The following is a 72,089-nucleotide window of genomic DNA, read 5'->3' on the forward strand; positions in this document are numbered from 1 at the left end:
TATAAGAACTAAAAGTAAAGTAATGTTTTTTGCGATTGAAGAAAAAAACAGTTTGTATGAATGAGTAAATTAAAAAAAATATGAAACATACCCACAATTGCTAAAATCTGGGAACGCCAACATGAAACACAATAATATCATCATTAAACACAGAAATAAAATAAATTAGGCAACTAAAAGCTACCTTTGTTTAGTTTTTCATAATATTATAATATTAAGAAAGTTTTCCCAAAGAAAAGTACTAACTTATTCCACGCAGTGCGAGGCTACATTTTAACTATTTCTAACCAATCAGCGCCCCGTACGGCACGCGATAAACCGCACCCACCTCTACGCTAGAGCATGTCGATCCACCGTCTGTCTCACTCACTCCTATGCCACACGGAGTGTTAGAGGGTGACAGCAGATGATTTTCCCCCATCGTCACGTGCATAATATTTTGGTTTAATTATGATGGCTATCTTAAAATATTTTTAATGTATCTACGTGTTAATATAAAATTCTACATAGGCTAATTTCTAAATGTTTGTAATTTGTAAATACCGAATGTGCCCATTAACGTTTTCAAAAGTTGTAGCTATAAATAATAAATATTTCAGTCGCAAACAAAAATTGATATTTTAAAGTATATAGGTACCTGACTACCTACCTACTAGTTAGAGCTGCCTCATTTAAGTACATACTTTTCTTTTGTAAAGTAAAAGGCACCATCTGCCTTTTTACCCTAAGTTTTCCTTTTATAAGTAAGTATTTTAATTTTTTTAAATTAAAATATGAGTGTGTCTGTATTTTGTATAATTCAAATCAATAGGTAAACCTATTAAAATTAGTTAGGTATGATATTGTTAAAGTTTTTTATAAAAAGCTAATCGGCTAATCTAATATTTTCGGAAAACCTTTGATATTGGAGAAATAATGATTGTCCAATAAGAAATATAGAATTTTGATCCAGCAGACATTTTCAGCGCTGCGACTTTCACAGAGAACTCCATAATATGAGGGACAATACACATTACACACCCTAAAGTATTATAACTTAGTTTTGTTACAGCCTGTGTTTAAGCTAAGGTTGGTTAAAGTAATAGCAGAAAAAATTATGACATTTTTATTTTTAGGATAAAATGAACTACTTATATCCAGCGGCATCCCAGCCCAGCCAGTCGAGTACAAGTAATGCACAGCGGCGCTACATTAACTCCACATTTTCGTGATGTGATTCGTCGACTTGCTGAAACTCCAGCCAGCCTAAGATGCGCAAACGAGAAAATCTCGAGATATCTCACGCTCGTGTGTAGTTATATTGTCGATAACGGCATGATGTCAAAATATTTTTTTAACATTATACGAGTATCGATAGATTTTGATGACAGATCTACACGAGAAAAAATGTATGTCATGTTAGGGCCAATACCTAGATATGAAGAGACAAAACATAAAACATCGAGAAAACATGTAAATAAAATTTTCTCGTTTGCGCATTCAGACTCGGATTTGGGTTAGGTACACCATATAATTTTCTGGTTAACTTATTTATAACAAGCGGTCTTATGAAAAAAATATCAGTCATATACCTATGTATTTTATTAGTGGCTAAAAATCTTCGACATCTTCGCTGATAATAATATAACCTTTTTTTTATGAAATAATGGGGCAAACGAGCAAACGGGTCACCTGATGGAAAGCAACTTCCATCGCCCATGGACACATCAGAAGAGCTGCAGGTGTATTGCCGGCCTTTTAAGAGGGAATAGAGGAGGATAAGGAAGGAAATAGGGAAGGGTAGGGAAGAGAATAGGGTAGTGAATAGGATTGGGCCTCCGGTAAACTCACTTACTTGGCGAAACACAGCACAAGCGCTGTTTCACGCTAGTTTTCTGTGAGCCCGTGATATTTCTCTCTCTTTCGAGCCGGCCGATTACTGGTCTGATTTTAAAAAATATTTAAGTTTTAGATTCTTTATCGAGGAAGAGATGATATTAGCTCATTTATCGAGGAAGGCTATAGGGTATATTTTTTCACGCCAAGACTAATAATTGCGAAGAAACAGAGGAAAATGTGGAAAAAACGGGGAAAATTATTTGAAAGGGCTTATCTCAATCAATTTTTATGTTATTCACAGCCACAGATAAAAAGTAGACCACGTGAAGGATTAAAGGCTTTTTTGTGGGCTAATTTGTCTGCGAAATTCCTAATTTACGCGGGTGAAGCCGCGCGAAACGTCTAATAATTTATAACAATCACGTGATAACATTTAAGCAAGATTGAATTCCGTAAACATACGTAAAAGTTTACGTTTAAACGTCCGTTTGGATGTTATCCAGCGTTGTTTGTATTGCAATTTGCATTACGTAGGGAGATCTTGTAAATGGCCGTTTCGTCAATGTACACCACCATACGAGTACCCAAAGCAATATTATAAAATAGCTAAGTTTCATATTTATTTTATTTTATTTTTTATTTATTTATTTAAATCAGGCCACGTAGGCCCATACAATATATACCTTAATGACTAACATACATAAAAATTAAATAAACTTAACAACTACACATTATCACGAATTACGCGCGCTTCATTCCGGAGTCTCCCCCGGAACCTTCGGTAAACCACATCAGTCAGCCAGAATTTCTCCGCTTCAAAGGTCGGGAGACGATGCGTTGGTACTCTCACCACAAAGGAACTGAAGTTGACCTTGTGGCCAGACTGCAGACGCTCGACCCTCAAGTGGAGGGATGTCTTCTTACTGATGTAGTCCACGACGTCTTCGACCTCCATGGACTAGATTTAGGTTGTGATGTAGATATATGGCCTAGTCTACAGGGTCTTTAGACCCTGTAGAACTAGGCCATGTAGAATTTTTGGTGATGCTGATTTGGCATAATATTTTTGTCAAAAGTGTTTTTGTTAGTAGAGCACTACTAGTTACAATCCCATGTATAATTGACGCTCAAGCTTTTCAATAAAACAAATTAAATCTGATTTGAACGCAAAAAATAAAAAGTATCCACTAAACCTCCTCCTTTTGAAAGTCGTTTAGTAAAATTAAACTCAAATTTTTGATTAGATATAAGAGGATTAGGTTCTAACTAACCTCCGGACTAGTTTGACTATGTCGTGAAGATGCTGTAATTTGGGGTTACTGCAGGTAGGGTTTAAAAGATATCCTGTCCCAGGTAATTACAGTATATTCTAGCAATTATTTTACGCCGGAAAAGATAACATTCTGCTTTATAAACTTTAAAAACTCGATCTATTGAATTTAAAGTAAAGAGGGGTAGAGAGAGAGACGAAGAAAAAACTAAGTCAACTATTAGGAAATGCTGATACCATATCATACAGAGAACTGAAAGTGCTGGCGGAGGACAGGGAGAAATGGCAGTAGCTCCATCGACAAGGGCCTTGCCCTTGAGAAGAAGAAGAAACATATTATTAAAGTTATAAAATATTAGGTAAAAAAATAGCACACAAAAGACAGCTCCTACTTGCAAGAGATAAGCTTGTAGTGTAATCATTAAGAAGTTCTAAAATATTTATTCCTCCTCCTCCTCGCCTCGCCTCGCCTTTACACCATTTGTGGCGATCCTTGGCAGAATGTAGAGCATCATGGAGGCCGGTATCTAGCGTAGTGCGCACTTGGTCAGACCATCTATTAGGGCTTCGGCCTCTTGGGCAGCGAACGTCAACTTTGTCTGTAACCACAAGCTGTTCAAGGTTATGGCCATCCTTTCTTGCGATGTGACGAAAGTAATCCAAAACTCATCGTAGGCATATCGACGACAGTTTTTTTTTAATCTTTAAATCTCTAAAGATTTTGGTACCAAAGGCGTCCATGGTAAAATATTTATTAGAGTTAACCTTATAGGGGTGTGGGGTTTTCCCCATAATTCTATTTACCTATTCAGTTATACCTAACAAATTATATTTCGTGAATGACAAAATATATGCTGAATAATATTAATTAGCTTTGGCTGACGATGAAGACAACCACTAGTCATAAATAATTTTCATTAACATATAACATTACCATAATTAAAAAACAAACACGTCGATAACATATTGATTATATAAAAACTCCGAATACGAATGTATATAAAATCCCAATAGACACTGTCCCGTGGGCATAAAATTTATTACAACTTAATAAACCACACGCACATGTTAACATATTATTCAACTGACTTGCCTGACGTAATTTACGACTTGGGGTGTTTTCTCTTTATCTCACCTGATGCGAAGGAAAGGGATCACTAATGTTGATTTAAAATGCTCTTATCGATATTTAATTACTTATGCAGGTTGAGACGAATTTAAATATTTTAATGGTTTCCTAATCAGAGGATGTTTTGGAAATTTTAAGGCGAGTTGGAAGTACGTAGCTTAGAAGGTTGTAGAGTTAGAGCTCTACGAGATTTTCTTTCTTGTTTTCATTTATTATGCAAAAACAGAGTAGATGACGATATGACTGCAGGAACATGTCATCTTTGAGTAGTGGTTACAAGGTTTATGTTAGGAAGTTTTGGAGCATAATATTATATAACACACGACTCTATCATGCCTCAATTATACGCTGAACGTTCGCAACTCTACAGTTAATTTGTTTATTTTGTAAACAATAAGCCTTTTCGACGATAGATGACAATACTTTACATATTATGAAGATGTCAATACTTTTTTTAAAACCACTAGTTACAGTTGTGTAGAATTCTATGCCTATGATTCCCTAGCATACAATTAATATTTTAACAATCAGACAAGGATTTTTTTCTTATTTATCTGTGCCTAACAAACAACAGTCTCATCCGATGTAAAGAAGTTCACTCATGAACTTCGACCACCAAAATATAAAGCGAATGTTGCACTTAAAGTGGGATTGTACCATCTAGGATATTAATTCATAGGCAGTTGACGGACCAAAGGCATAATATTTTGGTCGGATTCTGTAAATGCAATATTACGGTGGGTTGCACGAACTAACTGTACTTTAACTTTAACTATAACTACAATGAAAAATGTCAAATCTTTGGTTAAAGTCAATAATGGACGGCAAATATTTTTGTAGTGTAGTTTAAATACACGTGGCGAAAAAAGGAACTAACCCTATCATCATAAAAAACAGTTTTCCTTTACTAGCAGCGCCCTCGCCCACGTTCATTTAAAGACATTGTCGAACCAGCAACATACATCTGTCAAATCCTGTGGTCAACGTTAAGGTTAAAGTTAAGTTGGTGTTAACTATAACCATAACTTTGACCTAAACTGTAACTATAACTTAGTCTCTCGGCTGGGTTTAACCATGTTTAACATGCCGCAACCAAATTACGTAGGTCCGAGAGTGACTTTGAGTCCAACATCTAAAAGAACGATTGTGCTAGGTTAGTCGACGAGAAAGTTTCTTTTTCTTATTTTGAGACGCCAGTCGTGGACTTCTTGGGCTCATATCTTCTCTTAATACAAACATACGTCATCTTCTATTGAAGTTTTAAATCAAGGAGTAGAGAATAGTAGAAGGGTAGAAAAATTGTAGAGTTATCACTGTCCTGTTAAAGAAAACATTATTACATATTTTTTAAAACATTTTGTGTTAGGGAAAGCTATCTTCATGAGACCTGTAGCTGATATACATAATTATTATATATAATATATAAGTACAAATTATATTATACTTATACAAATTATTAAGAATTGTTGAAAATGATAATGTCTTAATAATTTGAAAATCGTAGGTCAAAATGTTTGAAAATGATTAGAAGCTCTACATTTTTAGTTGCATTGCAAGCAAAGCTTGCGTCTGATCTGATTACAATCAGATCAGACGTAAGCTTTGCTTGCATTTATTTTGGCTATATACATATAGCCAAAATAAAACTGTTTAATTAGTCTTGCATGATAATAGATAAACTAATTATTATATTAATTATTAAGTTAACATAGAATTTAAAAATATGTTTTAAATATCGTATAATATGTTTTTTTAATTATTATTAAGTTAAAAGTTCCAAATAAACCAATCATGATTTATCAAAACATTGGATATAAAACATTTAAAGCTAGCTTATGAATGTGTTTTCAAAATTTTTATTAGTTCCTTAAAAGCTTTAACATTTTGTTTTGTATCGACAGCTTCAAAATGTTTTAAATTTGTTTAAAAGTGGTATATGATAGTTAAACAGTCGTTAGTATAATGATGCGAATTTTAATAAGTCCGATTCCACCAATCACTTAATAGCAAATTAGGTATATAAAAGAGCAGAGGAACTGACAAATTGTTATATTTTATTTGAGTTCATTTACATAAATATGTCTTCAGTTTTAAAGTAAACACATACTTCAAGTTTTTATAAAGATACTCATATAATATTTACTAGCTATTTGACCGAGCTTTGCTCGGTATTCGATAAAACACGGATAAAAAGACATTTTCTAAAAATGATTCCTAGCTAGATCGATTTATCGCCCCCGAAACCCTCTATATACTAAATTTCATGATCCGTCCAGTGGTTTGGGCTGTGCGTTGATAGATCACTATGTCAATCAGTCAGTCACCTTTGAGTTTTATATATATAGAAGAGAAGAATTGCTCGTTTAAAGATATAAGATTTTAGTGGGGGCAAAGAAGGTGGCGGATAACACGTTATAATTTAGTGATTAGTCAGTAAGGTGACAAGAGTTATTAAGTAATAATTACTATGCTCTAAGCCTCATTTGTCCGATATTTACACTACCGTCTCGTATGTGTTGGAGTCGGCAAATGTATAAATCATGAATGGGACTCATACAGTGACATACATATAAAATAGAACTTGCGAAAGACTTACAAGACGGATCAGGTTATAATATTCAGTTATGAATGACTCATTTTAACTAATGATATAACATAGTAAGTGAGTACGCCATTACGCAATTTTATTCCAGTATTTTACTTCTTTGAAACGTTTATCTACGTTTTATTTTATTTCACGGTATGATAGAAGAAAAAACGATTTCTATAAATTTTATTATTCCATAATGATGTTTTTATCTACTTCTTCTTCTAAGTATTTAGTACCAGTGCCGTAAATAGGGTGGTGCCACCGATGCCCAGGCACAGGGCGTAGACTCTGGGGGGCGCAAGAATGGCCAGACCAGACAGATCCGTATTTTTCAAATTGCTCCTGATAAGTTCCCGCTGCGCCCCAGAGATGTTTCCCAATGTAGTAAAACAATATCCACAGCCGAACATATAACCTCTTCCTTTTTGGAAGTCGGTTAAAAAACAAAGGTGCAGTTATATAGAAGCTCGCACAGGGCGCAAAAAAGGCTATTTACGGCACTGTTTAGTACCTCAACACAACATTATTTTTGCTAAAAATCTGTTCAAACTTTTTATTACGTACATATTATTATTTACTGGTAATGATGGCTATGATTTCCCTGTAAGTACTTAATGTTTTTTTTTCATTCATGATTTTAAAACTGAGACGTTAAGGTCCACGTATTTACGTAAGAAATGACGATAAAAATAAAAACCTGAAAAGATGGTAGTAGTTTGCTTAAGTTATCTTAACCTTTAATGTACTTAGGTACATACAAATAAACATGTGGAGACATAATAAATAAAATTAATTGTTTAAGAACCTCCCGCAATACTAAACTTGAAAAATGCATTTGAGACGTTTCCAATAAGCAAAAACAAATATAAATAAACAACGCGTTAATCCACGCACGGAGATAACATTAAAATCGCGTCAATCACAATAACCGATGATTGAGGACTCCCGATTTAAAAAACAATAATCATCAATCGGTCCATTGAAATCGAATCTGTGTTACTACAAACCTCTAATTAAGCTAATCGTCGGGCTCGAGCGATAGCGGGAGCGGCAGCGGGCGCGGGAGCGGGCCCACGTGGCGCTCAGGTGCGCCCCGCCCCCCGCCGCGCCCCGCCCGCCGCTCACTCGGCTCGCTCGCTCGTCGCGCCAGTCGCGCCGCACTCGACGCCCGAACGCCGGGAAAACACGAACGCTTTTCCGCCGCGGTCGCCCCTCCCGAACTTTTGGTGCGATTCGAAAGTTTAGTGTGTGTACAAACTTGTGGGATGATTGTGTTGATTGTGATTTTTTAGTTGATCGCCACTCTGAAATTTCGTTGGAGTGAGTATTTTTTTTTATATTTATGGCCATTGAAAATTATGTTCCATTGATATAGAACGATCAAAGTAAAATCAAAGCGTGTCGGAGTTAATCTTTTGGGACGTCGCAGATTTGAGTGGCCACTTTATGACGGGCTTAAAGTTTATTCCGCTAGGACTTATGAGCTTTCGTCAATTGAAATAGTTTTCATAGCTTTTATATTTATTTTATTGTGCTCAATAGTTTGTGTGTTTCATTCATGTTTACAATATAAAAGACGAAATAGACTAATAAGAAATTCAACGAAATAATAAAAAATGAAACTAGGTTTTAGGCAATAGTTAATACATACCATGCTTTAAAATATGTATCTTTTAATCATACGATTGTATTTTAATTTTAATTTTTGGGTGTAATAAAATTTATGAGGTCATCATAATATACATCTAATGGTTACAATTAATAATAATTTATACGTTTCATACACCTTTATGTTTATAATAATAATAAATAGCAGATAAAATATACTGTATAAAAACAGAATTATAGAGTTAGATGTAATCGTAAATCGTTATAGCTGGTACTCACTAAAACATAATGATTATTTTTCTCAAAGAATTATCAATATGTTACAAAATTTAGTTGTACTAAATTTTGTAACAAATTGATAATTGATAATTATCAATATGTTACAAAACATATTGATAATTTACTTATTATGTTTAATGAGTAAACCATTTACATTCTATGGATAAATAATAAAAGAGCCTATAGGCGTCTGAGTTTTCCATACACTGACTCCGCCCACTGTGAAATTCGTACATTGCTACTTGTACTAATATTAATATTGTCACTACTTTCAATCTTTAATTATTTTAGTGTAGTTTATTTTTCATGTTACTATTATCTGATAAGGTACAAGATAGAGCTTAAAGCCACCTTACCTGTCTCATTAAAAATGTAATTTACAAGTAGGTACCTAATTCATTAAATTCGAGTATTGTAGATATACGCGTCATATTATTTAGATATTATACCTACTTTCAGACTATTTAGTGTCATGGTCTATATTATTATTTGGTCTACATCTATAGAGTAGCATGTCTTCAGTCGCGTTTAAGCATAGTTTAAAAGCTAAAAAATACTAAAAGCAATTAATGTGCAACTTATTTAATTTCTCAACAAACAATCTTCATGCAAGCAAGTGCAATATACTCTTGTTTTTAAAATTCGAAATGAAATGTTCAAAGGATGCTGGGATTTAAAAAAAACGAAAGCAATGAAATCGTTCGGCCCATTTAACCCGCACCGGACGGGAGTGACAAAATTTCTACACTGAAATAAACTAACACATGTCGTCTGCATGTCACGGGCAGAGTAACGAGATTTAGATAGCTTACCATTGTGTACATGGATCATAACATGCTCCTCATTTGTTGTCTCTTATCTATAGAAATTGCACCATTTAGTACAGACAATTATTGTGTTATCGTAATATTATCTGCATCTTACATCCCTTGATGCTTCAGGTATTTGCAGGAGACATTACAATTTCAGAATTAAACGTAGCATATCATTGTAATACATGTATAACAAGAGTCCACCACAGTAAAAAGGTAAAAAACATTACACACAGGTTCCTTTCGCTTGACATGTGTCAAATTCTATGCAAAGTTATGTCTGATTCAATATATATGAACTATAAACTATGTTTAGAATTAATTTAAGAGCTTATTTATTATAAGTATCTCCTTTTAATACACAGCGTATAAGTTAAAAAAGGTTGATGTATTTATCTGAATAGAAAAGTCACTTGACAGAACAGTAATTTTGTGTAAGTTTCAATGATATTCTATGTTACTAACGTAACTAGATTGGAAGTTTACGGTAGCAACGCGTTGCCACTTCGAAGATGCCTGCAGGCATATCTCACATACATAATGACATAACGAATATATGACTTGACATTGTCTTTTGAACAAAAAAGTGGTTACGCATTTCTGAGAATCTTTTGTAAGACATTGCTACTCTAGTATTTTAGAAACTCATTGGTAAGTTTACTGCAGCATAAATATTTTCTTAGCATATTGACTCAGGCTTTGAATTGATACATTGTCCTTGGATATACATTAAATATATAATATATGTAATTAAAATTGAATATCACATTGGATATAAGCTATTAGGATTAGATAGATATTGCGGCATGAAAAGTGCTCGCGAAAATTATGGACAAAGGTGACAAACATAAAACACTCAAAATATTATGAACCTTTATCATTAAACAACTTCAAAACATTGTAAAAGATATTAAAACCCTAGTCTTCATTTCCTGACTTCGAATGACTTCAAACTAAAATTAATGTAAGTAACTTATAATATAATTTATAAATTTGGTTTATTCAAAACTGATATTTAGAAACCCGAAAGCCGGTATCGAAACAAATATTTAAAACCCATATATTTTCTGGTTATCACTTATTATCTCATCATTATGAGCTTTACATAATTTTACCAGTTAATTAAAATGCTACTTAATTGTTTATTATGACTACTTTAATAAAATGAGAAGGTATTTAAACAATTACAAATAAAACAATATCTTGTTCGCATCGTAATTATTTTATTCTACTTATTATTTATGCTCATAACTTTTTAATTTATAATTTAGAACCGGAATATTTAAACCATTCGTAAAGCCTTCTGAGGTTAAAAGCAAGTATTTAACAATAATTTATTAAATGTACTTAGTATTATCTTTGACTATGATAATAATAACAATTATTATGTAATTAATTGGACTCTAACTTTACAATTACTAACAATAATTTTCACGATAATCTTCTTCTTTAGGAATATAAGGTCTTCCTTGAGGACAGCCATACTGAAGTGTTGAATATTGTTAAAGAAATCACATAGTTTATTTATATATTATTTATTATTTCGTAAGAATTGTTACTTCTATCAATTTATATTTAGTAAGTGCCTAATATATATACGTGGGAGAGCCTATACGTGGGAGAGCCATGCTTCGGCACGAATGGGCCGGCTCGACCTGAGAAATACCACGTTCTCACAGAAAACCGGCGTGAAACAGCGCTTGCGCTGTGTTTCGCCGAGTGAGTGAGTTTACCGGATGCCCAATCCCCTACCCTATTTCTTTCCCTACTCTCCCCTAATCCCTTCCCATCCCTACCCTCCCCTATTACCCTATTCCGTCTTAAAAGGCCGGCAACGCATCTGCAGCTCTTCTGATGCTGCGAGTGTCCATGGGCGACGGAAGTTGATTTCCCTCAGGTGACCCGTTTGCTCGTTTGCCCCCCCCCCCCCCCTTATTTTATAAAAAAAACGTTTTATTTACAAAATATGAAAGGCACAGTAATTATCGTTAAGGAACCGTATTAATAAAGTGATCTTCAGAATAAGCTTAAGTATTTTATTATGCATTACTAGACTAGAGGTTAGTTTTGATTCTTACAGAAAGTTAAGTTTTCTACTCGTATTACAATATATACTAGGGTGTTGTTAGAGTAATGAGGAGGGCACTAGACACTAGAATGAAGCAGTCCATAAGTGTATGTGCGACTTAACTAGTCCAGTCTGTAGGTCTGTTGGTACCACTTGTAGGTTTTTTAAGCCACCCTTGGTCCAAAAACTTTGATTGAGACTAGAGACCAGCTGACTCCCACAATTGTCAAATTATGACACTACCAGCCTCGAAATAAATCTTTTGATAGCGTGTTAATTTAAATTGAAGGGAAATGTCAGAAGCGAATGCCTAGCAGTCGAGAATAGTAAGGACATTAGCTATAAATGTGTTGCTCTAGCGATCAATCTTATTTATAGAGTCGTCTACGACTGACTTAGCCGCGGCTCCATCATTATTTTGTTTATTTTCAAACATAAAAATGTCATAAAAATAACCATCAGTTAATAGCCGAATAAAAATTAAATGATATCAACGTGTTTGTGTTTTAGAGCTATCAAAGTTATTACTGCATAAAAATTTTGTTTTATTAGTTCCTAGACAAGTGGTACATTTTTGTGTTATGAAAACTTGATATACTACATAGTTGAGTTTTTTTTAATGAAATAAGAGGGGAAACGAGCAAACGGTTCACCTGATGGAAAGCAACATCCGTCGAACATGGACACTCGCAGCATCAGAAGAGCTGCAGGTGCGTTGCCGGCCTTTTAAGAGGGAATAGGGTAATAGGGGAGGGTAAGGATGGGAAGGGGAGGGAATAGGGGAGGGTAGGGGATTGGGCCTCCGGTAAACTCACTCCCTCGGTGAAACGCTGTTTCACGCCGGTTTTCTGTGAGACGTGGTATTTCTCCAGTCGAGCCGGCCCATTCGTGCCGTAGCATGGCACTCTCACGTCTCCCAGTTATTTGAGTAACATTACCTGTTATTATACTCGCTAATTTCGTATTGATTATAAAAACAAATTAAAAAGATATTGCCACATTAAGAAGTCGTCAATCATCTATGAAAACAATGTATAATAATATTATTATTATTATACTATTATTTGTGAGATGTTTACTCACTTACAGTTATTAAGTTTTTTAAGGTTTACTGTTAAATGTTACTTAATAATAATATGCCTTAATTTATTCTTTAAAATTGTTTAAATTGGATGAATGCCCTTAAGTTTTTAGGTGCAAAAGACTCTATGCCTGTGCAGAAGTTTTTTTGGAGCCCATTTTATTCTAATGCCTTAATATTTCTGGTAATTAAAAAGGAAATACGGATGTAGAGCATAGATAATAAGAAATGAATATTTATACTTTCAAATTCTAATCAAGATTTTCGTATGACATAACTGCGTTACTAAATATTGCGCATTTGGCAACGCTCACCTAATAAATAACACTAAAAATTAAATCGCTTTGGCCAAAATTTTTAAATCGAAATTATTCATTGCAATAAAATTTAATTCGTCAAAATTTATCATTATTACATCATTTTATCCAAATTTATCATTAATCATTAAATAAAGCAAGTGGTAATTTGGCCGGGAAGATGTATGCAGCGGGCGAGTTCATAAATCGGCAGAGTCACATTCGGCCTACCGCTTACACCCATAAACCTCTGTGGACACTTTTATGGCTCTACCACGTGGCTGGATTTTTTCTCCACTTGACATATGTACGCTTTTGAATGTCAATTTGTATCATTAGACCTCCGTGTTGATACGATGAGATTTATAGAATTGCCGTTTTATAATGCTACTGCGTTTTCGTTGTGAATCATGCGATTTTGGGAAAATTCGCCTTCCAATATTAAATGATGTCGAGATATTGAATTTCTTTAAATACTTGGGCTACGTTATTGATCTAAAAAAGATTTTAAAAACGTCACGTGCCTCATCGAATCACATAATCATAATACATAATTTACTTGCATAGTATGTGGTTACGAAATATATTCTACTGTAAAGCTTACAGTCAATAATTTAGTCATTTTTTCCGACTTCCAAAAAACGAGGAGGTTATATTATGTTCGGCTGTGGATATATATATATATATATATATATATATATATATATATATATATATATATATATATATATATATATATATATATGTATATATTTTTATTTGTATGTTCGACGATTACTCCGCCGTTTGTGAACCGATTTTTTCAGTATTCTTAACATGATAATGATTTCGTTTCATTATACCACCAGATATAAAACAACGATATTGTAGTGTGCCAGAATAATATAAGTGTATTAGCAATTTAAATAAAACACATTTGTCATCCCGTAACGAGGCGTCGTACTTGACCAACTAATGTATTTTATTTCATCGCAGGTCCATCAATCAAGCCCCACTCCGCGAGGACAATTGAATCGGACCGGTACATCTGTAGCACTTAATATGTCCGACTAGACCGAACGTCCGAGGATGACAACCTTCGAGTAGAGTTCAAGGAAAAAGTGGAAAGAAATTAGTTACAAATGAACGACCTAAACTATAACGCCGGGATGAGCTCCTACCAGTTCGTGAACTCCCTGGCCTCGTGCTACGGGAACCAGGTGCCGGGTCGCACGGGGACGCCGGTGGAGCAGACCGGCCACCCGGGGCTGCCGACTCCGGGGGCGGACTACTATAACCCGAACCCAGCGGCCGCCTCCTACCCCAACGCCTGCTACTCCCCGCCGCAGGTGGGACACCACTATCCGCAGCACCCGTACGCCACGCCGGCGTCGGGAGCCCACATGCAACCACAGTCCATGATCGACTACACCCAGCTGCACCCTCAGCGACTGGGCTCGGCGGCGAGCCACATGCACCAGCACTCGAACGCCAGCCCGGGTGCACTGTCGCCCAACATCATGTCGACTGCCAACCAGGCGTCGGGCACTAGCTGTAAGTTCGCGGACTCCACCTCCACGACTGGAGTCGCTTCACCCCAGGACCTGTCCACGTCGTCGGGGCCCGGCCGGACGTCCCCGGGCTTCGGCGTGGGTCAGAACTCCGGGACCAGCACCAAGCTGGGCCTGACCACGCCGATAGCCTCGCCCGTGGAGCACAAAGCGAACGTCAATCAGAACATATCGAGCCCCGCCTCCAGTACGTCCAGCAATGAGAGCAATGAAGCGAACAACTCCAGTACCGGAAACACGAAAAATGCAAAATCTGGCAGCGCACAGGCGAACCCTCCGCAGATATATCCATGGATGAAGCGTGTACATCTAGGCCAAAGTAAGTTTCTTTTACATATTACTTGTAATAATAATTAAGATATTCATACATTTATTAAGGTCACTTGCGCAGATCTGAAGTAACCCTGGGCTTATGATGTTTTTCCTCTCATTCCTCTTATTCAACTTTCAACCCATGTCTCAGCGGGTGGCTCTTATATTATAGAGTTAATTATACTACAACGTCATACTTCAAGTAAAAGACGCTGAGTGATACAGCTATTTAATAACCACACGCTTATATAATAGCTAATTCGTGATTTAGCCTTGTATAGTATTTAACCTAATTCTCTCATAAATCGTGGTAGAAGTAGCAAATCGTAAATGGATCCGCTCCTAGCAAATGATCCGGCCACTCCCCCATTAAAAACCAATTTAGTATAGCTCTATTTGTCAATTAGGTGCCAAAATAGAGACAAAATAAATTATATATACTCTGTTTATAAACCATTAGTATTAATGTATGATCAATGGATGACTGATGAATAGCCTCCTTAATAAGGCATAATAGCTTTGTGCAGGTTTCTTCGACGTCTTCCGAACGGCTAGGATCGTATATGGAATCTTTTGAATACATTACAAAACGGGCAACATACTCTTTGAAGTGTAAACTCAGTGTTTGCATTATACATAATATCGCCGTAAAATTGTAAATACAGATAGATAGATTGTAATATTTCTAAGTTAGTGATTGCAGACAGTTAGTTAGTGCTGTGGTGATTAACACTGATTTTGTATTGGAAATAATTTCCAGTTTTATACCTCTGATTAGATCTTAAATATTGACGTGGATGTAAAGATCCGCGATTAGATAAATTATAAGTGTAGTTTGATGACAAATTAAATTTGCAGTTATTCTCCAAACATAATATTATATCCTAACAAGATCTACGACACTAATTTTATACCGGCATCTAATTCAGAACTATACGTTTTTTAAACATGATATAATTTAAAATCACCAAAACACTGTTTACAATCAATTCTATAGGAATATAACAATCTACCGGTATTTTCAATTTGACGATGACATATAAAGGCACATTCACACTGAGTCCTTGAACAATAACTTGCTATCACGCGATTAAAAATAATTATATTAATGAACTTACGTAATTAACTAAAGTGGTTGTTTTTTCGTTTGTTTTGAACTAAATTAAGATGTTTTACGTCTACGTCGCGTGGATATTATTATGGGTTTTGATCATTAACACATCGTTTTGTGGAAAAGCTACCCCTCTGGATTTTATTAAAAACGTAGTATAAGGCAGTATATGCCATTAAATATTTGGATTCGTTAATTACAATTCGAATTATATTTATATTTTTTTAAGTACTTAATTAAACGAAGTGAAAAAGTAATTATGAACTTCTTTTATTAGTATAAAAAAATATTGTAAACTATAAATATACAATATCTAAGCTAGATATTGTATATTTATAATTTACAAAGCTTGCTTGAAGTTCTCTTTGCCAGTAACAATACTGAAAGTTAACCGTAACATTTTTTTCATAATAACTGTTGTTCCTACTTCCTGTATGTATTTAATTTTGTCCGTATACATACACATAATGGAAAGAACGGCAACAATGGACACAGTATAATACCATAGTTTGAATTTCCAAATGTTATGACTATTTTTCTTAATAAAAACGTAACGTAATTCTAGTACAAGTGTAGGAGTACCGGATAGGCCAAAACAAAACTAAGAACAGTAAAACATAAAAATTACGATGCACACATGTCCTAACACATTTTAACACACGCCAAGTCGGTAGATGTCCTCAGATAAAGACAAGCGCAGATGTTGCGTTTCTCAGTATTTCTTGGAATCTTATTGTTTCTATTTTATTAGCTAGCCTTGTCAAGGTCCTGTCTTCAGTTTGTCTGTCACTTCGGAACACGCCTTCATCAGTATGTTGCGTATAATTTTAGTATGCGAAGAATATGTGAATATTATTCGATCTTTATTATTTCACATTTTATTATTATGATCAATAATACTGAGGTAAAATAGCTGCAAAATAATTCACAGTAATGTAGAATAAACATGAGAATATTCTCAAGAATATTAGGCAAGAAGTAGAGATAACTCTAGTTCACTAAAAGCTTCGTTTTTTCAAGAAAAAGGTTACTATTAATGCTAAGTAGGTACTCACATGCGGTTTTGCTTGATAGTTTTACTCCAAATCGAGTAATAATTACTGTGTGGACCGCAAAACTCATAGCTCGAAGGCTCGCATCGAGCCGGCTCGATGGAATTAAATATATCGATGTAGAATAAAACTATCAAACAATGCTGAATGTGTGGACGAAATCCCGAGCCGCAGGTTTTGCTCGACGTTATTGCTCAATCGAGCAAAACCGTATGTGAGTACTTAGCATTAACCTGACTTATTAAAAACATTAATTATCATACGCACAATAAGAATCCTTAAATTATACAGGAACATAAAAATAAACCATAGCTTTTATTAATTTTTATTTTATTCTTACGTAGTAGCATAAGAAACATAAACTCCATAATAATTTCACGCATGTAGCCGCTACGCAGGTTTTAATATTATGTATTTACAAAAAACACCATAAATTTTCAAAATAAAAAGTTATTGGACATTACAGTTTCATGTTAAAGTGCAATATTTCATTCAGTATGCGTGCAGACTGCCTTTTGGTATTGCAGATACTTCGTTAGTTAAAATGTGTTCTAGGGGCACATCATAAACTAAATATCTAGGACAGTAAAGATTTTATCATAAATGAAGACACAAAAACAGTGTTTTCTTAGGAAATAAAGAGACATAATAATATTTTAAGAGACATAATATTTTGTTTATCTATACGTGGGAGAGCCATGCTTCGGCACGAATGGGCCGGCTCGACCGGAGAAATACCACGTTCTCACAGGAAACCGGCGTGAAACAGCGCTTGCGCTGTGTTTCGCCGAGTGAGTGAGTTTACCGGAGGCCCAATCCCCTACCCTATTCCCTTCCCTACCCTCCCCTATTCCCTTCCCTTCAATATCCTCCCCTATTACCCTATTTCCTCTTAAAAGGCCGGCAACGCACCTGCAGCTCTTCTGATGCTGCGAGTGTCCATAGGCGACGGAAGTTGCTTTCCATCAGGTGACCCGTTTGCTCGTTTGCCCCCTTATTTCATTAAAAAAAAATACATCTATACATACATACATATAAATAAAATTGGAGTGTCTGTTTGTAATATTGAAAGAACCGTTTTTTACTACATGCATATAAATCTATAAACGATACATACACCAAAACGATTTTTTTTTAATTTTTGTCTGTATGTCTGTCTGTCTGTCTGTTTGTTCCGGCTAATCTCTGAAACGGCTGGAGCTATTTTGTCGGGACTTTTTTTGGTAGATATCTGATGTAGTAAGGTGTAACTTAGGCTACTTTTTAACCGACTTTCAAAAGGAGGAGGTTATACTTTACTTTTTCATATTCGTTAGCGGACTATCTATCTTTGTTATTATACTATGTTGACGCGGACGAAGTCGCGGGCAACAGCTAGTTGCATATAAAAATACATTTTCCATCATAAAAAACTATCCTACTTCCTTTCCCAAGATTAAGAGTATCTCCATAGCGAATTTTATCCTAATCAGTTCAGGTTCAGTTTGGGCAATCAAAATGTTATATTATATATATTATATTATGTTTATATAATACAGATAACATACCTAGACAGATAAACGAACCGACTTTTCCATCCATAATTTTAAGTAGGTATGCAAATAAGAATAAATCCATCTATAATTTTATGAAATGCACATAAAACCGTGCGTTTTAAGCGCAACTTAAATTTAACTTTAATAGGAGTCTTGAATACTTTACAAATTATTATTATTGTTGGTATTGCTTGACCCCAAAGGTATAGCCTGAAGAATTTAATACTGTTATATCTGGCAAATGATCTATGTCCGAGATACCGTGATATTGATATCATGATCCTGCTTCGTATCAAAACCGTGATCGTAATGTTTAGAAAATATAGGTTTACTATTTCATAGCAGGTAAACTATTTTGCTATTGAACCGAAGCAACCATCGTTTTTAGGGTTCCGTACCCAAAGGGTAAAAACGCGGGACCCTATTACTTAGACTTCGTTGTCTGTCCGTCTGTCTGTCTCCAGGCTGTATCTAAAGAACCGCTATGGCTAGACTTCTGAATTTTTTAAACTTCTGAATTAGATTGTGTATATCTGTTGCCGCTTTAACAATAAATACTAAAATTAAAATAAAATTAATAGGGCTCCCATACAAACAACGACATTTTCTTGCCTATTTTTGCTCTATAACGAGTCCAACTTGCACTTGGCCAATTATTCATCATTACGGTTATATTAACCGACATGAAACTTCCGTATAATATGCTATTTGCCACTCATTATTAGGATAAGAGGGCTCTAAAATCTCTGAGACTGCACTGAGAGAGACATAATGACTACTTATTTTTAATAGAAAATGTATAGATTTTATGTAAAACTTTATTGATTAAATTAGGGCAATCAATAATAACCCTTAAGCTTCTAGTAATTAAAGTTAAATTAAAAAACCAAATTGTAACCATAAACGATCATAAATAAAAAGATTCACACCGCTTTGTTGATTTAAAATCTGTAATATTGGCAAAGTTATAAAACATTTATAGCCCAAAGGCCATTTATTTTTCTGAGTATACGACCATGGCGGTAAATATACTACAATGTGTCATACGCATGTAATTAAAATAATTAATTAGCATACATAATGAGCCGTAAATCAAATAAATTCTATTTTTCAATTGATAAAATTTGCTATAAATTAAAAATAATCGACAATATCACATTAATTATCATCTAAAGCCTATATTTTTAATTTAATGTCGTTTTCTGGCATTAAAAATTCATATTCGGTTTGTCGTTTCCTGCCTTATAAATATTAGATGCTAACAGGCTATCATGTCCTGAATCAAAATTACAAAATATTCAAATAAGTAATATGTAAAGCTTTCTTATCATTTCAATAAGTTTTTTAATTATTTTATCGCTTACCACAAGATAGCTTTCGATGAGTCAAGTCAATCAATAAAATACTAAATAGCCTAAAATACAGAAAAAAACTAATAAAAATTTGTACTTACCTTTAAATTTCGAGCAAACATTTCCGCATGTGAGAAATCAGCAAGACTATTAGTTTCGATGTCAAGAGTTGCGCATTTGTATGCAATTACAAATTGTTTTATTATAATTAGGAACAAATTCTAATTACTAAGAGATAGTTTCTAAACAAATAACAAATCGAATTCCACCGAAGATTAGTGTCGGTCGGTCGGGGAATAAATCAAGCTGCTTAGCTCTGACTGCAGTAAATTACTACACAAATAATATGCTAAACTATCACGTAATGCAATATCATACACTGCTATAACATTTAAACTAATATTTAACGTTTGTACAGCCAGCAAAACTATTTCAACAGTCATTTTATAAAAAATGGCGACAATTATTACAAGTTAAATATACTAGCTTAAATAGCATATTTTAAAAATAACAATATATCCACTCATTAGTGAAATTTGGTAAACTTATAATAATTATAATACATAAAACCTAAACACACGGTTCACATTATAACGTTTTCACATCGCATAAAATTATGACCTCGACAAGGATTCTCAGAAACTAGAAAGGTTTACTTAGGCCGACTAACGTATTATGTGAGGTAAAAGATTAAGATAAGATCACAGAACCGCAAGCACCGCCTGACCGCAACTGACCACTCGGTACTCACAAAGGGTTAAAAATAAATAACTAAAACTTGTATGTAAGAAAAGGAATAAATAAATGTGAGGCCGGGGATTAGTCGGGCTGCGCGGTTGGCTGTCGGGGAGTCGGCTCGGCGGCAATGACTTTGCAGATTTCGCAACTTCCTTTTATTGGACGCGTTTTGCAAATGGCGCATCAAAAATATACCTAACGAAAAATTTTAGGACTTTTTATTTGTTTGTGTTTGAAAATAAAATGATAAAAATGTAGAATTTCAAAAAATAAAAGTAATTCTTAATTTTTAGACATTTTTTTGCTGACTGTACCTATCGATTCCCTAAATCTTTAATAAATAAAATAACAGATACGTAAGAAGTATCGTGAACTCTTTCGAACTCCCTCAAGAGTTTGGAACTTTAATAATTGATGGCAAGTTTAGCAGCCATAAAATATAAGGGGAAGCCGTTATTTTTCATACGGCTTACCTTTAAATAATTTGTAGTTCGATGCGAGGACGGTTAAATAAAAAATACTTTTTATTTTCACAAAGTTCAAGTGTACACGCAATATGACAAATTGCAAAATAAGTGCATTGATGCAAAAATTATTAATATTTCATGCTAATTTTGATATCGCGACGCATTTTTTAAATTAAAATACTGGGCAACAAGTATTAAAATTTTGTACCTCATTAGTTCTTGTTATGGATTTACCAAATTCTTCCTGAAATGAAATGGCAATTTATCACATAATATTATAAAAATAATCTTGCAAATATGCAACAGTAGGTAGCTGCAGTTCCAATTAATATAATATCTTGTGACAAAACAAGTTAAGCTTAAATACTTCGACATTAAAATACGTTTTTGAATAGAATATACAAATTTAATAACATGGCTTCTGTATATTAGCATACAATAGTGTAAATCTTCAATTAAATCATCATTAATAATAGTTTGACACCGTTTATCATGCATAATATGTGATTAATCATGTTGAGGTAAGATTACTATCGGCACAGTAATCGTTTGTTAATGCATCTAAAGTCTAAACCTCTACCTTGTATCTTATAACCTTCTATGACTCCTAGTCCTTCATCACGTCAAACCCATAATTAAAAAAAAATGGTTCAAAATTTTTAGACCTTTTTTAGGGTTCCGTACCTCAAAAGGAAAAAACGGAACCCTTATAGGATCACTTTGTTGTCCGTCTGTCCGTCTGTCAAGACCCTTTTTCTCAGGAACGCGTGGAGGTATGAAGCTGAAATTTATATCAATTACTCAGGTCTACTGTCCCTTGAAGCTGTGAAAAAATCAAACTTCTAAGCCAACGCAATCAAAAGATACAGCCGTTTATGCCGCAAATTTTCGACACTTGCAAGGGAATCAAAACCTACAGGGTGCTTCCCGTGAACTCAGAATCTTGAAATTTGGTACGAAGCAACGTCTTATAGCATAGATAAAGGAAAAATTACGAAAACCATAAATTTTTAGTTACATCACATAATATATATTTTTTTAATAATTTTAAACTTACTACCCATTTCCTCATAAACGCGTAGAGGTATTAAATTGAAATTCATACCAAATACTCAGGTCTATAATACCTTTAAGCTGTCGGAACCCTCGGTGCGCGAGTCCGACTCGCACTTGGCCGGTTTTTTTTCCAATGTGCCAGACGTATACAATCAGAGTATAGATATTTGATGTATAAAAAATTAATTAATATTTAAAAAAATAGTTTGTTATTATTTTTAGCAATATTCTGCGAAATAAACCTCAACATTTAAGTAAATGAGTGAGTGTACGCATAAGTATGCGTACAGCACCTCCCTCCTCTCCCACACTGCCTATGCGTACACTCGCATGCAAGAATCTGCAAACACCACCACCACACAAGCCATAATAATAAAGTCGGCAAATCCGTGCAAGGCCCCTCACCACCACGCGGGTTGAACACCTCGACGCGCGTCTCTCCCCAACACCGGAGCATCCTCAGGATGTGGACTCTACGAACAACGTCCGACAAGTCTTGACGAAGGTTGAGAGGTTTATTTCGCGGAATATTGCTAAAAATTATAACAAACTAAATTTTAAGCTATGGATTTGGACGTAAAGTAACGCCTGATTCTATTAACTATTAATTAATATGTAAGGGGGTAGGTTACCTAAGCAATAACTCTACGTATAATATTGTGATATTGTTTCTAAATGTAGAACTTAGATGTAGATTGTAGAACATAATTTTGTCTGAATGATAATATTATATTGGTCATAATATTAAGATTGTATATCGAGTTCTTCTTTAGCTAGAAAAATGGAAAGTCTACAAAACACTCATTTATTTATATGAAATTGACTGTACATAAGTATGATCGACTAACTCGACAGTATTAAAATCAGTAAAGTTTATAGTTACGACCGTAATCGAAAAATAATAATATTAATTTTAAAGATGATTTCAAAATGTACGAGGCATTTTAGTTCCTACCTTCTTACACCCACAGAAACGTCAAACGCTGTGTTTTGTCGTCCCACTTTTTAATCTCATTTAAAGTTAAATGGTAAGCTTCCTAAACATTAATCACTTAAATGTTTTAGCCGTATTTAAATATCTTATATCATGCCCAATGTTGACTTTCAAATTCGAAGAAATTTGATTAATTTCACATCGGATGCAGAAAAACCTGATCTACAAATTATAGCGTTGCAGACTCCAGTACAAAATTGATCGTCAGATACCACTTTTCTAACCAACGAGTGATGAAAAAAATAGACATCAGATTTTAGTTTACAAGATTCCTAATTCTCTCTTTTGTAACTAAACGCTTAGGTTTTGTAAATCATTTTAGTAATTACGTTTTGGTGGTTTAAGTAATATATGATGTAGGTGCAGGGAAAATCAAATATACTTTAAGGACTCTCAATGCAAAGCTTATTCAGAATTGCACATACAATGAGCGCCCTTAAGTGTTTTAATTTCATTTCAATAAGCCATGTCGCCTCAGACTCTGATTAAGTTCCATAAGGACTCGCTTGTACGCTCGAAGAGAAACCCTTCTTAACCTTACGTCTTTGGTAATACGATCGAAAACGAATACCGGTTTGATACCGCCTGTACAGTAAGCAACACATGTCAGAGACATATAGCCGATTGTAATAACATAAAAATACATAACGTGTTGTGCTGTGTACGGCAATAAGCTCAGAATTAGCATAAGCATCTTACGCCATTAGTCAAACATACGTGTAGCTTATTTTAATTACAAATGAAAGTTGTTTCTGTATTTCAAATGAGCAAAGCTGCAAATGTATGACAGAATATAGGGCCTCAGACAGGCTTTATAATTGTATTTAAATTAATAGGTAATATTATTCATAAAAATGCAGACGCAAAATGTTGTAGGAGAGTGAAGGTGACAAGTTCTTACAGAGCTATAATTATGTGATGGTATTTTGAAATGCAAATTGTGTAATGCGTACCATGATTTCAAGGAAAAATTAAAATTGATATTGAAAAGAAACTGCAAGGATTTATTTTCAGTAACATTAAAACTCTCATTTTTCTATCAATTTGTATTGATAGCAAAATTCAAATAAATGAATAAAATAACTTGTAACATGATGAAAATAACATTCAGTACATCTATCAAAGCTAAAACTTTGCTTTACTTTCTCGGAATAACTTCAATGAGATTTGCAATTTACTTTTTATGATATTGATAAAGCAACACCTAGAGAGACGAATGCCGCTCGGTCACCTCATATATTAGATCTGCCACATTGATAAAGTAAATTTGCCGGAACTTCGCTTGTAAGAATTCGAGTCAGTTGGCTTCATAACAGAGCACAGGAAAGGTCAGGCCAGTAAATTTTGTGATGAGCTTAGCGCGTATAAATATGTTACGCTTTAATTAATCAGTGTTGATATTATTTATTTAATAAAGTGTGGACGTATTTATATAACCCAGTTGTGTGGTGTGGCTACCTCTTCGACACTAAATACACAATCTTGAAGTGCACATCCTACGCAAAAAAATATGTTCTAGCTTATTAGAGATAAAGTTTAACCTGAAACATTATGTGAGTTTTATGATCCTGCAATTACAATTCGATACAATTTTTGCTTTTTTTGCAAAAATTTCAAAATATCTGCACTTATTTTTGAGTTTATGTTAAAAATCACACGACTTTTACTGCCTTACAAAAGTCAATAGATTGCATTCAAGTGAACGTCTTCATCAATGAAAAAGATGTCAATGCAATAATTGTGTCATATTGTGATATAATAGGAGCGGTTCAATTGTTTCGCAGCAATAAATAACATTTCACAAAAGATTCGCGGTTTTCTCAAAAGCTAAACGGGCTGCTAAACATTTTTTTTCGTGTCGGTCCTGCGGCGATCCAGGGCCTATAAATATTAATACAATCAAATGTTTTGACGGGGCCCTTTTTTAAGCTTTATCTTGTACCTCTGCTCATTTTTTACGAGGATCGAATTCGTTTTTATTTCGTGTTAATTTGGGCAGCGAGGTTAGTCTTTTAACAGATCGTAAAGTAGAAGAGTGTGGGGTTCCGGCGCCAGGTGTATTATTTGCAGAATATTGGCCAATCATTTTAGGGAGTTTCTTAACTTAACGTCTTTTAATTTTTTCAATTTATGTCCGTTGGGCACTTGAGGAACTGATTGCGAAAAATACAGTTTTAAGAGCATAACAAAAACGCTCTGGTGCAATTTTTCTAGATTTGAGGTCGCAAGGTAAAATCTTACTGTATTCTTATGGGTGAAGGTCGTAAGAAACAAAACCTCGCTATAAAAATATATTATGTGCTATTTCTATCACCGTTAAAATACTATCTATTGTTGACAATTTGATGCATTTACTATGTAGGATATTTGGACTTAGTCCAATATTTTGTATATCTATAACTTTTAAATATCGCACTATTTACCTCTTTTCTTACAAGTCACTTTCCTATTTTTTATACATTACATACTGCTTGATTTGCTAAAAACCCTAAATAATATTATATTCAGATACTCTCTTTGCAATATTTTTATCATATTTTATCAGAAGCATCTAAGATCTAGAGCACAATTGCACATCGAAAGTTAACTCGCTACCATTAAATCAATTATGGAACGCGATGAATACCTTATTAATTATTACTAAGCAAATAATATTTTACTCGGAATCAACTTTTACTCCAAGATCGTGCCATATCTACCGACATGTAATCAGCGAGCTAATGGGATTATAGATAATTATTTAGAAATATAAAATTTTCAAATTCCCAGCACAGATTATACCAAATTAGCATAACGGCGATTACTCACACTATATCATTAATTCTTAAATAAAAACATAAATCTCTGCACCGACTCTAAGGACTGTAGAACAAACACCCACCAGTCGATTTGTACGATCGAAATTAAACTCTATTTTCGTCGATTAGGGTCGCGAAAAGCTCGCATCGAGCGGAACAGGTTCGGCTTCGACATGATCTGATCAAAGTATCTAAAATGGTCACAGTTAGTGGGTTAACCACTTTAAATTGTCATGTGGCTGATTTATTTCTGTATCTTTTGCGGTCAAACACATTTTTGTGTTCTTACATTCTAAATCTACCTAAATATACGGTTTATTGTGTAACACCGATTTGTCTCAAATATTTAACTGTGTTGAGCTTCCGGAAGATTTATTTTTATTGTAAGCGGTTCGTGATATTGTGGTTTTATTACGAACAGCAATTTTAATGGTTTAATCCTCTATTTTGGCTGATTAATAGATTACTATCGCATAGGCCTCAATAAGTCTGTCAACCGAGAGTCAAGCAAGCCCCAAGTATCTTCTTGTATCCACCTTCGCACATTGTCCACTTACAACTTATGTAATAGCTGATTTTTTATTCATTATTTGCTCATTGCAGCTATATTGCCTTCAAAATTTTGCAAATTGTTTACTTAATCGCCACAAAATATTGCAAGTCTTCTCAATAATTATGTAAGCATTAAGTACACGTTCATCATTTTTTCTTGTGTTAGCAACTTTAATGAACTCTACTACCTTTTTGCTGACAGTTTATGTAATCTTATGTACAGCATCAAGATTACTAAAATCTTCACTTGTAATAAATTTATTGTTTACACGTTTGTAATTTCTTCCTGCGTTAATAACTTTCATGAGCTAACAAACTTTACTTGTAGTAATCTTGATACTGTATATTACCACTTACATACCAATATGTACTTACATGTACCTCGTGACAACACTCGAGCGATTATAGATTTCAACATACCAAACTTTTTAGCCACAGGCGTAATAAGTGTACGGTCGTAAACTATAATCATTCGCGAGGGCCAATAAATAATTGCGTAGTCCGGGCCTGGTTTTTGTCGGATGCGCCGGCGCAGGTAATATAGTCATAAATTTCCATAACCGCCACTCGATCTTATCAAACATGATTTTAATTTGATTTCGGTGCCACACGTGTTGAGGCCCACGAGTTACGACCGTAGCAATAAATACTCCTTAGTAGCACGTAATAAATTTGGTAAAATATTAAAAAAAAACATCGTCGTATAATTAGTACGATTTTTATTGTCTGCTAAATGATTTCAAGTTTATAGGTTCTATAATTTAATTTATTGTAGGAAGTTAGTTTTGTAAGAATTTTTTATGTCATTTTTTAACGATTGCTATTAGTTTATTTAACAATTTAGTCTTTACTTGCTTTACTGTACATAAACGAGTAAACGATCAAATACCTTGGTCATAATAATGCTCTTTATTATGACTAAGTACGTTGGAAGGCTAGCTTATACCAACGACATAGAAATTGCTTTTAGAATACCTACGGAACCCTAAAAACTAGTACTTAAAGTATTATTAACTGAAGGTGAACATTAGCCCAGTTCACACGATATCATGTAACGTAATTTATTGAGGCGCGTTATCGATAACAGTTCGAGTTAAATCGACATCGTAACAAATCGATTCTCGCCTTTTACTAAACATTAGTGACAGACAATATGTCATTACAGCGTATTCATTATCGATGGATTCACTGTAATTTTCTCGTAATTTTTCAGTTGTGTAATCTCTACCAGACATTGCTGTACAACCGTAACCCTTAATTTTGGATAAATATCACCAATACTTTCGTTTCGTTGTGATATAATTTTTGTGAAGTTATGGTAAGAGTACGTCTTTTAATTCCTAAATTCTAATATATTTATCAAGCTCGTAGATGCATACGTATCGTGATGCCACGCTCGGTACAATTTTAACCTGCCAAAATATGTCTACTTTTTTTTTCTATTTTGTTTAGTACTTTTACCGGATTTTCTACCAGCTAGTTAGTAGTTGCATTAGTATCTATTTAGCAATCAGTAGTTGTTTTATAAATGTTCAATACTAGGTAGTCAATAAAATATTCCTCCACGTCACCTGTCGATTTAAACTCGCTTCGCTCTAACCGAGATTAACACCATACGACTATTATCTGGTATCAGCCTATAATCCATTTATCACCGCTTTTGTTTACGATCCTCGCGTATCATCGACTATTAATTATAATGCGTTCCTCACTTCGAACTTTGACGTTCTCGCTGTGTGACAGACCAGAGATAAGAATGTTAATGTTACGATACTTGCACCTCGTCAAACAAAGCAATATACGTCATAAAGTAACGGTGTAAGACTGATTTTGACTCCTCCGCTAATGGATCTCGGGGTTTTCGAATGTCAGTTCTACCACATCGAGGTTAAGGTCGAAATTCCATTGGGGGACAATTGTACACCTTTTCGTGGAGCTTCGAGAATTTTGATGGATGCGGTTATAATTGTTTCTGTATCGATTATGCCAGTGACGTATACCGCGACTATAGCTCATTTTATTAATGACGTGGAAGCGGAAGAGGTTGGATGTAACGACAATGTAACGTCACAATTAATATCGGAGCTGTCAAAACATCTGTCAGCGCCCGCGTCGGCGGCTGACGTAATTAATTTATTTTAATTAACTATTTCAAGACGGCTTTCTTCTGATTGACCATTATTGTTTCGTTCGAAGCCAAGAGTCAAATTAGAATCGCATGTTGAAGTATGAGTATTAAATTTTAAATTTTATTTGACGTTAATATAATTCATATCTACAAACGCATTAATTACCAAAGAGAGTGACCACGTGATTGGGGAAAATCAAGCACTTATATTTAAGGGAAAAGTATAGTAGTACGCAATGCAGCTCTATAAATGGATGATTTGAAGATGGCGACAGCGGATGGATGTTGGCTGCCAAGATCGGGATGGCCAACCATCATACAGCACCAGCAGTGAACAGCAATGTACTGATGATGATAAGAGAAAATTTCTTACCTGAAAATACAAGAAATTCCAGATTAAATTTTAAAAAAATCTAGAAGCGTCTAGGTTTTATAAAATACCAGCTTCGTAGTTGGTATAATTTGCTATATAAAATAATATATTATGAGGTAGTTTAGGCTTTATCTTAATGCACAAATTATGTAAATTGAGTGAGCAACATATTTTAAGTGCCCAACATAAAATTGATTTCTTGTGTTTTGTTGTAATTTATACGCATGTTTGCTTTATATAAGAACTCAGAAGCCACCGCATTTTAAGTAATCAATATTGAATCTTTACCGGTGATTATTTATATTTTGTATTAACTATAAGAATAGTAGAATATTTTATCTACGCCTAAATTATTACAATTAAAAGTTATGAATCGAGCACATAATATTAGATTCAAGAGAAAACTTAGATGGATTCTTCGGTTATAGACTATAATATTGTCTTTTTAAGATTCAAAGTATATCTCCATAACTATCATCCTTATTAGTTCAACGGTTTGAACAACAGCTGATACCCTTTTGCCATATTTTGTAATAGAGTATTCAGTGTGTAAATAATGTTAAAGGTAAATAATCGAGATACACATAAGTGTGTACCTACTTACTTACTTACAGCTCGACTATCATGCTAAAATTGCTCGACGATCATCTTGATTCTATAGAACTGATGATAGACGTTTAGAAACGCAATGCTCCACCTACCTCTCTTTTTACTCAAACCGAGAACATTATCGGAAGAATCACTGACAATATTTAGAACATCGCGAAAAATCGATACAGCCCGTTGGAAATTGTCTAAAATTAACGGCACCGTATAAACCAGCGAAGCAACGAACCGGACCGGAATTTAAATAGTCTGAAGACAACTTTAGAGCGAGCCGGAATCTATTCGGTACGAGAAGTTGAGATGGTTTAACCACGGTTTAATCGATGGTTAATTGAAAATTTTCATACCAAAGGCTGCACCCAGCGATATTTCATGATTAGCTGGTATAAGTACCATTTTATTTCATAGAAATGATTGTGTTATAAGCTTGATAAGAACGCAGTAAGAACGTGAAATTTTCTGTCAAACTCTTCATTAAATTAAAGTTATTCATTGAATGCTTAAGGTTTTTTGCGTGTGTAATTATGTATGATAAATAGATTTTTCTTCGTCTTAAACGCTTTAAGGCATAGTTTACGTGGCAACTTGCAGGTTTTACTAACTAAAGATAAATTGAAGCCTACCCTATGCCCTTTTAGATCCGTACCCTCGAGAAGAGCAAAAACACACGACATATTATCGATGTCTTAATTCAATAACATCGAAGCGACATGAACAGTTTTTGTGATAAATTTGCTGTTATTTTCTTAATAGTAAAAAGGCTTAGAAAAACACCCACGTACACTATAGACATTCCTATAAAAGGTCGGCGATAGTCACAAAGTTAGGACAGGACGACAGCGTGTGACGGGGGTTCGACGTGGCCACTTCATTAATTCTTGAACGTCTGATCAATACGACATTACTCCGATCCTGCAGAATGTTATTGTAGATCAATTATTTTCCTAGAAAAGAAAGAAAGAAAACATAGTTTATTGTGAACAATTTGTTGCAAAGACTAAAAAGTTTCATAATTATTTGATTACCAAACAGTTATTACTGTCAGTGAGTTTCAGACGATATTTGAATCTGAGGATCGGATTGCTGATACGGGTATGGTGCTAGCTTTGCTAAGAGTAAAATATTATAATACAGAGAAAACATGTTGAAAAATCATAACTTGACCTTCACTAGCTTAAAAGTAAAAAAATCGGCCAAGTGCGAGTTGGACTCGTGCACGAAGGGTTCCGTACCATTATAGAACAAAAATAGGAAAAAAATGTGTTTTTTGTATGGGAGCTCCGCTATATTATTTATTTTATTTAAATTTTATTATCAATTTTTACTTAAAGTGTAAATAAAATTGAGTATTTTGTGAAAATTTCAAGTGCCTATCTATTGCCATCATTTATATCGAGCAAAAAAAGGCAAAAAAATGACGTTTGTTGTATGTTGTATCGAGTAGAAAAAGGCAAAAAAAATGTTTTTAGTATTTGTTATTATAGCGGCAACAGATATACATAATCTGTGAAAATTTCATCTCTCTAGCTATTACTGTTCTTGAGTTACAGCCTGGAGACAGACAGACGGACAGACAGACATCGAAGTCTTAGTAATAGGGTCCCGTTTTTACCCTTTGGGTACGGAACCCTAAAAATAGCATCTACTCTGCATAACAAAATACGTATTTATAACTGGTTAAGTTAAAAGGTAAGAGGAAGTTAAAAACTACACCATCAATTTAAACTAAAAACAAAAATAAGGAAATTGCTGCACGGGCGGAAAATATAAATGTTAATAACTTGATTAATTACGAAGTAACACTTAAAATCCGATGTATTGAAACGGGGTTACCCCGTAACATCGGAGTGCAGAACAAGCGGACAGATATTAATGGTTATATGGAAAAAAGACTTCCTTTTCCCCGCTTTTAAAATGTAATAAACAATGAGCAATTAAAACGCGAATATGTCGATTTATTAGACACCTTTCAACTTTTGAACACACGCACACACACACACACACACACACACACACACACACACACAAAATACTAACATAACCTTCACTATAAAATATAATTAATGTCGCAATAAAACTAATGTTCTAGTGTATTGTAATTTGCAAGATGGTCCGGAGTCCCTGGTGTCCTGAAATACAGGCAACGCCTAGTTTAGGCACCAGTCTTCCACAAAACCTGTGATTTATGTAGAATCTTTAATATTGGTGTAATTTTGTGGTGAGAAAAATAAATATTTATTATTATTATTATTATTTAAAATAGATTTGTCTCGGCTTTAACCGGTAGAATGAAGCAGGTACGGGCGATTGCCAAGTATCCTGTTCATGTAGTGTGAAAAAAGTTTAATTGGTATGAGTTGAAGGGAAGGATGAAGATGAATTAAGGAAGCGGCGGACTATAGAGCAGGTATCTATAACGATTGACTTTTGTAACTGTACATATGTGTTTTTGTGAAGGTCAAGGGATTTAAGTGCAGCGGCAAGCGTTTTTGGAATAACACCGGTTGAGGAGATGACAATCGGGATTATTTTTACTGTGTTTTGATGCCACATTTGTTTGATCTCATCTGCGAGCGGTATGTATTTTTGGATTTTTTCTGTGTGTTTCTGTTTCAGGTTGTTGGTGTTTGGAACGGCGACGTCTATAAGGTAAGTGGTTTTTTCAGATTTAATTGTGAGGGTCATGTCTGGTCTATTGCTTAGAATGGTGCGGTCTGTGACGATATCGCGATCCCAGTAGAGTTTTACGGAGTCATTTTCTAGAACGTTAGATGGTTTGTATTTGTAGTACGGTGTATGCGTATCTATAAGGTTAAACTTGATTGCTATTAATTGATGTATATGTTTGGCTACGTTATCGTGACGGTGAGTATATTCTTTATTTGCTAGTGAACTGCATCCTCCGGTAATATGGTCTATTGTCTCAGTGGTTTGGTGGCATAATCTACACTTATCAGTTTCTACGAATTCTTTGAGGATAAATTTGGAGTAGTTGCGAGTTTATTATTATTATTATTATTATTATTATTTGAGTATCGCACAAAGAGTTGATAAAACTATCATTTTTAGGGTTCCGTACCCTAAAAATCTATCTAGCGTCTATCTAGCTGTCCACCTGTCTCCAGGCTGTAACTCAAGAACCACTATAACTAGACTTCTGAAATTTTCACAGATTGTGTACGTGTGAAATTTTCACATATTATTATTATTATTATTATTTGAGTATCGCACAAAGAGTTGATAAAACTATCATTTTTAGGGTTCCGTACCCTAAAAATCTATCTAGCGTCTATCTAGCTGTCCACCTGTCTCCAGGCTGTAACTCAAGAACCACTATAACTAGACTTCTGAAATTTTCACAGATTGTGTACGTGTGAAATTTTCACAGATTGTGTGTATATCTGTTGCCGCTATTACAATAAATATTAAAAACAAAATAAATTAAATATTTAAGTGAGCCCCCCTTTAAATAAATATTAAATAAATAAATTTAATATTTAAGGGGGTTCCCATACAACAAACCTGATTTTTTTGCTATTTTTTGCTCGATATCAATAATGGCAACACTCAAGCACTTGAAATATTCACAAAACAGTCAGTTATTTGTACTTTAATTATTTTCATTATTTATTTAGCTCATAATTCAGTTTAAGGAGTCCGCTACTCATGATTAATATGTCTGTCTATGGAATATTCTAAGGTGACCTGCTTGACGATGCACCGACTGCTTGTAATGGGCAGATGTTAGACATACCGAGCTTAGGCTTCTAGACTTAGCAACCGATTTATTATACGATTCCGGTCATCCTGACGTGTATAATTTTCAGGTGTATTCTTCATTATTTTGAATTTCAAATGAACTGACGCTCAGCTCGTCTAGATTTTAGATGAGATTCAGTCTGAAAATTTAAATTTTTGGGTCAAAATCATTTTTAGGGTTCCGTACCCAAAGGGTAAAAATGGGACCCTATTACTGAGACTTCGATATCTGTCCGTCTGTCTATCCGTCCGACTGTCTACAAGCTATATCTCAGAAATCACTATAGCTATACTTCAATTTTCACAGATTGTGTATAGCTGTTGCCGCTATAACAACAAATACTAAAAACAAAATAAATCAAATATTTACAGAGGGCTCGGGGCTCCCATATAACAAACGTGTATTTTTTTACTATTTTTTGCTCGATATCAATAATGGCAAACACATAGGCACTTGAAATATTCACAAAATACTCAGTTGTATATTTTGTACTTTAAGTATTTTTATTATTTATTGAAAAATAAATTAAGGTTGGGTTGCACCAGAGACGTGGTTAAAGTTAAGGTTAAAGTTAAATGGTTATAATTAAGGCTAAATTTAACTTTAACCTTAACTTTGACCGGAGAAATTGACAGATGACAGCTGGTCCAACAAAGTTATAAATGAACGTTGGCGGGGGCGCTGCTGGTAAAGGAGAACTGTCAAAAATGGCGTTTTTGTATGATGACAGCGTTAGTTCCTTTTTTCGCCACGTGCATTTAAAACCTTGTCAAGCTCTATGGTTATGGTTAAATATGGCGTCTTGATGGCGTCCATTTTTAAATTTAACCAAAGATTTGACATTTTACATTGTAGTTAAAGTTACAGTTATAGTTAAAGTTAGTTTGTGCAACCCAACCTAAGTAATTAAAAGGGGTTCCCTTACAAAATCACAATTTTCAGCCTATTTTTGCTCTATTGTGGTACGGAACCCTTTCAACGCGAGTCCAACTCGCACGTGGGCTATTTTTATATTAAAACTTAAGTTTCTAAAAACTTTGCGTTGCACTCTACATAATTCAAGGCCAAGGTGAGCAAACTATTAATATGAATTCTACCAGTCAATTAAATGCACATGTAAGATAATAAGCAATTCAGCAAAGTGGAAGTAAACTCTTCGTTGAACTTACAAGCTAAAAATATCTCCGTCTCGAACAATATTTTTAATCCCAAGTTCAATACATCGAAGGACGGGCGTATAATTTGCATATGTTGCAAGTGTGTGCGGATCGATGCATAGCGAATGGCCAATTAAAACCGCGCTGTGGACTGTCATTTTGTAATTGGTTCATTATAATCAGTCCGACTGGGCGGGGCGTAGGTATATTTTAGCACAGGCTACCGTACAAAAGATATTTACATATAAATAGTTCTAGAATGCCGATATTATCATAACAGGTATTGCTTAATATAGGTTAGGCTTTTGTGCTCTATGTAGAGCCAAATGTTTGTTTGATTAGATAGATCATTTATCGAGTAAGACTATAGGCTATATTATATTATCACGCTAAGACTAATACGACCGAAGAAATTCAGGAAAATGTGGGAAAAACGGGGGAAATTTTTTTTATGGGAAAATGTACGGTTTCTGTAAAATTCCTAATTTACGCGGGCGAAGCCGCGCGGGACATCTAGTTTTATTATAATGCGTGCTCTATGTCATGTGAATAGCACTGGCTGTTAGCAACATCTAGTTTATAATATACCGATTTAGCTAGTCAAAATATATTCAAACAAATTTGAAATCCGCGAGAAACACACGTCCAAGTACTGACGGGGAGAGTTTAGTTTGTTTTGATATGTCTCGAACGACGATTTCAAGCCGCACCAGTGTTGCCATCCCTACAAGTTTTAACAGTAGATCTACTGTATTTTTCTCTGAGGTCCCTGTTTTCTATTTGTTCATAAAATCTATTTTTTTTTTCATTGGATGGTAAATAAAAACGACATTAGACTTTTTACATAAGACATTACTAAGTCAGAAATAGCCGATGGCTATTCATTTAAAGTGACCGAAAAACACAATATGAAGAAGTTAAAAAAAGTAATATTACACCAAGGAAAGTACCTAAGTTAGAAATTACCGATGTAGAAATTGAATATTAAAGTGTTCAAAAAGCATCCATGTTAATTTTTAAGTATAGATAATAACATAATGATAGTCAGGTATATATTATCTTATAACATAATAAAATATCAAAAGATGTTTTTAGTTTAAATTTTCATGTCACCTACTGTTTTCTACCTTTTTTTCAATGATGATGGTTTTGGGGTTTCTGATGTTGGCAACACTGAACCGCGCCGTCGCTATAGAGTATAGACAGTGGCGCCGGATTCATCGCATTTATACTCTCTTTCAATCTGTTAAAGTATAATTTTAATCAATCAGCCGGATGAAAATATATGTTATTATTTTAAGTAGGTGCTTAGCAATATAATTGATTTTATATTCATTTTGACGGATATAAAGAAAGCTTAACTGGTATAATAAGATTGAACACCTCGTAAAGTGGATATTGGATAGGTACTTTACTGCAAAACGATCTCGACCTCAGAACAGGAAAATAATCTCGACGTATCACGAAAGATGAACGATGCACTTATCTTACAACTACAAACTTTTCTTTCAGCAATCAAGTTCATAGTTTTTACCAAGGATCTAGAATTTTATCTGTTTAGGATTTGGTTAAACAAAAAGCGTACCTTTAAAGACTGATTCGTCACAAATAGTCATAATATTATTATAATGGTAAACAAACTTAACAACGAGTCAAGTTCAGTCAGAAAAGTTGAACATCTGTCTAAAACATCAGGAACTGAGCCTCCAATTTTAAGTACTGCCGTTTCTATCGATAGAAATGAGTTCATTACCAAGAAATTCCATATTTAAATTATAAATCGTTTTATTGGCGCATTGGCAGTCCTCTGTTTGTGTCATGAAGTGAAGAGCCGCACGGGTGCGTCTGCTGACAGTCGTTGATACCATGATACACCTCGGATTAAATGAATCCACTCGCTAAGATGAAAAGTCCATAATTCACGGTATTTGTCATATTTATAGAACGCGTTTGATGCAGCTACGTTCGATATAAGTGCTTATTTGTTGATTGTAAAGTAGTCAAAAGTTGTGGATATTATCAAATATTTTGTAGAGCACTTAAAGGCTTTAATTCAGAAGCCTAGCTATAGTGGTTCTTTAGATACAGCCTGGAGACAGACAGACAGACGGATAGCGAGGTCTTAATAATAAAACGGGACAACCGCTTTTACCCTTTGGGTACTGAACCTAAAAATATACTTGTAACGATGATTATAGATATAAACGACTTAGAGACTTTGCTGAACTGACGCATTATCCTGCAAGAGAAAATAACTTCATCGAAGGTACAAACGTTTAAATAGTAGTTAACGTCAAATTGTACGTCTAATTCGAAGTCGAATACGGCAAATATTTCGTTGATTGCATGTTTAGGCTACGGCCCACGAAGGAAAAGTGAATGTACCGAATATATTTTCGTAACAATTCCTACTAGTTAGTAGTTACTTTTGATAACGTTAACATGCAATGTGGCGGGTCAGGAATTTGTCGTATGGCATTAGTAATATTATGTCGGCACTACATAATATAGGCGAACGCGTTGGCCGACGCGTTGGCCGGCGCGCTGGCCCAATGTGTAGAACGGGCGTTCGCGCATTGGCGGTAGGTATTTCGCCTGTTCTACACATTGGGCCAGCGCGCCGGTCAATACGTCGGCCAACGCGTTCGCCTATATGTAGTGCCGACTTTACAGATGAATTGAACGAAACAACCAAATTTTGATCAACAATAGCAAGTCTTTAACAAAATTGGTCAAAAAAGTCTAGGACAGATATTTGAATCATAGACGTGGCTCTTATTTTACAAACTTCTCATAATATCAGACGTTACAAGCTCAGCTCAAAACTTAGTAAACAACCCAGCGCTGTCCAAAATATTGTTGCAGTTGAAACAAAACGCCATCGTTTGAATTCTTCATAAAGCCTGTACACAATAATCCGCCATAGTTAATATAGAAGTTCCATAAACCATCTCTTTCCCCGCAGTTGGCTCATCAGTCGACCAACAAATTAGTCGGTGTCACTACAATAATATACAATAAGCGTGCTGTACTCCACACGCAGCGAACCGTCGCATAAATCCTTCAGCACTGACGAGTAATGTTTTGTATGGAGATTTCTTTCGACGGAGCCGCGGCTGCCGTGTAGTGGCCTTTATCTAGTCGTAAATTAATGCTTGAAATTGATAAATGCTATGTTTCTTTTACCGGGTCAGGTCCAAATACATAATTAGTCGTTTGGATTTATTGCTAGCGAATGGTACTTGTACCGTCGAATCTAGAATGGGGAATACAATTATTTATTAATGTTGTTAATATGTAAGCAGAATATAAGACGTTGTACATAATAATTTGATTTTTTTTATAATATAAGGGGGCAAACGAGCAAACGGGTCACCTGATGGAAAGCAACTTCCGTCGCCCATAGACACTCGCAGCATCAGAAGAGCTGCAGGTGCGTTGCCGGCCTGCAGCTCTTCTGATGTTTAAAACAATTTTGCATTTAAACAAAACTTCGTCTTTGCAATAATTTAACTTTCGTAACGATTATAGAAATGAAACGTTTCAGACTGAAAAATAACAATAATTAGATAAAGTCTGGTCTAACATAAGGTCTCGTCTAATTCTTTGTGTAAAGTCTCTTGTGACTCGTTATTGTCATTATTGAATTAATTATACATGTCATTTACCTTAAATAGGAACCCATTAGTGACATCATCTCCTATTTTAGCCCACAGCTTCACAAACATTTGTTAGCCGTACTATGTATTGTACGAAATACCATTAGTTTTGGACAATACAAGACGCCGTGAAATTCACTTTCAATAAAAGAGTTTTTACTTTCTTCGTTCGTTTTGCTACGAATACACCGCAAGTGGTATTTTTAAAAACAACATAGCGTGTATCTGGAGCAACAAAGAGGATTTTTTGCGAAGCAATAAATCAATGTAGTGTGCGAAAAATTAACAAATGTTTCGAAATTGCGTTTTGTTCTTGCGAGCTTTTTGCGCACATTTGCGTATAAAAGACTTTTGTTGCAGTGATAAGTATATTAATGGGTTTAGGACTTTTACTTTTGAGTAATAATCGAGGGTTTCGCACGAAGGACCACAGGGCAGGTAGTGGTAATCGGGCGATTTGTCTTATTGTCGTAGTTGTGTGACTGTGCGCCGCCTGCCCGAGATAAAACTCATAAATAACGACCAACGGAAGGCGTCTGTAATGCTCGCCGCCGACCTGCAAGACCACTTTACTTTTAAACACGAATTAATAAAATGTATATAATTATTTGACCTTTATATACTTTAAATAGCACTTTAAAATAGCTTTCAAAATTCATACATTCAAATGCAGTTTAAATAAATTAAGATTTTCTTTTATGAAAAGAATACAAACTAGTGAACAGCGATTTAAAGAATGTCTAATTGTACCTACCTGTACTTATCTTCTATATGATATTTAAATTCATCGATATTCAATCGCGTACACTCATCGATTTTAGATAATATATAATGGGCTTAAAGCCGATTATTGGATAACCAAAGCCATAAAGCAGGTTTTTATAAAATTAATATTCAATTAGCCATCCGCACATGACACGCTGGGCGTGTGTTATTAACTTTAATTTATAGCATCATTTACGAAGCGATATTTTTTTAAATTAATACTGGTTCTATGCCCTCAGTATTGTGCACGAGCGATTTTAAAAGCTATTCGATTCACTTTAGGTTTCTAATTAAATACATTTACATTTAATTATATGATAGCACAAAATATTTTAAATATCTGTACGAAAAAGGGACTCGCTGAGGATACTTGGAAGTAATTACAACTAACATAAATGTAAGCATCGAGCGATAACATCGAAATTTTCATGTTCCTGCGTTTTTAGTTTCGATAGCAAAGGTGAGCCCACGAACTGAATTATGTAAGTAGGTATACTAAGTATTAAAAGGAATAAAGAAAAAGAAAGTATGGACTAACGATAGAAAACTGCAGTAGACCTCTGTTGAAACTTTAGTGTTTAAGATCCTGGCCCTATAGCCAAGACTTTTTCTGTATCGCTTCGTTATAGAATCGTCGATCAAAATTTATGGAGTTGACATTTAAAGCGTTGGTTATATGACGTTGACGTTATCAATTCCATACATTTTGATCGGCGATTCTTTAAAAAAGCGATAAAAAAAACGTCTTGGCTACAGGCTCAGGACTATCTTAGTTACTTGAATTAGAGCATCAAGAAGATGTAATTATTTTTAATTGGATTTTAAAGTGCAAATCAGAATCTCTCAGTAGTTTCGAAATAGAGCGTCAAAAAGACGTGGAATCGGCGCCGTCTGCGCCCGCGCAGATTTATTAACGCTTATGTAAATATCCAAACGGCATTAGAATCCTTAATAACTCTGTCGTTGCTAATTAATATAACAAGGAAATAATATTAACACTCATGTTATTGCTTAAGATAAACAGAACTAGCATAAATCTAAGCCAAGACAAAATTGGAAGACATTCTATTGCATTTGAGTTTGTAGCTAAAGTAAGTAGATGCAAATTTGAATTTTGTTTTGAATTTACAATTTTAATATTATTCAAATTATGTTTCTACGTACAGTTTAACATAATATTGTGTTATAAATTAATATTATGAGTCACGCCTCCGTGGTCTAGTGGTATAGAGCGTGGCTCTTGACTCGGAGGTCGTGGGTTCGATTCCCGCGTTGGAAACATGTTATTTCCAAGTTTGGTTAGGACAATGCAGGCTGATCACCTGATTGTCTGACAAGTAAGATGATACATGCATCGGATGGGCATGTAAAAAGTCGGTCCTGCGCCTGATCTCTCGCCGGTCGTGTCGTTTTTTCGTCCCACTGGGTTATGTGAGTAAAGGAATAGAGAGTGCTCTTGTGTACTGCGCACACACTTGGGCACTATAAAATTACTCCTGCGTGGCTGGCCTGGTTTTCAATGAAACCGGCCACCGTCACCGAAACCGATGTGGGAGCTTTTGTATTATATTATGAGTTTCCAAATTACATATTAAGATTTTAGTAAAATTTTCCACACAAGAAATTGGAATTAAGTTTTTCATAATTTAAATAACTTACTATTGGGAACTGTATCTGAATCTTTCAAGTATTAGCTCCGTGATCTGAATATAGTTTACTAGATGTCCCGCGCGGCTTCGCCTGCGTAAATCAGGAATTGTATGGAAACCGTACATTTTCCCCCAAAAAATAGTTTATATCCCTTCACGTGGTCTACTCTATATCTGTGCCACTATCATATCCACATATAATCTAACACTGAAAGATTTTTTAAAAATGGGACCAGTAGTTCATAATCAGGAACATAATCTTCAGGTTTATATTATAAATTATATATTTTTTTATATATCTTGACAAACTCGAATCTCGATCTAAAAGACTATGAAAAGTACCAATAATAGGGTCATAGTTATAGGATGACGCATGGGATAAGGTAGTGACTAGTGATGATGATAATGAAATAGGTGAATGTAATTTACATAGTAGCATAATATTATGCTTTCCGTTCTTGAATCAACGCCAAAACTCTCAAACTTGTATCTATAAAGAGTCAGGAGTTCTCCCAGCAGCTTTCGAACCATGTGTTGGTCCAAAATCTTACTTGTTAGCATAACGGAATACTTCACACGAAACCGAAGTCAGCACAATATGTTTCCATTTTTTGAAGAGTTCCCTCGATTACTCATGGATTCCTTTATAAGGTCACCACTTTTGTGAACATAATACCAAATTGGGATTGATGCCTTATACACCAATATAAAAAAATTGAAAATCGGTTCATAAACGGCGAAGTAATCGTTGAGCATACAAAAACGAACATAAGTTGTTTTTTAAAGTCGGTTAAAATTGTAGCCTATGACGTGTTATTCTGATGTAAGGTATAAGCTATATTATTATAAAGTTTCATTAAAATCCATTTTGTAGTTTTTTCGTGAAAGAGTACAAACATCCATGCATACATCCATATATCCTCCTAACTTTCGCCTTTACAATATTAGTAATAATACTAGATGACGCCCGCAACTCCGTTGCGCCAAAACTCATTTATCGCGCGAGGACTGTACATTTTTCCGGGATAAAAAGTATCCTATGTAATATAGGACTGAAAGTATCTCCATACCAAATTTCAGCATAATCGGTTCAGCGTTTAGGGCGTGAAGAGGTAACAGACAGAAAGACAGACAGACGGACAGGCAAACACACTTTCGCATTTATAATATTAGTGGAAATAGTGTAAAAGTGGAATTATGGTTATTGATTACCAATCCTGGATGATCGATCTTACTTCACACTCAATTATAGCAGTGCTTGCTACTAAATATTCCTGACATATAGCTATGTATGATTGTCTTCATTCATTCATCAGTTTTGTGATATACAAATAAGATAACTATGCAATGCACAAGCATTACTTTTGTTTTCATCAAAGTCCTTGCTAGTAAAGAGTTAATTTGTGATATTGTTACTAATCACAGCACCCTTGGACTCATCTTTGTCTTCATCATAGTGCTTACACGTGAAGAATTTCATTAAACCTGTATCTGCTATTGGTGTTCATACATGCATACGAGTTATAAAATATTATAATTATGTAAAGTGTTGGCCGATGCTCCGTTCATCGCGTTTTGCGTGAAGTCGGGAGTCGGGACGCTGTCCGAGGAATGACGTTTGCTGTTATTAAACACGAACCCGCGGGTGTCTGATGATATCATATGTTTATATTCAGAATCCACTAAATAATTTAATATTCTGTAGTATTTATAAGACGTTCGGTAGTAGTACGACAGTGTTTCGTAATGTTTTTGATTAATCGGGTACAGTCATGTGAAAATATGCGATATGCGATGTCAACTGTCAAAGTCATTATTATGACAATGACATTGATATCATCGCACAATTTATTATGTTCGTCTCATACGAAACATTTAAATCATTCATAACTAACATTTTGTAGCATTGAAAAAAATAAAACTTATAAGCCACGATTCTTTACTTCATAGAACGATGATTATAATATTTACTATATTAACTAAATAATCAAGCGCGTTTGACAAAGGCTAACTGATATTTAATGGTGACTCCTTGATAATTTGGCTGCAGCGTTATCGATTTTTCTCAACAATGACTAAAGCTAAGAAAAAGTTCATTGTCAGTATTCGTCATGGCTTTATCTTTGAATTACCCAATAGCATAACACGATTGGTCAACTTTTATAACACAGAATAATAAATCAAAAAGACCTCTATAAAAACAGGGATTCTAATTTTGCCAACAGAGGAGAGTGATTGAAGCATCCAAAATTTGTACATAGATTAGGTCAAGCATACACTATAATTTGCCCATAGCTTATATGAAATATATTTATGGTTTTTAAATTACGCGACAAAAACCGTTTTGTCGCTTACGCCCTTTCCATTTCTTGCTGTGCCATATTTTCTTGTTTTCTATCAGAGGCTGGGCCGGCCTCTCATAGAAAACAAGCGATCTAAAAAATTTCCAAAACGATTTTTTACTTTAATGCTTTATCAAGCACTATCTAGATAAAACTAGACGTACCACAAATGCTACAAAAAATTTCTACTGTATTCGTATTTCGCACTGCGCGTTCTTGTGTATCAACTATCTTATCTAACAAAAAGCCCAGAATAAACTTAAAGCACGAAGCGCCGCGAGTAGCATTTAAGGTAGACGCATGATAAGTGGGCGACATATATAAGTAATTACTGTGGCTTTCCACTGATAAAATTACCTTGATATAAATTCTTAACCTCCACTATTAATTTCTTTTTAATATTAAAGTTATCCTAGGTAAGAGCGTCCGTGGGCTAATGGGTAGACCTTTGGTTCGCACTCTTAGAGGGTGCAGGTTCGAACCAGGGTGGAGGCGTGTACCTATGAGACATTTTCTGATCTCAAGTACATAATACCGACGCTCGTACGGTGAAGGAAAACATCGTGAGGAAACCCGCACATAGTTGGTCCCAGACGTATTGACTAGTTTCGTTATGGCAACCATACGAACATTTAAAAAATCTTGTCCCAGGCACTACAGTATTTGAGGAGTGGTTACTTAAAAAAATACTGTATAAATCATCCATAACGGATGTAAAGGCCTAGTTTCGTATCCTAGGAAACTTTTAACTGTTAGCACATAACGATACAATAGCACAAAACACGACAAACCGAAAACATAAGCGTGCCTCAAATAATCCGGCGCAATAACTTATCCGCCGCTAGGAAATCTAAATGTACGCCTAAATCCTTGAAAAATAGTCTGAAATCCAGACTGAATAACAATCTAGTTTATCAAAATTCCAAATCAAAAAAATATTCACTCGATGACGTTAAAGAAGCGCTAGGCAAAAACATATTCAGGAAAAACCTAGGCTACGATTTAGAATTCTAGCTCAAAATTCAGTTTAAGGAGTCCGCTACTCATGATTAATGCGTCTGCTTGTATAGAATACTAGATGTCCCGCGCGGCTTCGCCCGCGTAAATTAGGAATTGTACGGAAACCGTACATTTTCACGCAAAAAATAGCCTATATCCCTTCACGTAGTCTACTCTACATTTGTGCCAAATAATTTAAAAATTCATACAGTAGTTCGCGAGATAAACGCCATTATATATTTTTTTCGTTTTTTTCCACATTTTCCTCTGTTTCTTCGCTTTTATTAGTCCTAGATATATAATTTATAGCCTATAGCCTTCCGCTATAAATGGGCTATCTAACACTGAAAGAAAGAATTTTTCAAATCGGACAAGTAGTTCCTGAGATTAGCGCGTTCAAACAAACAAACTCTTCCGCTTTATAATATTAAAATTTAAAAGTATAGATTGTAAAATGACCTGCTTGACGATGCACCGACTGCTTGTAATGGGCAGATGTTAGACATACCGAGCTTAGGCTTCTAGACTTAGCAACCGATTTATTATACGATTCCGGTCATCCTGACGTGTATAATTTTCAGGTGTATTCTTCATTATTTTGAATTTCAAATGAACTGACGCTCTTGTCTAGATTTTAGATAAGCTTCGGTCTGAAAATTTAAAGTCATTTTTAAGGGTACCGTACCCAAAGGGTAACATGGGACTTTATTACTGAGACTTCGATGTCTGTTCGTCTGTCCGTCCGTCCGTCCGTCTCTCTGTCTCCAGGCTGTATCTCAGGAACAGCTATAGTAGAGTTCTGAAATTTATACGTGGGAGAGCCATGCTTCGGCACGAATGGGCCGGCTCGACCGGATAAATACCACGTTCTCACAGAAAACCGGCGTGAAACAGCGCGTGTTTCGCCGAGTGAGTGAGTTTACCGAAGGCCCAATCCCCTAACCCCTACCCTATTCCCTTCCCTACCCTCAACTATTCCCTTCCCTTCCCTTCCCTACCCTCCTCTATTAACCTATTCCCTCTTAAAAGGCCGGCAACGCACTTGCAGCTCTTCTGATGATGCGAGTGTCCATGGGCGACGGAAGTTGCTTTCCATCAGGTGACCCGTTTGCTCGTTTGCCCCCTTATTTCATAAAAAAAAAATCACAGATTGTGTATTTCTGTTGCCGCTATAACAACAAAATTAATACTAAAAATAAAATTAATATTTAAGGGGGGGGGGGCTCTCATACAACAAAGCAATTTTGGCATTTTGTGTACTTAAATAATTAATAATAATAATAAAATAAAGATTTAAGGGGGCTCCCATACAAAAAACACAATCTTTGGCCTATTTTTGCTCTATAACGGTACTTACGGAACCCTTAGTGCGCGAGTCCGACTCGCACTTGGCCGATTATTGTTTAAACGTTCCTTGAAATTTCAGTTTAAACTTTGTTTAAAGGAATAAACCCAAGAATCTAACATTTTATTAGTACTTATTGCAATAAATACAATTTAAATTAATTAAATAAAGTTAATACTCGTAATCAACTTTCGTAGAAGCTGTTTTAGAAGTTTTTATCATTTTCGTAATCTTACCATTATTTTTGCACATTTTAAAATACCCACTATCTTTAATCGACTTTCAAAAAACGAGGAGGTTATATATTTGGCTGTGGATATTTTTTTTATTTTTATTTTTAGTGTTTCTATTTTCTTCCATTATCTAGCAAACGATCGTAGAATACACCACAGCTATAAAAAATATCCGTGACACTTTTATTGTATGTATTCTGTTTTCATCTAGATATCATTAGTCATTCGTACTTTGATGTTTTATCGCCTTACATTTTTATGTTGGCATATCCAGAGCCAGTTATTAAGTATCTACGTTGATAGAAAGATATATACTAGATACAATTCAAATTGCTCCAAACTCAAATAGTGATTTTTTATCTTGTAAATATCGTTCGCTTTTATTTTAAATTCATAAATACTAGTCTATTTTAACCGACTTCCAAAAAGGAGGAGGTTATAATATGTTCGGCAGAGGTTGGGGGCTTAACCCCCAAGTAGTTAAGATTATTTATACGGCGGTCATAGAACCAACTATTTTGTATGCATCGGCGGCGTGGGCACCCAGCGTGGAAAAGATGGGGGTCCAAAAAAGGCTCAACTCCGTTCAACGGGGTTTTGCCCTGAAGATCAGCAAAGCATATCGGACCGTCTCCCTGAACTCTGCGCTGCTGTTGGCTGGGATACTCCCTCTTGATCTCAGAATACTCGAAGCATCGAGACTTTATGAGTTCAAGAAGGGAGTGTCATACCCGGCAGTGAGGGACAGGGAGGTGGAACGAATTCTTCTGCGATTGAGGACCCACATCCGGCAGAGCAGGTAGAGCTGAGGTTCGGGATGGTAGATGAGGACTCGTATGCTGATGTGGTTAGCAGCCACATCCATAGGATCTATACGGATGGCAGCAAGATTGAGGGTCGAGTCGGAGCCGCACTCTCCGTATGGAAGGGTGAAGCCGAGACTAAGGCCGTCAAGCTTGCTTTGTCGCCGTATTGCACCGTCTACCAAGCCGAACTTCTAGCGCTCCAAAGAGCAGTAAGTATAGCCTGCAGTGGAATGGCGAAGGTCGGTATCCTTAGCGATTCCAGATCGGCTCTCCAGGCTGTCACCCTTAGTTCCCCTCATCCCCTGGCAGTGCAAACAAGGGCGGCCCTCTGAAAAGCTGCCTTGCAGAGGCGGGAGGTATCCCTGTTTTGGATTAAGGCGCACGCAGGGTTAAGGGGGAATGAGAGGGTTGACGAACTAGCCAACGAGGCCGCGCTGGGATTGAGAAGGAAACCTGACTATGATATGTGTCCTGTTTCATTCGTCAAGCGTATCTTGAGAGAGGATACGATTGAGGAATGGGACAGGAGATATGAAGTAGGAGGGACGGCCGGAGTCACGAAGCTCTTTTTCCCAAGCGCTGCTGCTGCATACAAGATAGTCAAAAAGATAGACATCACACATCACACCACACAGATTCTGACTGGACACGGCGGATTCGCCTTCTACTTGTACAGATTCAAGTTGAAGGAGGATCCGTCGTGCCTGTGTCAGCCAGGAGTTGAGGAGACGGTTCCTCACCAGTTACTCGAGTGTCCAATTTTTGCTAGCAATAGATATGATATTGAGCAAAGATTGGGCACATCGGTGACGGGTGAGAATCTGCCTGCCATCCTGGGGGGGGGACAAAAGAGGGATTTGTTTCTCTCTTTTTGTAAGAGAATAGTGTGTGCTACTAATAAGAGAAATTCGAGTATGTTATTGTGATTCTTAAGCTGTGATATTAGGGTAGTTAAATGTTGTGCTGTATTTTTTTGTTTTTAATTTTGACATTGATAATAATTTAAATCGGAATGTTATTTATTTGAATTGTTAATTAATAATCGTTAGTTAGTTTAATTGGAATAATTTTATAAGAATTTAATATTTGAATGTACTTAATTTTTAATGTAAATTGACTGTTATGTTGCAAAAACTTAATTGTTAACAACAAGCCCTGACACCGTTAGGGGGGATGATTATTAATTAAAAAAAATGTATGTTCGGCAGTGGAGATTTTTTTTATAACACAAACTGTATTAACTAGATTGTTCATATAACAGAGTGTATTATTAGGTTTAAAACTTTATTGCTAATAATAATACAATTAGTTTAGAAGTTTCCTACTTGCAACAGTCACTTTCCAGTTAAGAATCCAGTAATTTTTCTTGCAAACCACTTTCCGTATAACTAGTACTACACTTCTTTTCATCGCAGTCGGGTCAAAATTTAGTTTATATTCAACTGTATTTTTTTGATCCAGACAGGCTGCTTTAATTTTTAAATTTCTAGGCTCATCCATAAGTAAATCGATGTCATTCGTTTGAATTCGACCATGCAATATGTCTAGACCAAGTAGACGGAATATTAATGGTCTGTGACCTAGAACTTTTTACGTCTTAAAATAGGATCCGCTTTATACAACATCACACATTTTTTTTAGGTTCCGTACCCAAAGGGTGAAAACGGAACTCTATTACTAAGACTTCGTTGTCTTTCCGTCTGTCGGTCTGTCTGTCTGTCTGTCTATCTGTCTATCTCCAAGCTGTATCTCAAGAGCTGCTATAGCTAGACTTCTGAAAAGTTTACAGATTGTGTATTTCTGTTACCGCTAATAATAATAAAATAATATTAATATTTGAGGGGGTATCCCATACAACAAACGTGATTTTTAGGGTTCCATACTCGAAAGTGTAAAAACAGTACCCTATATTTACTAAGACTTCGTTGTTTGTCCGTCGATCTGTCTCTATCAAGAACTGTTATTAGCTAGACTTCTGAAATTTTCACAGATTGTGTATTTATGTTGCCGCTATAACAACAAATACTAAAAACAAAATAAAATATTATAATATGTATACTTTAATAATATTGTTGCTTATGCAATTATTTCTCCTTCATAGAAGCAAATGTCATATAATATCTATTGTCTGTTCCTTTTTGACTTTTTTAACTTATTATAACAATATTTAAAACTTAAAATATTTCATGCATCGAAAACATTTTTTAAACAATGTTCTAACTTACTGTATTGTTACTGCAAATGGAAATAGAAAAAAATATTCTCATAAAAATATCCGTGATACAATACTACCTAAGTATCAAATCTATTTAGTCAAAGAACGAAAGAAAGATAAAATGTATTGTGATGGTCGACGACAAAATCAGTTAGTATAAACGCGACTTTATTTCCACATACCAAATCCAGAAGACTTGATTTATTGCGAAATAATGTAACAGACAGCTCTCCTGTCACCGGTGAAGTATCGCCTATACCTGTTCTCGAGTTTTTTAATCCATTTATAGTCATCTGCACTTCCTAATAATATCTAATTCAAATTGGCCTTATAATGTAAGCGTTTCATCAAATAACCATACTCGTGATTCATTGAAATTCATACAACATCGTATTGTGTTCGTACGTTTCGTATCTTTACAGGGATTATGGTAAAATAATGCTGTCCGTCAGTCGCCGGTGCATCTCCCTGTCGCTAACATTTCAATCGCGGGGTTTTTGCCGGTCCATCACTTGCTGCGGCCCGGACGACATCGAATATTTATAGTTTTTAAACATCTTTATCGACGCGGGGCTGACATCTCGTACGGAATAAGGGATAACATTAAACATTACTGCCGTTTTCATTATCCTCGCGTTTCTTTTCTGCTAAGCATTTATCAGTAATTTTGATCGAAACGGTGTGCCGACGATTTATTAATGGTGTTCCTACACATAATAGTGTCGAAATTATGGTTAACAAACACCGTTAATCGCGAGCATTACGAAAGCGATTCATTAGTGTGGGGCTACTTAAAGAAATATAACAAATGACACAGTTTAATTTAGAAGACGCGGGCGAGACGGGCCTCGTATCGATCACGGGCGGACTGGCTGCCGTCCAAGCGGCCGAGTGGTGGGCCGCGCCGACGACACGCCGTGACAGGTGCGGCATGCAACCCGTCACGGGTTCAACGATAGTTCTCACAACCGTCAATCGTTACAGTTTAACATACATTTTTATTTATCATCATCAAAATTTCTTATGAAATATTCGGTCGCCGGAACATAAAATCGTTTAGGTTCACTTTTATAAATGTTACTCGCGCGAAGATAAATTAACGTTATTATAAATTGCACCACGTTCAAAAACTCTTAACTGAAATCTCGTTTTCATTCGTGCGCTTTGCCGCGAGCGGTACATCACAATCGGGCGAGCGTGGCAGGCCACGAAGTCGATCGAGCCAACTATTCATTGGCTCTCAAACGAGTATTCGGATCTAAATATTAGCGAACCGCATTTTGCAACCGGTATGATGTGTGGTGAACTCATACGCTAGAATATTAATATAGGTACGCAATTTTTTTAAATTGAATTTATCACTGTTTCAGGTACGGTGAACGCGAACGGGGAGACGAAACGCCAGCGAACATCGTATACCCGCTACCAGACTCTAGAACTCGAGAAAGAGTTCCATTTCAATCGGTATCTGACTCGAAGGAGACGCATCGAAATCGCTCATGCGCTGTGCCTCACCGAACGTCAGATCAAAATCTGGTTCCAGAATCGTCGCATGAAATGGAAGAAGGAGCACAAGATGGCTTCGATGAACATCGTCCCTTATCATATGAATCCGTACGGCCACCCGTACCAGTTTGACCTCCACCCGAGCCAATTTGCCCATCTGTCAGCATAGGATCAGTGGAATTTTTCAAATAGTGGATAACTGATTTACTAAGCAATCAGTCGCCTGAATCGCAGGGTTGTATGTAGAGCTACTGCAAATATCTGCAGTAATCCTACAGCAATAAGACTGGATCAGTTATTCGCTGTTTGAAAAATTTCTCTATCATAGACAAATTGTTAAAATTATTGTTGTGACATTCAGTGATGTTAAAGATATTATAGTGATTGTGCTGGAAGAAGCTCAAGAAGAAGAACAAATTAGAAGAATGAAAATTAGCGCTAATGTAAGAAATCAAATAATTGTAAACTTCGATATCCCGCTGACTGGAGACTGACTTATTAGTTCAGAACGGAATCAATAAGTGCTGCCATGTGTAACAAATCAACAAAAATAATTCATCGTGAAATTGATTAAGTTACAATTTTACCTAGTCATAAGATATTGTTTGATCTTAATAATAATTATAAAGTTATAGGGTTAAAAACAAATCAACAAAACTAGTGTAAAAACATTTCTAATAAAGCCTACGATAGGAGTAGGTAGTTTAACTTGTTAGAATCTTATTAATGGAATGTAACAAAAATATTGTTCAAATGAATACCTTCTTAAGTATTGAAATAAAATAATTATCGTCAACGAACTAACAAATTCGGAATCGTACAGGGATAGGTACACTTTTCAGAATGCTGTAACGCATACGTACGTTTAATTGTCCTAAATATTTTTATTTGAAACTATCTAGACACAAAAATTATATGAACGATGTGAATTTTATTACTTGATGTAGCTCAGTTGCGTTAGATTTGTGAATAGTTAGATATCTTTTTAAATGTAAATATAAAGATTTTCTCTGTAGTAGATAGATATTATAGAAAAAGTTTAATATATTCAAACTAGAATAACTTTTTCGAAGAACTGTTTTATGTTCCTGAGTTTTAGTTGTAAATAAATTTTATTTCACTTTCTTTTGCAAACTACGGTTCTTTTACTCGAACATTTGCGAATATCATAGATGTACAATGTACATAACTTGTACTAGATGTATATAATTCTTAAACTACAGTACCATATTAATTCGTATGTAATTATTACTTATTATAAATCTTTAATGTTGTAATTGTAAATGTACTTAAAACGGAATTAGCGTGTAACATTTTTATCTTGTTTCAACTTTCAATTTTCTTCCATTCAAAGACGTGTGTCATTACATTTTTTGTTTCTTAAGAAATGTCGTGGTCAACTGTGATATTTTGTTAAATTTAATTCTTAAGAAAGATATTCATTTCTGTATAAACCTTGCAGGTTGTGTGTATGGTCTTTGGTTTCGACTGGTTTGTTTGTTACTTTATTTATTTGTTTGTAAATACGTGACTAATTATTGTACCTAACCGGCCAACAATTTTCTACTTAACACGCGTTTTAGAAAACAATAACGTGCAATAGGATGTTGCCTGTTCAATACTTATTTTACCTTTCCTTGTATATTATTATTGTTTATTTACTTATGTTATTCTTTCTAAGTATAAAATATTTTATTGTTCATTCCACTCGACAAACGCCCTAGAAGTACTACATGATCATTAAATTATTGTCAATAACGTGTATTAAATTTGAATAATTGGTAAAGATGAAATAAATAAATTATGATGATATCCTTTTGTTTTTATTTTACCAAATCTTGTAACGATAATATTAATCATTATTACTACATAGTTAACGTTAATCGGATGGATCGTGAAAAAACACGCTTACGTGCAGCCCCAACAGGCCAAAACACTCTCCCAAAATTCAAAGGGAATGTGATGAATATTTCAGGAGTATTAGAGCAGCATTTTCGATTTCATTTGAATCGATTGCAACCGCCAGCTCGACGCCCAGTTTGATGTTCGTATTGAGTGATGATTAATGATCGGCAGCGATGACATGACGGGCGAACCTGAGGGGGCGCCAGTGTACACCACGTGCCAACAAAAGAGTGTCGAAAAATGTGAAGGTTGCCTTAGTTTGTAGGTCGCGGGAAATCCGTATCGGAGGCTGAACCTATCAATCATCCAGCAGGAGTAATGCTCTGTGCCTGGCGAAACTGTAGATATACGATACAAAAATCTAAACCAAATTATACAATAACAAACCTTGACGCGAGTTTAAAATTCAAGGCAACTTTGGATTTTTCCTATATTTTTGCCTGGTGCATGTCAGCCTCATTACTTAAATCCCCGGTATCAATGCGAATCTTTTGAACAACCATACAAGTTAGACGTACTTATGTTTTCAATAGTAGGTGTAGTTTTGTGTTTACCTAGCGAACTGTATGGTGTCGAAAATTCATAGGAGGGTTAGACGATCCCGCCTCATTTGGCATAGGATAGCAATTACATCACAAATATTTCTTGTCCACCTCTAAACACTGGCCACAAAACTTAAATAAATATTACTTCTTGAATTTTTGCCAGGAGTCATAATACAAATCCTAATTTATATTTTTATTTATAGAAAAAAATATTCCTAGATAATATAGTGATATCAAAAAAATCTAATGCAAATTGTAATGGAGATATACCGGTACTGTAATGCTTTAAGCATAAAGATGATGACGTTAAATATTTACATGTTATGTTGTAGAAAAAAAACAGATGTAGTTAATTAGTTGTAATATAACATTCTTTATAACATTTAGTTTTTGTCCACTTTATTTCTTATCATTTTTAGAAGAATACTAACTGACCCGGCAAACATTGTTTTTCCATATAGATTATTATTTCTAGTATCAATATAAAAAGTAGATAAAAACCTATTCTCAGGACTAGCGAATGTTCATAATATACAAAATTTATTTAATTCGGTTGAGCCGTTTTGGAGAAGTTCGCGCGCAAACACTTAGAAAAATATAAATGTCTAAGACCAATGCTTGAAATTCTCTTTTCCCTTTTCCTCATATCAAGAGTATGTATCATTCAAATTCTTCACCAAATGATTGACAGCCAAAAAAGGTCCAAAAACAGTTGAAACGCTAAACGGCACATTCATATTGATCGATTGTATAAAATCCACGGAAATAATTTAACATTTATAATGTGTCAGTACAATTTCTCCGTTTACAATTCAAATAGTATCGGTACGGCGATGTATATCGGGGGCCAGTCACAGTCGGTAACAATGAGTAATATTATTAATAGTGGCCTGTCCATCCGATTGTGGCCGGATCGCGAGATACCTTACAATATTAAGGTAAGGCCCGTGTCGCAAATCATTTTTCATCCCATACCTACTGTGTCGTGCAACTCTTGTATGACATTGTTTTGACCATGATAAGGTATCGTAAGAGTTATTTGAGAAATGCTATCTGATTTAAAATGTGACCTGTTGATTTTATAAATGATCGCCGTGTTGGTTTTTGTTTTATTGTCAGGTTACATGACGTTTGTCATTTATGTAATTTTGATTAATTAAAGATTTTCTTTCTTCTGACTACTTTAGATTTAATGAAGTACTTTTTTCTTTTAAACTTAAAGTGAACACGAAATTATATATATTGGGTTAATGTGGCTGTAAATACTTGCTTATAACGATTGGTCACAGTAACATCATCGTCATAGTTCATGAATTAATTATTATTTAATCAAATTACAAAGAAGATTTAATATTACCTCTTGTCTTAAAGATTATATTATGATTATAATTTATATAATAATATATTTAATTCAACATAATTATAATATTATATTTTTATTATTTTTAGACTGACATCTAACGTCAAACGTTGGAACTACGTACTCTTCTACTTTTCCAGACAAGTCAACCAATCTGCAGGCTCTTTTTCGTGTCGTCATATCGCTTGTTACGTATTCACATGAAGACCCCATAGATGGCGACTCTTGAAGGTCTTCAAAAGAGAACTGGATTGAGCTAACTCACAGGGTAATTTTCATTTGAAGTGAGTGTTTAGCTCCGTGAATAATAATCCTCCCGTGCATAATAATACAGTAAATAAAGTTTCGAAACGTTTACCATTTTTATTCTGTTCTCTATTAAACTTTTGAATGTCAAAGTTTTGCGTGAGTGCTTAGTATAATAAAAAATAAGTTCCAAAATAATAGACTTTGGAATCAGGTCTGAGATTTTTGTATTATTTTATTTTAAAAACCCAATAAAAATTGGTGCAAATTAAATTATTATTTGAATTGAATAAAAATTCTAGTAAGAAAGCTTTAATAAAATCAATACTTGTGTTTATTCTATTCGCCGCTAGATGGCAATCTTGCTTTGTAGGTAAAGCAGTTACGTCAAACTTTGACGTTTAACAGAATAAAAATGTTAGAGCTTTCAGAAAGTTCGTACGAAAGCGTCGCATTGTGACGCTTCTCATTTGTGCTTTATTGCAATTAAAATAAACGAGAAAATTGAACGAGAAACAACGATAAAGTGGTAAGAGATATTTTCATTACTTTGTTTTTGATATGTGTGCGCTTATATTTTTCATGAGGAATATACTTAATAGCATATAATATAATATTATTATCAGGGGAAGCTAAAAAAGCTGTGAATAACTATTTTATATTTATTCTTATTTCTTTCTCAGAATTGGTACTCTTTATAATATTATACAGGTACTTATATTGTAATTTGAATATTTAAAGTGTTTTATGTTAAATTTATGTTATAGACTTATCATTATATTTTATATTGTTAATTAAGTACTGTTTAAAATGATCGTGAACATAACTTATTATTATCCTGCTTATTAGATAAAGATAAAAAAATACCAAATGTTTGATATAATATTATAACACAATAATTATAACATTATTATAATTAAGACTATTGTCTTAATTATAATATTTATAAACTTGATAATTATTGACTATTGTCAATCATTATCAAGTTAATTTTAATGTAGTTACAATAATATAACTAAGTATGTAGGGAGTAATAATTAGTCATCATCTTAACTTTTACAACTGTTTTCACTCAAGTTTATTTTAAAAATTAATAAAGTATTTTAATCGTATTTTATATACATTTCTATTTTTAAAAAGTTAAGAAAAATCGAAACATTATAATTTTGAAAATACTGTAATATTGGTACAAGTGTAAAATTATCGAGATTCATTTGTAACAACTTCAAAAATTATTCCAATGTAGCAAAACCGTTTCATTCCAATATGTGCAGTCTACAGACACATAAAACTAAAATGAAAATAACGAAACGTTTCCCAGCGAATTTAATTGTGCGCTGCCTCTCTGTTTAAAATTCTCCACATAAAAACGTTGACGGCAAATTTATACCTGACTTGCATGAATGGCGATATTTTTGTTTAGAGGTTGTTTGAAAAAAAAAAGCAATAAAATATGGCGGTCACAAAGGCACCTCTGTTGCGCCTGCGCCGGAGCTTAACTTGCGCATTGATTGAACGAAATCAGAGCAACCCGTACTAATGGTTCTAGAAACTGGATCTCGAAACTCGAACTCGATCATCGAATCTGAAAAACACAGTAAGAATAATTAATATTACAATATAACATTGGGCAAGATAATAATAGTTGTAAAAAAGTGTATTTAAATACTAGGACTTATAATATTATAATTTTTATATAAGCTCACTATGATATACCAGTGAGGTTATAAAAAATAATGCTGTAATATAATATGCTCTACGTACCCTATAGTAGCTTTATGTATATTTTGTGTATATTACTAATATAGGACTACTATTTTGTCACACATTTTACAACCCACCTAAATATTTATGTTTACATAATATATTATCAGATAGAATTAAATTTGAAAATACCACTTCTGAATTCTTAAATACTTTCTAAAAGCCGATCTTTGTGAGGGCTCGCGTCGTTTTTCTGCGTGTTAATAATCTTTAAGGCAGTTATTAATATTCTAATAGTAACCAAACCTTAACTGACCGATGATAACACATCTACATAATATCTATACATCTATACATACATATAAATAAAATTGGAGTGTCTGTTTGTAATATTGAAAGGACCGTTTTTTACTAAATACATATGAATGTATATAGGGTACAGACACCAAAACAACATTTTTTACAATTTTTGTCTGTATGTCTGTCTGTCTGTCTGTTTGTTCCGGCTAATCTCTGAAATGGCTGGAGCGATTTTGACGGGACATTTTTAGGCACATAGCTGATGTAGTAAGAAATAACTTAGGCTACTTTTTAACCGACTTCCGAAAAGGAGGAGGATATATTATTTCACCTTGTTTTATAACTTAGGAACTCTAAAAAGGGGATTTTGTTTCTCTTTTTTATTATCTTTGTTATCACATTTTGCTGACGCGGACGAAGTCGCGGGCAACAGCTAGTTATAAATAAAAATTACTATGTTAAAAGCACAAATTTATAGGTGTGATAACTTTACCGTTGTGGAATATGCTAGGGCTCGCTTCGCTCGCCCTGATTATACCTAGTATAAGCCGAGCTTTGTGAGGGCTCGCATCGTCACACCTGGATTGACTTTTGATGACACATATATATACATATACAAAACCTTGACTGACTGATGATAACACATCTTCTCATAAATAAAAATTACTATGTTAAAGCACAAATCAAACAGTTGTGGGATATACATTATACTAGATCTCGCTTCGCTCGCCCTGATAAAAAAAAATAGTTCTGATACAATTATACATAATATTATATCAAATAAGGTAAACTTGTGAGCAAACAAAATTTTCTATTTTCTATTTTTTCTTACAATTACGAATGTAGTATAATATTATAGTTAGTGACTTTCTGGAAATAAATGTTTTGTTATTTTTTATTTATAATATTTTTTTAAAAATATTGTGGTTAATTAATTATATTATACACAATATTAAATCACTGTTTATTCGAACTAAATTACATTATTATTACTTTTTTTAAGTAACATAAAAAAAATCCAACATTAAATTCGTAAACTATTATAATATTTTGAAATGTTTAATATTTCTTCTTATAATATTGAGTGTGACTTGTAATATTTGTATTGACAGATCACAGAATATTCGCAATTCTGTCTATTAAGGTGCTCCCACACAGCAGTTATATAACGATATAAAACATTGTGTAAGACGATAACATAATATTTTTCTTATGTCAAAAAATAAACGTGTCTTTTGTTATCATTTGTTCAAAAAAAGTTAGACAAAATATTATCTAACGTTATATAACTGCTGTGTGGGAGCACCTTTACCAATTTCAAGTCTAGTCATTAGGAAGATTCTTCTCTGATCCGCAAATTGTTCCGGAGAAGGGTAACAAAATATAATAAAATTGATTCCATAATATTTAGTCTGTTCGGTTTAATTTTTTCGATCGAGAACCAGTAGTAGAGTCGCGACTCGCAGTTAATCTGAGAACACATTTTACGATGTGGCATTTTTAAACTTTAAATTCGAACGAACGCTTTCCAGACACATTATTATATTTTTGTACGTAGCTTTTATGTACTGAGTTCACCGTGTTTTAACTAGTATCTATATTACAGTTGCTATAAAATTAAAGTGTACCTATTTTATTATGATACTATATTGAATTTTAATCAAGCATTTTAAACGAAATTTTAATTACTTAAAATTATAAGTTTACATCAATTTTCTTTGTGTCTGTCTGTCTATTACCTCAGGTCACGCCCAAACCGCTGAACCGATTTTGCTGAAATTTGGGGTAGCGGGGTATTTTGAGTCCCGGGAAAGGACATAGAATACGTTTCATTCCGGAAAAATGTACGGTTGTCGCGTGATAAATAAATTTTGGCGCAACAGAGTTGCGGTCGTCATCGTAGTAGTAAGTAGTGTATACTTTTAAAAAATCTAGATTGTAGGTGATCTCATTAAAATCTTATCTCGGCCTTCCCGACTTCTGTTAATATGTACCGATTACCAACATACAAGTAATTATAATCATGACTGGCATTGAATTTTATGACTCACGCCATTCTTCACACCTTCAGCAGCTATTAATAATATGATTATCATCATCAACATTGCTTAAATATAGCCATAGATACCCAAAATAATTAGGAAAATATTTAATCCTATATTACCAATCTTTTTAATTTGAGGTAAAAAGAAAGATCACAGCAAAATTTTTGAAGTGACCTCTCTTTTGAACCGACTGCCAAAATGGACGAGGTTCTATGTTCGGCTGTAGATATGTTTTTTTTTTATCTATCTATCTTCTATATATATAAAACTCAATGGTGACTGACTGACATGGTGATCTATCAACGCACAGCCCAAACCACTGGACCGATCGGGCTGAAATTTGGCATGCAGGTAGATATTATGACGTAGGCATCCGCTAAGAAAGGATTTTGATCAATTCCACCTCAAAGGGGTTAAAATAGGGGATGAAAGTTTGTATATAATAATACTTCTTAACGCGAGCGAAGCTGCGGGCAAAAGCTCGTATTATATAAAACTCAAAGGTGACTGACTGACATGGTGATCTATCAACGCACAGCCTAAACCACTGGACCGATCGGGCTGAAATTTGGCATGCAGGTAGATGTTATGACGTAGGCATCCGCTAAGATCAATTCTACCCTCAAGAGGTAAAAATAGGGGATGAAAGTTTTTATATAATAATACTTCTTAACGCGAGCGAAGCCGCGAGCAAAAGCTCGTTTAATATAAAATTATTCTCATTGGATGATGATTTGGCATGGACAAAAGATCAAATTACAATTACTTATATATTGATGTTGTGTAAAAACTTCTGAAGTCTCCAAGAGCCAAAGTCAAACTCTATTAATTTCTATACTTAATATTTATTTTGAGTTACTGTTACATACATATTGTGTCATTTCTTGTATTAAATAGTACAAGAAATGACACAAAGTTTACTTACTACTAGTCATGGCGATAATCTAATTTTCTAGGTAATATCATCTCTATAGGGTTTAGCCCTATAGAGATGATACTATGGTAAAGGAATTCATACACAAAATTGCTCAATTTTCTGTCTCTATCATTTCACGAAAATGTGACAGGGACAGCGAGAGAAACCGTAATATGCAATAACAAAAAATATCCGATTGTTAAGAACTCGGCTTGAAGAGTTCTGTCAGCTCAGTGAAGGGGAGCGGATTAAATGAAATTCCTTTTTTAAATTCACCAATAAGGGGAAGGGTGGCCTGGCCTGGCATTGGCTGGGTACACAAAATGTTTACTTAGTACAGCATTGAGTAACATTTTAGGGCGAACTCATCTTTGACAGTCCTCCTGTTATTGGCATCTTAGATTTTAGTTTAGAAATACTAGACGGGACATGTCACATGTAAGATGTTCTGTAGCATGAACTATACAATAAAATTGGGCAGTCTCAATTTAAAGGAAAATACCCTATACTAGTACGAGTAATAAAATATAATGTTCATTTTGCAACTATTAAAAAATTAATAATAGATCTAATATTTTTAGTTTTAAATGCAAAGTTTTCAATGCAATCTATTCTAGATCAAAATGACGTTTAGTTTGCTTGCCCCCACAGGTTTCCTAAAATTCTTATTTCATTTGCGTTTATCTCTTCCAGTCTTTATGGCTATAGAACTAAGGATTAAAATTGAATAAATTACCTCAACGGTTATCGTAAAATCATACTGAGTCACAGATCATAAGCAAAGCGCCATATGGCATCTTGTTAGTTGGACATAGACAAGACAACTATTAGGGCTCTTCCATACTTGACAAAACTAGAATATGCCACAATAAAAATAATAATATTTTGTCAAACTTACTTTGTTTTAATAGTTGACCAAAAATTCAGATAGCCAGAGCTAATATTTTCGGTTTAAGCTTTTTGTTTAATTCTTAGAGGTTAATGTTGTTGTATTTCTTTAGTCTGTAATCGTTTCTATATTCATATCGCAAAATGAAAAAAAATCCAAGGACTGCCGCGGTAAAGCTATAGCATAGCGTTTTTAGCCCCCGACAAAAAAGAGGGGTGTTATAAGTTTGACGTGTATGTCTGTTTGTCTATCTGTGTGTTAGACCGGGAGATGGTGACACAAAATTCTTGGTCATTTGTACCAGTATGGCGGTTCTTCAGGGGTCTAATTACGTAAAGGCAAAAAGGAAAATGATGGTCATAGCGCTCGCACTGGTGGCCCAAACGTGTGGGCGTTAATCGAATGCGTCGGATAAATAACGAGTGTCGAACGATTTGTTCCACAAAAATGCTTGTATTTTCAGATAGGTAGTCGAAAAAAAAAGAAGTAGGCGGTAGCGTAATGCCACACTTCTCGGGTGTGACTTACAGCCCGCCATACCGACGCGAATACATTAATTTAAATAAAACAATAATTCAACTATTTGTACCAGGCCAATTTTTTCATAGCTAATCATCGTCGAGTAGCCATTCACGAAAATCACCTTTCCATACTTTTCCGACAGTTCCCAATGGTCGCTATACCACTACAAAGGAGTTTTTTTTTTTCGCCAAACGATTTGTACCATCCTGAAACTTTTTTAACAGTTCCCTGTATGATCATAAATAGAAGTCTGGTAATGCCATATTATGTGTGGGAGGTGGCGAATGTGAACAATATATTTTTTCAAAATCCTAAGGTTTTCATTCGTAATTTCAAGTATTGCGCCACTTTTTCCTTCTACAAGAAGTATGGCAAATATTATAATAATGGTCACATTGTATCGTACCATTTCCAAAACTCCAAATAGCATACTGGTACAAATCATCAAATTTTTTCCACCTTTTAGCTAAAGTCCAACAGTCATCCGCCCCATGGTTACAATCTGTAATATTTTTTTTAGATAGGTACAATTTCTTCCAAATGACGAGAATACAATGATGCCATGATGTAAAAAATTGTTTTACGTACTTTATAGTCGTATTTTCAAAGCGTTTCAAACATATAAGTATTTCAAGTATGACAGCACTTTTCCCCCTAGAAGTATGGGAAAAATAATAATGATCACATTTTGTCAAATATTTTCCAAAAATTTGAATGCAATACTGGTACAAAAAATCACTCCTTTCCAGTGATATGACGGCCACTGGGAACTGTCGGAAAAGTATGGCAAGGTGATTTTCGTGAATGGCTACTCGACGATGATTAGCTATGCAAAAATTAGCCTGGTACAAATGGTTAAATTATTTTATTTAAATTAATGTCTTCGCGTCGGTATGGCGGGCTGTAAGTCACACCCGAGAAGTATGGCATTACGCTACCGCCTACTTCGTTTTTTTCGACTATCTGAAAATACAAGCATTTTTGTGGAACTAATCGTTCGACACTCGTTATTTATCCGACGCGTTCGATTAACGTCCACACGTTTGGGCCACCAGTGCGAGCGCTATGACCATCATTTTTCTTTTTGCCTTTACGTAATTAGACCCCTGAAGAACCGCCATACTGGTACAAATGACTAAGAATTTTGTGTCACCATCTCCCGGTCTATGAGTGCCCAAACGTCTGTGGCATCGCAGCATCCAAACGGATAAACCGATTTTGATCTAGTTCTTTTTGTTTGAACTGACATGATCGAGAGTCTAAAATATTACTTTACACTTAGTAATTATTTCAACTTAAAATCAGTAAATAAATTATTTCATTACTTTTTAAAGTTGTTTTCGAGGGTTTATTTAAATTTCTAATTTATGTACTCATGCAATTGTAATTCGCATACGTCTAGTCGCACGCACACAAACTCTACATTCGACCACAAAATAATAATATTACCTTGGACGTGATTAACGCCTTAAAGGTTCTACTTCGATCATAATATTATTATGTGATCGAAGTCTAGAACCCAATGCTTGACCATCGCAAATCGGTTCGAATGTCAGTCTATCCCATTTGCACAAATACAGGCCTACGTAATGCTGATAACTCAACGATCTAAACCTACGAGAATCGAGACCATGTGGACTTTCCAAAAAAGCTTCCCATGTGGACACGTCCTAACTCTTACGTCACGAGTCACGACGCCCGGTAACGGTTACACTGTCAATTGGCTGTTCTTTTGTATAAATTTGCACATCATACGTAACGTTTAGGTACTTAAAAAGTGCCGTTTCCATAATTTTCCTACTTACCTATAGTTATTGTTTTTCGTTTTTTTTTATTACTTTGACTGTTTTTTACTTTTAAAAAGATGATTTTTTGTCGCACTTTTTTGGTAAAAAGTGGGACCCCGTGCGAGTTTCTTACGCCGGTTCTTCTCGCCGGGATATGATAGTTCCCGAACCGGTGCCGCGGTGGTAGACACCAGTAGTTTCAACGTTCTGAAAGCATTTGTAACAAATCTATTCAGAAATAAAACAATTTTTATTTTATTTGTATTATTTTTGTTTTTGTAGCGTAGTTAAGAATACGATGAAATATTTCTTGCCTACCCAAGGTTTTTAGCTTGGTGACAATCAGCTTACTTATGTCAGAACTTTATGATATTTTATGATTATAAACCTTTAACTCTATCTTTTTCTAATCTACAACTCTACTTTTTATTCCATTCTGCGTTTAAGTTTTACTACGTAAAAGTAACGAATATAATTACTCACGTATTATTAATCTAAAAGCTTAATTTTTAATATGCCAACAATTTATTATTATTTGTTACCAATAAATATTAATGTAAATGAACTTACATCAAAACCTCTAAAATAAAATATCAACAATTTCCATGGCAACTTTACTCTAATTTAGAATAAGGAAAACTCAACCCCATAAAGGAGTATGGGGTTAGCGGGCGGAGAGGGGGGAGTCAGCACAACACCGACATAACGCCGACACTTCGCCCCGCGCAGCTGTCACGTGTCGGCGTTGTCGGTGAGTTGTGTTCTAATATTATGTATTGTATTGTTTTTGCGTATTGTTAATTATTGTTGTGTTGGGTATTTTTTTTAATAATAAAAAAATAAGAAATGTCTATTTATGTAATTTCAGTAATATGTAGTAAATATTGTAGACTATATAGCGCCCGCAACTCTGTTGCATCAAAATTCGTTTATCGTGCAGGAACCGTACATATTTCCGGGACATAAATATCCTATTTCCTTTCTGGGACGCAAAGTATGTCCATATCAAATTTCAACAAAATCGGTTCAGCGGTTTTGGCGTTAAGAGGAAACAGACAGACAGACACACTTTCGCATTTAAAATACAAAACGTATGTATAATAATAAAATTCGAAGTCTTGTCATTAATCTCAGTACATGATGTTACACATATTACAGATATTATTTTTATTTAAAATTCAGAAGAAAATTATCGAACTGTCTAGAATTAGCAGAATAATAAAGATAATAATAAACTAATGTCCAAAAGGGCCCATTATAAAATGTTCTTTCATTTATTTAAAATTTGTATATATTCGTATAAAATAAGTTGATGAGTTTTCCATATTTGATATTAATAATAATGTATGACACAATTCTTAATAATTAAGACATCAACGCGTTCCTTATTTAATTTTAGCATAATTATTATTAAAACTAGCTGTTGCCCGCGACTTCGTTCGCGTGGAGTTTAGTTTATAGTAATTGTTCCCGTACATCGATTGAATAGTTTACGCGCAAATCATAATAGTATATTGTGTGGGAACACATTTTTCCAGGACAACAAGCATTCTTTATCCCGAGATTAAATTAGTATCTCCATGCCAAATTTCATCAAAATAGATATTTTAGGCGAAAAACATAAAAGTTTTTTTTGCAGGAACCGTACATTTTCCGGGACAAAAACTATCCCTTGTTCTTTCCCGAGACTCAAAGAATCTCCATACCAAAATTCATCAAAATCGATTGAATGTTACGCGCAAATCATAAAAGTAAATTGTGCTGCAATGTGCAGTAACTGTACATTTTCCGGGACTCCAAGGGAAACCAAGGTGTTCACACGGCGCGCTGCGTCGTCGCAACGCACACAATATGACGGACAGCAGCCTTCTAGACGAAGTGTTGACTTTTAGACTTCGTGTGGCCGTCAAAATATTTGCGTTGCGACGACGGCGCAACGCAACGCACCGTAGTCACGTCTCACGAGTCACGCGTGGCTGGCTCTTCCGCAATGTCTCAATATGGGAGATCGCAGACGGCACACTTTTTGTGTGATCGAGTCAGTTCTGGAAATATTACATACATATGCGTCGAATTGATAACCTCCTTTTTTTTAAGTCGGTTAAAAATGATTCCATATAATATCCCTAGTTGGTCACGCCATCACGCGTAAACGGCTGGACCGATTTCGCTGATATTTGGTAAAGATATACTTTAAATCCCGGAAAAGAACATAGGATACGGGATCTCTTTACCAAATATCAGCGAAATCGGTCCAGCCGTTTACGCGTGATGGCGTGACCAACTAGGGATATTATATGGATTCATTTTTAACCGACTTAAAAAAAAAGGAGGTTATCAATTCGACGCATATGTATGTGATATTTCCAGAACTGTCCAGTTTTTGTATATTTTGTTAATCTATACTCGTAGCAGCTTCTGAACAAATGTGTCAAATTTCAAAAGTGTATATATGTATGAACGCACATACAATCTGCATGGCCGCGCCATTCAGATTGTATGTGCGCCGCAGACTCGATCACACAAAAAGTGTGCCGTCTGCGATCTCCCATATTGAGACATTGCGGAAGAGCCAGCCACTCGTGACTCGTGAGACGTGACTACGGCGCGTTGCGTTGCGCCGTCGTCGTAACGCAAATATTTTGACGGCCACACGGGCGCTGCGCCATCGCAGCGTTTTTACGAAGAAGTCTAAACGTCAACACTTCGTCTAGGAGTAGTATTTAAGTCATGCAGCAACTAAAGAAAGATAAAAACTCGCTAAGCATATACACGGTTTCTTGCACGGACTTGAGTTAGTCAGATTTTTAGAAATTCTTGTTGGAAAAGCAAAAATTGGCAAGACGTTATCGTAAATACTGTTTAAGAGGTGTTGGGAAATAACCACATTTCGGCCAAATGTCCGCGAATTTGGGTGATGGCAACCCTATCTAGGAGGCTGCTGTCCGTCATATTGTGTGCGTTGCGACGACGCAGCGCGCCGTGTGAACACCTTGGTTTGTATGTAAAACAACGCAACGGCTGACGCAACGCGCCGTGTGTGATAAGTTTTTAATGTCTACAGACTACAGTACCTCAAAAAACTAACAGAAATGGTATTGCCAGTCAAACAGTTTTTCTATCAAACAAGTACAAAACATTGTACAAGTATAACGTATGTAGGTTGTACAGTGAGGGTTATTTAATTAATTTTGGCGTAAAAATAAGAAAAAAATCTTGTTAAATACTTGGGCTGATATTTTATTATGTCAATTCAAGTTAATAAAACAGGCTCATGCAGCAATATATTCGCTAGAAAAAATTCTTTAGGAAATAATTATTTAATCGCAAGATTTAGGGTTCTGTTTGAATTTTACTTATTTTAATTTCAAAAAATTATAAGGTAATTACTTTTATTTTAATGTTGTTCTTATTAAGAGGATTCCACACCGCCCTTTTTTCCATACAAACGTTGTCCCCTGTTTCCTCCCTGGATAATGCTAGTAGAGTTATAATTCTTTTCCTGAATATCTACGGCCACTAATACAATGTCCCTATGTTTCCTTTTTTTTCATAATTTAATTATTAAATAAGATATGAACGTTCAAAAACCCAAAAAAATGGCCAGATTTTCCACTGTGTTCAAACGTCCAGAAAACAGATTTGGCTAAATTATACAAAAAAAGCAAAACATAGGAACACAGCTCAAGCCTTTTTTTAATCTTTAATGAAAAAAGTACTTAAATCGGTTAAGTTTTGGAGAAGGAATCAGGGGAGAACGAATCGTTGATTTTCTGGATTTTCTGCAGTTGTCTCTATCGCGTTCTGCGGTATAGGCTTGAGGTAAGGGAGACAGCTATAGATATTACACGTATTTTTTTTCATTTCTCTAGCCCCTGTTGTATCCTCTTAAGTATAAAATTTGATTCGGTCTTAATTTTCACTCCCATTCTATCTTTATTCTTGACGCATGCGCAATTGGCATTTCAGTTTAGAGAGCAAACTCAGAAGTCAGAAGTCACACAGAGAACAGAATATTATAACATATTTAATAATCTATTTATTGTCTGTTTATTAAGCTATAGTAAATAGAACCAATCATTAATCTTTCTTTTGACTGTCACGGAAATGTTCTGCTTGGGTGAAATAGTATTCCCAGAATTCAAACTTTAATCCCATATAACTAGAATGCTTCTGAATTTAAAATTTTGATTTTCTTTCTCATTCCATCTCGTTGTTTCATTATTTTAAAAGTCTTTGGTCATACTTATAGATAACGTAACTTTGTATGACAGAATTTTAAAATTCGTTTTAGTAGATAATAATCTTAGCTCCTACAACGCGAACGTAACAAACTGCTTTATACCCAACCGTTTCAAATATTACTAGGTACAGAAAGGTACGTCGTATGAGTATGTCCGGAACCCTTTATTTAAGTATGTCTCGCACTTGGCTGAATTTATGATCACTTCTAGTAAGCAATCAAACGGAATCCATATTGGGCAGTTGTCTCAGAATTATGAGGTTGTTCAGAATATGCAGCCATAACGTTTGGCCTTATTACTAGAACTGCTTGTTAAATTAACTAATTTTAGCAGTAGTTAGAGTTTCTTTATTTCTAATTAGTTCATAAATATTCTGTGTTACTTACTTTTTATTTGAGTAACATTACTTACTTCCCTTATAATTTTGATTGACATAATAATACTTATATTAAAGATATTATTATTTCCTTAAATATTTAATGTCAGTCGAATCATAGTTTAACATATTATTTTCTAAAATTATTATTATTTAAGACAATTTAAATAATAATAATTTTTAATCAAACATTTTTTTGCTAACAAAAATTAAATATTATGTGAGATAAAAAATTAGGATTTTTTATCTCACATAATTCGGCATAGGTGCCGAAATTTTGCCAAGGATTTGGGTACATTTCCAAGGAAAAATTATTGTTTGTAGTCTGATGGCCTTGTGTTGATCGAGTACTGACTGATTGTATAAATATTTTATGTTTCGATTAATATTCATGACGAACAAACTGTTATGAATTTTATTTGTATTATGATCTCATTTTATGTCGAACAATTGTCATGAATTCATGATATTGTTTGTTGATTTCGAATACAAACTTAATTGATAAGGGATCGTTAAACAAATGGTTAAGAAAAATAAGTAAGACGCATAATATAAAGTTCTATTAGCAATAAGTAGAATAAGTAACTTATAAGTTTTAGTAATAGTTATTACTTATTAGTAATAACTATTACATACTTAATAGTACTACCAAATAAAATTTTGGTAAGTGAAAATTATAAAAAGACAAGAATATTAATTCAATGGGACGAGTTAACGCATAAAAAAATTGAGTTTATAGATTGGTCCTACTAGGACGAGTTTTAGGAAGAGGCTATACTTACTAAATTTTTCTACATAATAATATATTATATAATGCGGGGTGCACCGTGCGCACGTCACTTTGACTTGACTGAACAAAAAAGTTTCTTAGGGATTTATAAGGAAGATTATAATATACTTAAAGCAATAAAGTTTATGCTATAAATTATAATATCAACTTATTTTTACTATGTGCCAACAAGCACATTGTTCTCCAACATAATATAACTACGAATTAAAATAGTACACGTAATTCATGACTTTTAATAAGTACAAAATTAATTTAGAAATAATTAACTTCAAGCAATTTATTCTATTCATTAATTGTTATAATTAATTATAACAATTAATGAAAAGAATAAATTGTTGTACAGAACATAATGTTAAAATTAATTTATGCTTATTGAATCAGATTATGTTAATTACTTTCCCGCGTTCTATTAAAGTTTTGTCATAACGTAACGGTTAGGTTTTATGGTCAAGTAAGGTACTTTTACTCGTGCATATAAAGTTATAGGATATTTTCTTTGAAAAGGATTTTAAGAATGTATGCAGTCTTCTACCTACTTACTTTGCAATAGTTTTGCAATGTTTCGACCGTGTTTACTAAGCTTAAAATCTCTACATAATAAGCGTACGCCGCATATAGATTATAGAATGGGGATAAATCTTTATTTATTAAAATTTAAGCTCAAGTCAGTGTTTATTATGTTATAAAATTTAATATGTTAAACTAGTCATATAACATTGACAGTTGACACACTCGGAGATTTTTAATGGTTACTTTTTGATGAAAATTTTGAAACAAGTTCCATACATTTTCTGTCAAACTCTTCATTAAATAAAAATGTTATAGTCTCTGAGTACTGGCAGTAGCCATATAAAAGCTTTTACTAGCAAGACGTCAACAATACAATAAAATATAAAGACGGAATGTGTATTTGAATATTTTTAATATTATTTCGCATTGATCTTATTTTATGGGTGTCATAAAATAAGGATGCCGTATGTATACATCCAATTGGAGTGAAATTGTATATTTTTATTGTATTATTCGCGGCGCGGAGTCTGCGCGGAGAGGCAGTCGATATTGGCCCGCGCTCTGCGCATGTGCAGATCCCGCTTCTGATTTCTCATAATATGAATGTTAATGTTAAGTGTCATATAACCCAAATTAACGCTAATATACGGAGCCTTAATAGAAATATGTTTTAAGTCTTTTACTGTATGTTTTAGAAGAATGGCAAGCTTTTTAAAGAGCTTTTTTAAACGTAAAACATAATTTGTATGTTTTACTTTGTACGTCGTTTCAGGCCATCAACAATGTGTTTCTTTCTAATCAAAAACCTAAATTAGTATGAATCGACTTTCTATAATATTAAAGCGTTTTATTCAGTAAATTGTAGACTTTGAAATTAAAGTTAAATTACCTCTTTTACATTTTGACTCTACCATAGCAAAATAGTTGCATGTCAGTATCAAATCTTCGTGAAATTAATTTACTATTTAGGGTTTCGTTTTGTTGTCATTAAACTTTGAAATCGTCGAAAGTATTTTAACATGGCGTGCCAGTATACAGGTAGAGCCTTAATCAATCATTTTAAATTGAGAGTTAAGACATTTACATTTTTTTTATTAGGTTACCCTAGTCCCTATACAATAAACATTTAAATCTAAATTAGCGTCAACAACTTTTTTTTAATAATAATATTATAACTATAATCAAGTATTATACTCGTAGTTATAGGCTCGTTTTGTGCATTACTATGTGTGCAGACTGCAGTGTGCACGCCGCACGGGTCCGGTCAGGTCAGCCGATTCAATCGACTTTTAATGATATCCATATCCATACTAATAATATTATGAATGCAAAAGTGTGTCTGTCTGTTTGTTACCTCTTCACGCCCAAACCGCTGAACCGATTTGGCTGGGCATGGAGATTCTTTGAGTCACGGGACCCAAGGATATATGCTACTTTTTATCATGTAAAAATGTACGGTCCCCCGCGATAAAGATTTTTTTGGTGCAAGCGTGCAACGGAGTTGCGGGCGTCATCTAGTAAAATATAAATAAATATTTCTTGTGCACAATAAATTAATAAAAACTAATAATATTATGATATTATGTCATAAAAGATAACACGTAATTTTAAACGATTTTTAAAAGGAGGAGGTTTTGTGTTCGGTTTATATAAAAAACTAGCTGTTGCCTGCGACTTCATCCGCATGGACTTTAGTTTATAGTTGTTCCCGTACATCGATTGAATCGTTTACGCGCAAATCAGAAAAGTATATTGTGTGGGAATCGCACATTTTCCGGGATAAAATAAGTAGGTATTCCTTGTCCTTTCCCGAGACTCAAAGTATCTCCATACCAAATTCCATCAAAATAGATTGAATAGTTTACGTGCAAATCATAAAAGTATATTGTGCAGTAACCGTACATTTTTCCGGGACAAAATGTATCCTATGTTCTTTTTCGGGACTCAAAGTATCGTTAAGTATACCAATTTTCAGCAAAATGGGTTCAGGCGTTTACGCGTGATGTCGTGACTCGTGACCTAAGAAATATAACGTTCCGCGCGGCTTCGCCCGCGTAAATTAGATATTGCACAGACAAATTACTCCACAAAACATAGCCTATGATCCTTCACGTGGTCTACTTACTTATCTGTGCCAAATAACAGAAAAATTGCTCCAGTAGTTCGTGAGATAAGCCCTTTCAAATAATTTCCCCCGTTTTTTTTCCACATTTTCCTCTATTTCTTAGCTCCTATTAGTCATTGCGTGATATAATATAGCCTATAGCCTTTCTCGATTAATGGGCTATCTAACACTGAAAGAATTTTTCAAATCGGACCAGTGGTTCCTGAGATTAGAGCGTTCAAATAAGCTCTATCAAATAATTTCCCCCGTTTTTTCCACATTTTCCTCTATTTCTTTGCTCCTATAAAGACTTATAGGAGCAAAGAAATAGAGGAAAATGTGGAAAAAACGGGGGAAATTATTTGATAGAGCTCATTTTTATTATTATATAACCTTAAACCTTATTATATAGGTAATATTTTATCAAGCTAAGACTAGCGTAATAAAATATAACCTATAGCCTTTCTCGATAAATGGGCTATTTAACACTGAAATAATTTTTCAAATCGGTCCAGTAGTTCCTGAGATTAGCGCGTTCAAACAAACAAACAAACTCTTCCCAATTATAATATTAATAGTATAGATAATGTTTCAATAAAACGAACTAATTATTTAACATTATTCAATAAATGTCATTAATTAAAATTTATTAAAATTTTACTAACAAGAGCTGCGGCCTGCACATCTATTTGAGTACAACACCTATTGAGAGCGGTTAAATATACCATACCTGTTAATTGTTATATCCTTAAATGAACCTACATTATAAAAATCAGTAACACAAAGGCATATATCACGATAATCCCTATCTAAGTTACACAACGCTATCGGCTACCTGCGTAATCCACTTGATACGAAAACAAACACGCAGCACCCAGCTTCCGTCGCCTTAATCTTTTATCTTACATTGGATATTAAGGTTGAATAAACAGATTCAGGTTGGCTAAGCGATACCCCCGTCAGTTAAGATATTTAAGCGTCGAAGACTTTGTAGAGTGCTCACAATTCGAAGATAATTATGAATGCTAGAGATCGTCCAATGGTCGAAATTCGACCCTAGTTTCAACGACATTAGGACTACTACCTATATTATTTTGTAAAAAAAATATTGACTTTATCATATAGTTTTTCAACTCTTGTCTCTGGGACTCAGCTGATCTTATACTGGCCGTGTAAGCATTGATTATTAGTATCTAAGATTCAATAAAAAAATATATAATCCATTTTCAATTTGTCAACTTGTTGTCAACAGACTTCAAGCATAAATAAAAGAGTATAATTCGTATGTATAGGCTTGTCCCTCAAAAATCTGTCATTTTTTTAGTGTGTATGTTGTAGTGTGTGTAATGATTTATTTGTTAAAAAAATGTATGATAAAAGCATAATTTCAAAATAATATTAGCTCGATGCACTCCATCACCATATAAACTACTAGCTGTTGCCTGCGACTTCGTCCGCATGGACTTTAGTTTATAGCTATTCCCGTACATCGATTGAATCGTTTACGCGCAAATCAGAAAAGTATATTGTGTGGGAATCGCAAATTTTCCGGGATAAAATAAGTAGGTATTCCTTGTCCTTTCCCGAGACTCAAAGTATCTCCATACCAAATTCCATCAAAATAGATTGAATAGTTTACGTGCAAATCATAAAAGTATATTGTCCAGTAACCGTACATTTTTCCGGGACAAAATGTATCCTATGTTCTTTTTCGGGACTCAAAGTATCGTTAAGTATACCAAATTTCAGCAAAATGGGTTCAGGCGTTTACGCGTGATGTCGTGTCTCGTGACCTAAGAAATATAAAGTTCCGCGGGGCTTCGCCCGCCTAAATT

The 72,089-nt window shown here is 34.5% G+C and overlaps 1 protein-coding gene across 1 annotated transcript; it reads left to right on the top strand.

Annotated features, from left to right (window-relative positions):
- Positions 1–7,972: 7,972 nt before the first annotated feature.
- LOC121725336 (homeotic protein Sex combs reduced) lies at positions 7,973–51,133 on the top strand. The gene is made up of 3 exons (XM_042112227.1): positions 7,973–8,127; positions 13,927–14,820; positions 49,876–51,133. The coding sequence occupies exons 2-3, from the start codon at positions 14,073–14,075 to the stop codon at positions 50,178–50,180; spliced, it is 1,053 nt and encodes a 350-aa protein (XP_041968161.1). The 5' UTR covers positions 7,973–8,127; positions 13,927–14,072; the 3' UTR covers positions 50,181–51,133.
- Positions 51,134–72,089: the final 20,956 nt, after the last annotated feature.

Source organism: Aricia agestis, chromosome 3 (genome assembly GCF_905147365.1).
Source record: "Aricia agestis chromosome 3, ilAriAges1.1, whole genome shotgun sequence".
Taxonomy (NCBI): Eukaryota; Metazoa; Arthropoda; class Insecta; order Lepidoptera; family Lycaenidae; genus Aricia; species Aricia agestis.

Excerpts from the sequence above, each read along its gene's own strand:
- LOC121725336 (XM_042112227.1), top strand. The coding sequence starts at position 14,073 with ATGAACGACCTAAACTATAACGCCGGGATGAGCTCCTACCAGTTCGTG. Across the intron at positions 14,821-49,875 it reads GCGTGTACATCTAGGCCAAA|GTACGGTGAACGCGAACGGG; the intron begins GTAAGTTTCTTT and ends TCACTGTTTCAG.